Source organism: Lactuca virosa, chromosome 4, assembly GCF_052849685.1.
Source record: "Lactuca virosa cultivar CGN04683 chromosome 4, Lactuca_virosa_CGN04683_v6, whole genome shotgun sequence".
Lineage (NCBI taxonomy): Eukaryota > Viridiplantae > Streptophyta > Magnoliopsida > Asterales > Asteraceae > Lactuca > Lactuca virosa.
The window spans coordinates 37,982,764-38,054,852 of NC_136429.1; the positions used below are offsets into that span (position 1 = coordinate 37,982,764).

The 72,089-nt window shown below is 38.1% G+C and overlaps 1 protein-coding gene and 1 long non-coding RNA gene across 2 annotated transcripts; both read left to right on the forward strand.

The window, feature by feature from the left end:
- The first annotated feature begins 10,450 nt into the window (after positions 1–10,450).
- LOC145103893 (uncharacterized) lies at positions 10,451–11,439 on the forward strand. The gene is made up of 3 exons (XR_013706922.1): positions 10,451–10,550; positions 10,636–10,904; positions 11,313–11,439. It is a non-coding gene; the product is annotated as an uncharacterized LOC145103893 (long non-coding RNA).
- Positions 11,440–47,303: 35,864 nt separating this feature from the next.
- On the forward strand, positions 47,304–49,425 carry LOC145103903 (uncharacterized). The gene is made up of 2 exons (XM_079041177.1): positions 47,304–47,963; positions 48,280–49,425. Exons 1-2 carry the CDS (start codon positions 47,751–47,753, stop codon positions 49,327–49,329), a joined length of 1,263 nt encoding a protein of 420 aa, XP_078897303.1. The 5' UTR covers positions 47,304–47,750; the 3' UTR covers positions 49,330–49,425.
- The last annotated feature ends 22,664 nt before the right edge of the window (positions 49,426–72,089 follow it).

Below are 72,089 nucleotides of genomic sequence, written 5' to 3' on the forward strand. Positions count from 1 at the left end.
ATGGTAGCTATTATTATAGGAAAACTCTGCCAAGGGAAGGTAGGTATCCCATCTACCATCGAAGTCTAAGACACACGCCCGCAACATATCCTCCAAATTCTGGATGGTCCGCTCACTCTGACCATCCGTCTGCGGGTGAAAAGTCGTGCTAAATTGCAGACGAGTAGCCAACTCGTCATGAAATTTCTTCCAGAATCTGGAAGTAAACTATACATCTCGGCCAGAAATCACAGAAACTGGCACTCCATGTCGAGCTACTACCTCTCTGATGTAGATGTCGGCCAGCTTTGTCGGCCGAAATGCTCTCCTGAATTAGTATGAAATGGGCACTCTTGGTCAACCGATCCACGATGACCCAAATCGAATCCACTCCCTGTGCGGTCCTGGAAGGATTTGTGATGAAATCCATAGTAATATCATCCCATTTCCACACAGGGATATCCAACGGCTGCGTCTTGTCGTGAGGCCTTTGGTGCTCGGCCTTGACCTTCATGCAGGTCAAGCACCTCTCAACGTACCAGGCTACATCCCGCTTTATGCAGGGCCACCCGTAATCAATACAAAGATCTCTATACATCTTCGTCGCCCTGGGATGGATGGAAAATCTAGACTTGTGCGCCTCCTCCATCAAGATCTGGCGCACACCGCCTGCGTACAGAACCCACACTATGCGGTGAAGTGTCAACAGCCTGCGACTATCATAGTCGAAGGAGGAAATATGGCCCACTATACGCTCACTCTTCCGATGTTCCTCCTTCAAAGCCTCCTGCTGGGCCTCCCGGATCTTTTCCAGAAGTGGAGTCACTATTGTCATCCTCAAACAGATGTCTCTGATTGGGGCTGCGAATGCCTTGTGGCTAAGTGCATCAGCCACAACATTGGCCTTCCCCGGGTGGTAGAGGATCTCACAGTCGTAATCCTTCACTACATCTAACCAAAGGCGCTGCCTTATGTTCAGATTCGGCTGATCCATGAGGTACCTTAAGCTCTTATGGTCCGTGTAAATGGTACAACAGACTCCATAGAGGTAGTGTCGCTAAATCTTGAGGGCAAAAACAACCGCCCCCAACTCCAGGTCGTGCGTCGGGTAGTTTGCCTTGTGAGGCTTTAGCTGCCTCGAGGCGTAGGCAATGACGTGCCCTCTCTGCATCAACGCTGCACCCAATCCCGAGATGGACGCATCGCAATATACTACAAAATCCTCAACGTCCCCTGGCAGGGCTAAGATCGGCGCCTCGCATAACCTCTACCTCAAAGTCTCGAACGCCGCCTGCTGCTCAGCCCCCAGCGAAATACAACGACCTTCTTCGTCAGCCGGGTCAAGGGTACTGCTATCTTGGAGAAGTCCTGTATGAATCTCCGGTAATAGCCTGCTAACCCGAGGAAACTCTGAATCTCAGATGGAGACTTCGGGACCTCCCATCTCATTACGGCCTCTACTTTGGCTGGGTCGACCAAAATACAATTCTGGTTGACAAGGTGCCCCAGAAACTGCACTTCACACAACCAGAACTCGCACTTGGAGAACTTGGCATACAATCTATCCCTCCTCAGGGTATCCAACACCTCTCGCAAGTGCTCCTCATGTTGCTCCTGTGTCTTGGAGTAAACCAAGATGTCATCAATAAAGACTATCATAGACCGATCCAGCATCGGTCTGCATACGCGGTTCATGAGGTCCATGAACGCGGCAGGGGCATTGGTGAGTCCAAAGGGCATCACCACGAACTCATAGTGGCCATAGCGAGTCCGGAAAGTAGTCTTCTATGCATCCTCATCGCTTACTCGCATCTGATGATAGCCTGAACGCAAATCTATCTTGGAAAACCAAGATGCCCCCTGTAGTTGGTCGAATAGATCATCAATCCTAAGGAGTGGGTAAAGGTTCTTCACCGTTACCTTGTTCAACTCCCGGTAGTCTATACACATCCGATGCGACCCGTCCTTCTTCTTCACAAACAGGATCGGGGCTCCCCAAGGCGATCAGCTCGGCCTGATAAATACATTGTCTAACAGCTCCTGCAGCTGTGTAGACAACTCCTACATCTCGGGAGGAGCCAACCGATATGGTGCCTTGGCTATCGGAGCCGCACCAGGGACTAGCTCGATCCGAAACTCAACCTGTCTCTCTGGAGGTATCCAAGGCAGCTCCTCTATAAATACATCCGAGTACTCTTGCACAACTGGCACATCACTGACGGTCGCCTTACCCGCCTCCCGGGTATCCATAACGTAGGTGACATACCCTGCACAACCATGTTGAAGGTAGCGCCTAGCCCTCGCTGCTGAACATAAGGCTGGTCCACGCTGCGGTCTCTCACCCTGAATCATCAGCTCTCCCTCACTTGGGGTCCTGACACGAACCAACTGCTGCTCACAGTCGATCACCGCCCAATTAGGGATTAGACAATCCATGCCTATGATAACCTTGTTCCCCCTCAAAGGAATGGGAACCAAATCCACAAGGTAACACTTGTCACACATCCTCAAAACGTAATCTCTGTAAACCTCAGATGCCTAGACAGATCGGTCGTCAGCAATCTCAACCTCTAAAGGACAATCCAACATGCCTGAAGACTCAGCAAACCTCTTGCTGAGTGCAAGAGAGACAAATGATCGGGTAGCCCCCGAATCAAATAACACCTGTACTGGGATACCGTTCACATGGTGCGATCCTAAACGAAACACATAAAACATAGAACATAAATATGATAACCGACATGTAATAAGAGTTAGGGAGAAGAAAACATACCCGTCACCACATCCGGTGTGGCACGCGCGTCCTTGGAGGTCAGGTGGAAGACTCGGACCCTCACCACTGGAGCATCTGTCTTGCCCTGTCGGCTATCCGTGATCCGCAGGGTCGCTGGGGCTGGCACCGCTACTGGTGCTCCTGATGTCAGTCTCGGGCAGTTGGGCTTTTTATGGCCTTTCTGATTGCAATGAAAGTAAATCATGACTCATGTCTGAAGGGTGGGGGTAGGAGCAGTACAATCCATGCCAAAGCGCCCAAGCTTGCCGCACTTATAGCAGCCCGATGACCCTAATCTGCAAACTCCCTCATGCGTCTTGCCTTATTTCCCACAGCGGCTCCGACCCTGTTGGCCCTTCGAGCTCGAGTAGACTCCTTTGGGTTTCTTCCCAGAAAACCCAGTCACTTGCCCGACCTCTGCCTTCCTCTTCCAGATGTGCTCTATATCAATCTCCCTCTCTCTTGCCCTGGCTATCATATCCTCCAAAGTCGGGCATGCTGAGTAGCTGACATGGTTTTGGATGTAAGCTCTCAACATATCATAGTACCGGATCTTCCTCATCTCCTCATCGCCCGCGTACCGAGGAACCAGTAAGGCCCACTCCCTGAACTTGGTGGTAATCTCCGCCACCGACTCAGTAGTCTGCCTCATATGCAGAAACTCCCTGGCCAGCTGCTGAAGCTCCACAGTCGGCGCAAACTCAGTCCTAAACTTGGTCACAAAGTCCGACCAGGTCATAGCCTTAATGGCTGGGGCTCCCATCGAATCATTAACCGCCTCCCACCAGTCCTTAGCCCTATCTCTCAAACAGCCCGCAGCAAACCGGACCTTCGACCTCTCAGGGCAGAAGCTCGTCAACTTTGCAAAATCGCTGTCTTCAATCCATCTCCTGGCCACAATGGGGTCCTTCACCCCGTGAAAGTCTGGCGCACCACATCCCCTGAAGTCCTTGAAGGAGAGTATGCACGTCTCTGAATGGCTAGATGCCATGTCACTCCGGAATGCACTGAGGCGATCCTCTATCAGCTCAATGATCCTTTCCTTGATCGACCCGAAAATCACCAGGGTCGCCTCAAGGATGCCTCTCGTAATCTCAAACGCGATGAACTCGCGTAATCCATCATCCACCAGCTCGGAACCCGAACCCGAACCTGAACCTAAACCTGATCTAGACCCTGAACCTCCTGCTCTATGATGTGTCACCACCATTCTGAAACAAAACACATAATCGTCAGGGTCATACATAATCTCGAGAGGTCTCACACACTCTACAAGTTCCCTGGTTCTATCTCAGCCCTCCATGACTCGAGTACGGATCCTCTGCTTTCAGTAGTACGGGCCCATACTACCTTCCACATTTATCCGTACTTTTCTCAAGGATTGCTTGACTTCACCAAGTCCCTTTCACTATTGCTGCTCGCTGCACTAATCTCATCATAGGCTTACCCTAGGGTAACCTTCAACCCACTCTTCGCCATCAGCTGCTTAAGAAGTCCCCGCTATCTCTCCTTAACTAGCTCGCGAATACCATTACATATTACTAAGACTAGATAATTCTTCGAATGAGGGGTCCTACCCTACAACAGTTGGACTCAAATAAGAGCTGTAAGATAGGGCTAGACCTAACCTTCTGAAATAATTTAGTCCTCGCAATATGTAACTTAACGTATTCGTTCACTAGTTAATTAAAGACAACTAGGACTCCTAAAATCACAAAGCATGCAACATTCGGGCATTGAGTAACCCAAACCAAGCATATCCTAATCAGGCCATCATGTCACTGACTATCAGTACTAGCATGGAATTCAATAAGCGCATATAGCAGGCACATAAGGCATCTTCCTAGATCCTTATCTCTAATCTAGCATGTAGTTCTCACACACATACAATAGGCATATAAGGCATCCTTCCTAGATCCTTAGACCTAATCTAGCATGTTGTTCTCATATTCTTAATTCATATCATATATCATAGAAAACATGTATGCGTATGTTGGCGAAAACTTACTTGAGCTCGACCGATTGCACACATCACACACCTTGTTGTTTCTCAAAATTCTTAATTATAATTTTTGAAAAATTGTTTTCTTTGTAAAAAATTTCCAAAGCCTCGATTTGAGTCCAGACACCCCCAAAGGTGTGTCCGAATCCCTCAAACCAAGGTTATGATACCAACTTGTAACATCCCACAATTTAAGACCAAAAATTTCATTTTTGATTTAACAATTCATAAAACAGATTATAGAAAACATCATCGTGTTATCTCATTTCATAAAAACCATAGATCATGTCCCAAAAGCATGTCTTAAGATAATAATAATGTCAGAGTACGAATCCCAAGAACATCATATTGCGGAAAATCATGGTGTGATGCACTGCTATCATGCCGACTGCTTTCCCTTCGAAGAAGAAGGACCAGAAACAAAAACTGAAAACCATAAGCACAAAGCTTAGTGAGTTCCCCCATATATACTTCGAACTAAGGCATACAAACTCAAACCCTAATTCTTCAAGATCTAGTTCTTGATCCAAAAGCCATATATACTTCGAACTAAGGCATACAAACTGAGATCTAGACCCTAGACGTCATTTGAACACATAAAGTTTCTGCCTTTAACTCCATGCATGGCCTTTGGGGATTAAAAGGCCAAAATAACATCCTAGAGATTGCATGGGGCTCCAATGGCCATAAAGTTTGCACCTTTATGCCATAACAGCCCTTCAAGGCCCTAGATCTGGGAGAATATCCACTTGGGTCGTCCATTTCCCAAAAGCTAATATTCTTGGACCAAAAACCCCATAAAAGCGAAATGAAGAGATCTAAGAAATCATTGAGCAAGTTTGAGACTTGCTTACCTGAAAATGCTGCAAATGAAGTGAAGTTTCTGGATCTTCGCACTTCTTCTTGAGTCCTCTACCTTCCTCTTCTTCCAAAAGCTTCAAAAGCACAAGCTTTCTCTCAAAAAGGTCTCACAAGCTCACACAAGGCTCTAGGGTTTCGTGGCTAGGGTTTTGGGACTTGGAGGCTGTAAATGAGGCCAACCTTTAGGGATTAATGTGTTTAAATAGGGTGAAAAACCCTGAAATTAGGGTTTCACTCTGCCAGCCCTACTCGTCGAGTAGGTTTCTTAACCCACGTCCCAAAATAATTCCTACTCGACGAGTTTGGGGCCTCCAACTCGTCGAGTTCTCGAACAAAAATGAATAAATCTTATTTAAAGTACATACCAGGAACCGGGCGTTACAGTGATAGTTCGGGCCTTTTATGAATTTTGGATTTAAGCTCGGGAGGTTTTAAGGCAAAGGGCAATTGATAGAATTGTAGAGCTTCTCATTACCCTTCCGTGGATATAAAGAATGTCAAAATTAAACTTAGAACTAAGAAGTTATGGCCTTTGGAAGATTGGTGGTTTTAGTTCCTAGCCGAGTATGCTGGGTGTACTGGCTCGATAATCGGATCGTGGAGATACCCAGGTATGCGGGGGGTATGGCCAGCCGGAGCAAACCCTAATTTTTAGGGTTTGTGCCCTATTTAAATACCTTAAGTTTCTTGTAGAAGCTCTTATGACCATCCTCCACCTCTCCAAACCCTAAGAACGAAAACCTAAGTTCCCTCTGAGTGTTTTGAGCTTAGAAGTGAACTTTGCGTGTGTTTTTGGTGATTTTGAAGGAAGATGAACTCTTGGAAGTTGCATTGGTGTGATTAGAGCTTGTGGATCCAGAATCATCATCAACTTGGAAAGCTTTTTGAGGTATTAAACTCTTAACTTGATGGTTCATTTTGTTAGATCTAGTTAGGGCTTGGTTTTGTGCTTGTTATGGTCCTTTATGTCATGTATGAGAGTATGAGATACTACAAAAGATAAAGATGATAGATCTTCACATTTTTGAGGTCTCTTGTTCATAAAAATGCAGTGTTGATGAGTTATGGTGGACCATGCATGAGTTAGGGTTCTTATTATGGATTTTATTGAATATTGGGTCCCATTAAGCCATGCAAAGGAGTAAAGTTGCCAACTTTATGTATTAAGACATCATTTAGGATCAGATCTGAGAATTTGACATAGGGGCTTAACCAATTAAGCTCTTAATGGCGAAGTTGTGCATGTTGTGAGTGTGTTGGGGGTACCCAGCTCGTATGCAATGTGTACTAGCCTAAAGAGGCGTACACAGGGTGTAAGTCTGAGTACGCTAGACGTACTCAGAAGCCTTGACTTTTATTGAATATTATGATTTGGGCCGTACTTGGACTATTAGGGTTTTAGGCCTTGTTGGGCCACTAGTCTTTCTAACTTTGGGCCCTTGTTAGGCTTTAGGCCTTCTTGGATTTGGGAACATATTGGGCTTTGGACCACATTTAGGAATTTAGGTCATATTAGGCTTTTGGATCCATTAGGTTGGGCCTCGGTTATTAGGCCAAGTGAGGAAAGGGTAAAATGGTCTTTTACCCTGGGAGTTGGACAAATGAATCAGATTCCTAGTTATGGTTTATGGCCCAATTATTAATCGTGGTTTTATTTGACTGATTAGCATGGGGATTATCCAGATCAGCAGTCCGAGCGTTTATCTGATTTTCAGAGGTTAGAGGTGAGTTTCCTTTACTGTATCCATGGGTTGAAGGCACCAATGACGGCCACTAGATTATGTTTGTAGGATGATGATTGTCTTCGTGACAATTACCTGTTATGCCTATATCAGGTTGATGTCTCTATGACTCTTATTGTTATGATTATAAGTGTTAGCTGTAGGGGTGAAATAGACCCGATACCGGTTGAAAGATACCGAAGGGGTGAAGTAGACCCAATACCGGTTGAAAGATACCGAAGGGGGTGAAATAGACCCAGTATGTTTTTTTTACTGTTATGTATGTATGGTATGGGGTATTTTTTTTGGGGGTGGGGGGAGCTCACTAAGCTTTGTGCTTTCAGTTTTCAGTTTATGTTTCAGGTAATTCCAGCTTGGAAGGGAAGGGCCCGACTTGATCGCAACGCATCCACCCATGTTTTCCGCACTTATGATTTTGGGATTTTACTCTAATAACTATTTCCACTACGACATGCTTTTAAAAGGTTGTTAAGGACAAATGGTGTTTATAGGTGGAATTAAAACTGAAAATTTTACCTTATGATTTTTGGGATGTTACACCTAAGTACCGAAATATAGCAACCTAGTTTGAAACTTTTCAGTTTCAAACCTCGAACAAGAAACCCAATTAGGAACACGATCATGTTTCTCCCTTGGGTGATCATGTTTTGCCCTCCCTTAGCTCAAAATACCATTCTACTTATTTTCCATGCTTTTGGGATCCTCGAATCACTTACACGATCGTGTAAATGCATTACATGATTGTGTAAATGCAATACACAATCGTGTAATGATCTCTGGTACATTTTTAAGCAACCTACTTTACGCTACAAACTTCTATGACCTGTAACTTTTTCGTACAAACTCGTATTTTCAAAAACTTTATATCCACATGACCGTCTCGGAGTGTACTGCAATTTTATTATATTAATCCTTTACTAAATGTTATATATTTTTTAGTTATTATGCAATAAGTACAAGGTATATAAACTACAATACCAAAAAGTTTAATACTTTACTATGAAAGTTCACCTTTTAACGCGTTGCTACTAAATACACCTAAAAACATGAGGTTTGATATTTTAGGGATGTTACCTACTTTGTTTCGATGTATTGTGTGATGTACAGTGCGGTGCCTTACTATACATTTTTTTACAAAAATTGCCAAATAGTGCATTGCAAAACTCTAAACCATTATTCTTTATGAGTGTTTTGACTTGTTTCTGTCTGTTTTCAACCATAGTCTTCCACTCCTTGAAATTTCCAAACACTTTATTTGTTGTCTTCAAAAAACACAACTACACTTTACTTGAATATTCGTCAACTAAATTCAGAAAAATACAATCATCGACCATGAAATTTCATCAGAGAAGGACTCTGGAAATGTAAGTGGATACATTCAAGGATTTCCTTACTTGTGTGTTGACTAGAACTGAACTTCACCCTACGTTGCTTTTCCTTTGACACAACCTTCAAAGAATTTGACATTTTGCCATTATTTCTCCACCAAACAGTCCTTATTTACTCAAGATAGTCATACCCGTCTCACTCATGTTCCCCAATCTTTTATGTCATAACTATGTCTTGCCATCACATTGTTTCAAGGATTAGGATGCAACCACCTTTTCTCTAATTGTTCTGCCTTCAAGAAAATAAATTTCATGATGCAACTTTCCTTTAATAACTACAAAAGCACCTTTACATACTTTTACCCAATCGTCTTCACCATAATACTTCAACCCATATTTGGCCAAAGTGCCAAGAGAAATGAGGTTCTTCCAATGATCAGGACATACCTGCAATCATGTTTTATGACCATACCATCGTGCAGTTTGATATGCATTATACCACTGTCCTTGATACAACGCATCCCGTCAACACCTATTTTCACCGTGTCATTCCATTATTTAAAAGATTTGAACCAATCATGATTATAAATCATATTGTGAGATGCACCCAAGTCTAAGATCCAAGCATGTGTAGGACTAGCCCACTTCATCAGAACTGTCATGAACAATAGCAACACTTCCATTCTTGCTTAATCCAACTTTATAACTTCCGTCTTTCGTCGTGGACAATCTTGTTTTGCAGTTATAACATTTAATCTTAGCCAAACCTTTAAATTTGGAACCTGAATTTTCCTGGTTTCCACCATCACTCTCTATTATTGTTCTTACCCTGCCTGCAAACAGACCTGAACCAACAACATCTTCATCTTCATAAACCCTTCATTTTAATTCTTCATCATCGATCTTAACTTTAACACCTTATAAATCCAGGATAATGCGATTGATGGTATTATCCTAACATTGTTTATGATACAACCGATCGGTGAAAGAATTATACTAACATTGTTTATGATACAACCAATTCATGAGAAAATTATTTTTATACTTTTCGTTGAGTTTCTCTCAAAGTCCATCAACAATCATTTGATCCACAACCTCCCATAACACTTCATCTATTAGACATAAAAAAATCGCGTTATGCACTTCCGCCTGAATATTCTCATTTGCATCCTCTGCCATCTCCTTCGGTAATTTCACATCTCCTTATAATGTCGTCACACAACCTTGTTGAACTATAAAAGTCTTCATCTTCACCTCACACAACGCAAAATCATTCGAACCATCGAACTTCTCCAAATAAAACTTGTAAGACGAAACAATGATTTACACAATAAAGTAAAATAATGTGATAAAACAAAAATAATGATTTAACGTGGTTCGGTCGACGTGACATATGTCCACGAGCATGAACCGAAAAACTCTTTCTATTACTCGTCTATTACAAAAGTGATTATAATGAAATCCTAATTATGAATACTTATAACCGTAAACCCTAGCAACTATATGTCGAACCCATATACAAGTAAGACATTAACAAACGCTTTTGATAATATTTATTATAATAATATGTTTAGTGTAAACTAATTTTAATTCTCACGTTAAATGTTTGATTAGTTATACATAAATCAACATCTTTGTTTGGTGTAAGGTGAAATAGTATATGTCATGACAATGCCAAATCTTTTTTTTTTTTTTCTTTTTCTTTCTGTTTAAGGCTGGAGGAGATGTGGGCACTATTTTTGTATATTAGAGTGTGTTTGGGGATAGATAAAATACCTATTGAAAATCTTTATTGGGAAATTATAAAGAAGGTTCTTGTAAAGATTTGAAGTAGTTTGAATTCCCATTTCCATTAAGATGATTGGGTATGTACTTTTGGTTACACTAGGGTTCCTCACAAGTGTCAGTCCCCTTTGTACCCTTTTTCTGATTCCTTTTCTGTGATTGCAGGTCCAATTGCTTGTGTTCATAAGTATTGGCTCTGTATGGTACAACTGTTTAAGTACACGGTACAAGCAGTCAATGGGCTCCAACTTATGATATGTACTACACTTTCATTTGCCGAGTGGAATCAAATTTTGTAAATAACAGAAACCAAATTGCTACACCTTAACGAGGAAGATGTCTACCGTTTGAACTACCCATTTGTACTACATTTTCACAATATTTAATGCTTTGGGTAATTCGTTGGATTCCTCATAGACATTGATTCGGTTAAGGTAAAAAAATATCCATAAATGCTGTTTAGTCAATAAGTCCTAAACGTAACCTTAGTTCGATTAGCAACAATTTGTGGTTAACGTTCTTTTCTAATCACAAACAGGAGATGTGCTATGATCACCATTTAAATAGTTTAAAAAATATATATATTTATATAAAAGTAATCATGCATGTGCAAACACGGCTTTCATGATTCGCAATACATGAAAGAAATGACCCCACTATATAATATATTTTTGTTTTTCTACATCGTATCACAAATCTTTGTCAATGGTCTCAAACTTCTCTTGCACTGCACCTTTGGCGAAATTTTATGGCACTATTTTTAATACTAAATGATATAGAATCATGTAATATAATACTTAACCTACTGCCGAATGTAATGAATTTCTATGTGTATTATTCAGTATCATGAAACCCTTGAATGCCGTGGAACATTAAACCCAAGTCGCGATAAGTATTATTCCAAATTCCTTCAAGATATGTTTTTGATTATTTAACATGTTTGATCAAAATAGTTGTATATCTATGTAACATGAGGTGACTCTTAGCCTAATAAATCTATTAGGTGTGGGTTCTATGTTGTGGTCCCTTTAGACCTATGTTTTTAACTTTTCTACCTATATCGTATTTTTATTTTATTGTAATTGTACACTTTTATTTTTAATAATGAAATCATAATAATGTTTTGCATCAAAGATATATTTGATCCGTTGTTTATGATTGTTGGGGCGACTTGTATGTGAGGCTGTGGCATTCCGCGGATCGATTTTGGCAATTTTGGGCATGATTTTTTGATCTGTTCCTATATTTGGTTTGGATTGATTTGTTTGGATTGTTTGATTTTTTTTCTTTTTTTGAGAGTTTCGATTATTGCTGGTATTTGTTTGATTTTGCATTTTTCGTTGTTTTTCGTGCCACGATTTTTAGGTTCTTCGCGCCGCAATTTGGGTGTTGCTGCCTCGAAAATAACCTTTTTCCGTCGATATCTCGCCGCAATTTTATACTCCCGCAATGATTTTTGTTTAGGGTACAAATTTTGATAAAAATTTATGCTTCTTGTTGTCAATATGGCTTAAAAAACGCTTATCTTCTGTCCATTAGTACCCAACTTGATGACAAACACTATGCCTACTGGAGTTATGTTATGAAGAATTTTTTAGGAGGGAATAACATGTGAGGAATTGTGGCAGGTACACGAAGCAAACCCACAGGTGATAAGGCTGGAAATTATACAACCTTATTGGAATCATGAGAGACTGATAACTCCAAGATTATCCTTTGGATTAACAATTCTGTAATTCAGTCTATTAACACACAATTGGCAAAGTATGACATTGCAAAGGAAGTTTGGGATCACTTGGCTAGACTGTACACACAATCTAATTTTGCAAAACAATATCAATTAGAGTTTAATATTCGAGCCCTCCAATTGAATAATATGAGTATTTAAGAGTTTTATGCTTATATGTCTGTTTTGTGGGATGAGTTGGCTCTTACTGAATCGGATGACCCGAAGGCCTTCCACCCTTACATTTCCAGAAGGGATAAGCATCATTTGGTTCAATTTTTTGACGGCTTTAGGTTATGATTTTGAAGGCCTACGTGGATCCATCTTGCATCGCACACCTTTACCCATTGTTGATTCGGTTGTTCATGAGCTGATTGTTGAGGAAACTCGTATCAAGTCACATGTTGAAAAAGGGTCTAAGTCTGCTACTACTCTAACTGTCTTTGCTGTTCCTCAACAGCATCAGAACTCTAATCCAAATCCCAGTGCCCTTTGTTATTGAGCAAGGGAAATCAACAACAACAAAATCGGCCTTCTGGACAGTTTTCGCCACGCCCCTCTTTTCCATCTTTTTGTCTACCACAATTCACTATTGTCATTACACCTTCAGTAGAGGCTAAAACAACAGTTACACCACCATCAGCTTTGGATCCTCAAGTTGTTTAAAAGTTCAGACAGTTCATTGCCTCCAATCCTACTACCATGACATCATCCACATCTCACTCAAGTCTATCATCATCTAGTACTTTAGGGATTCCTTCATACTTGTGGATATTGGATTCATGTGCATCTCATCATATGTCACCATATTTACCATCCTTTATTTTCTTATTTTCTAGTTTGCCTATTTTTGTTATGCGTGCTAGTGCTACACCTATTCCATTAAAAGGTGTTGGTTTTGTTGTTACTCCTCATATTTTCTTGACCGATGTCTATTATATTCCCACATTTTCTTTGAATCTTGCATCAGTCAATCAACTATGTAAGTCTGGTTGTTGGGTCTTCTTCTCTGATTCTCTATGTTGTGTCCACGATCGGCAATCTTAGAGGGTGATTGGGTTCAGTCCTACACTTGGGGACTTTTATGTTTTAGATCATCTATAAGTGTCTGATGTTGCTACCTCCAGTGTCGATTTGTCATATTTTTGTTTAATTAAATCGACTTAAGATTTTATTTTTGGCATTCTCGTTTAGGTCATGTGTTTGCATATCGTTTATAGTTTTTAACTTCTACTGGTGTTAGGTCTTTTGTACAGTCATGATATTTATAATTGTTGTGGTTGTAAAATGGCAAAAATAAAATTGCACTTTCGTTTAATAAAAGTGACACTACTTTTGTTGCTCCTTTTGATCTTGTGTATTCTGATGTGTCGGGTCCCTCACAGGTTTCCTATAAAGGAGGATCATCTTACTATGTTTCTTTTATAGATGATTACACTCGTTATATGTGATTTTATCTTATAAAGCACAAGTCTGGTTTTTTAACCATATATAGCAAATTTGGAGCCCTTGTTAAGACTCAACACTCTTATGTCATAAAATGCATTCCGTGTGATTTGGGTGGGGAGTATACTTCAAATGATTTTACTTAATTACTTGCATCTTATGGCACTATACACTAATCGTCATGTACATATACTTCTCATCAAAACGGTATTGCAGAAAGAAAACGCTATCACCTTGTTGAAACTGCATGATCCTTGCTTTTATCCTCTCATGTCCCTAGTATCTTTTGGGGAGAAGCCATTTTTACCACTACATATGTCATTAATCGCATTCCCCCTGCACACAATTATGGGATGTATCCCTATGAAAAACTATATGGAAAACTTATTGATTATTCTTTATTGTGTGTATTTGGGTGTACATGCTTTGTTTTACGACCTCAAGCTGAGCAAACTAAGTTGTCTCCAAAACCTGCTCTATGTGTATTCTTGGGGTACGAAATTGGTCAAAAAGGATATCGTTGTTACGATCTGAAAAGTCAAAAATTGTATGTTTCTCGACATGTCACCTTTCCGGAACACATTCTTTTCTATAGCATTCATGTGCAATCACACACTGTGACTCAGTCGGAACTTCAGGCTATTAATCCATTTTGTGTTGATAGTGAAGACATTCCTTTAATACTTCAACTAATTCAGATAGCCCTCACCCTTCTGATCCTACACATGATGTTGCTCAGGAACTCCCACTTGCTCAAGACCCCCCCCCCCCCCCCCACCATCAAGGCCTACTTGTACTCGAAATTCCACCAAGCTTCCAGAATTTGTATACTACTCTTAATTGCAAGCTTTTTTCCTTTTTATTGGGAATATACATCGTCTGTTTAAACCAACATCCTACATAGAGGCCGTTTCTGATCCCCTTAGGCAAAATGTTATGGTTGAGGAACTTACAACTCTTTATCAGACTCATACATGGGATTTGGTTTTACACCCACCTTGAAAACACATAATTGGTTTTCGTTGGGTACATAAGATCAAAACCAAGTCTGGTGGATCTATTACATGTTATAAAGCTATACTTGTTGTAAAAGGTAACTCACAAGAATATGGTACGGATTATGAAGAGAGTTTTGTTCCAATTGCAAAAATAACAATTGTTTGCACTCTGATTGTTCTTTCTTCTATTTGAAAATGGAAGATTTATAAGATGGATGTCAAAAATGCATTCTTGAATGGTGATCTTCATGAGGAGGCATACATGTATCCTCCAGCAGGTATTACTTGAAGGTTTGTATCGATCAGATACACTTCGAGTATTAAGAACAAACATAAACTAATCTAAGAAAAACAAAAAACAGAAAGTAAATAACACAAGGATTTCTCCAAATTGTCTTTCACCAAGAAAGGGCTTTGTCTTCACAAAGATGTTTACAACACCAATCTGTGTTAACAACAATAGGGTTTACCTTAATGTTGTATATATACTAATCTATACAAGTATATCCCTTGATTGAAGGGATTACGTCTAATCTATACTAAGAACCGATCTTATCACAAAGATACTGGATCTATGATCTGTTCTATACTTATCTATATCATTATCTAATATATAAAAGATTATATAGAATAACTACGCTATGTGCTAACGCTGATAAGCTTGATACACTGGCGTTGTCGATGTTGTAGACGTTGACGTTGACAAACAGCGTGTGGAATGTTTGACTCATCAGATCATAAGGTGTGACCTTACAATCTCCCCCTATCTGCTGATGTCAAAACTAATCTTCAATGAATTCTTTAGTCCGTGCTCCCCCTAAGAGTAAGAATGAAGTTTTCACGTTTCAACTTTAACTAATGCCCCCTTGAGAAGATGAATGACTTATCAAGCAGTTGAGGCAGCATTTATGAATCGCAGCGGACGGCGGATGAATAGGTGAAGGTGACGAGATGGGATGAAAATGTGGATCAAATTGCCTCAACTAGGTGAGAATGTTGATATAAGCTTGACTCGACCCCCCTAGATTGTGCTTTTCTATATAGATTCTCTCCCTCTTTTTGACATCAGCAGTAAACACAGGAATAGAATTGTTGTCGCTTGTATTTTAGTTAGATTGTGATGTCTCTTGATAGTATTGGCTTAAACTATCATTCATTGACATAGTATTGCGAGATTTCATCAACATGTGGTTTCATACGATGACTCATTAATCACTTTGTTTAGAAGAAAAGGGCAAGAGTGGTATGTTGCGTGTAATACATTCTTGTATAAAATGTACCCATCGGCAAAGTATGTCGACGTTTTATCAATGTATGGCTAATACAATGAATCATTAACTTCTTAAAAGAAGAATTGTTGGGAAAGAGTGGGTAAGTGCGTGTATTATATCACGGACAATAATATACCCATCGACACAGATTTTTTGAATTCTCATCAGCGTCTGATATCATAAGCTGAATCATAAAATTCTAAAGAATAATTTATGGAAAGAATGGTTTGATGCGTCTGATAAGATGTGGTGTTTTAGCTTAACCATCGTGATATATTTTTTCAAGCTCTCATCAGCATATGGTACATTACGTTGAATCATAAAGCTTTGAAGAAGAATATCAGGGCAAGAATGGATTGGTGCGTGTGATAGCCTATGGTATATAAACTAACCATCGACACATCGTTTCTAACTTTTATCAGTGTGTGGTATATCACAGTGAATCGTCAAGTTTTATTAAGACTAAATTAAGGAATAATGGATTGTTTCAGTCATACTAAGGTGGAATTAGCGTGAATTATAAACTGTGTTAACTCATTAACAAGAAGTGGTTCAAACTTCTGTATCATAGAGTTAAGTTGCAGTCTGGAACTATAAAGTTCACCATCAATTCTTTAGAATGGAACATAAATAATAATAAATAATATAAGAATACAACAGAACAATTAATCAAACAAGGAAAGGAATATACAACCTTTTTCAGAGGCTCTCTATATAGCCTTTTCAGAAGATCTTTTGTGCGGTATCTTCAAAAAGAAATCTTTTGAAGTAATTACACATTTATTAAATTTCTTTGTTCAAGATATCTACCCTTCGAGACCGAATATAAAAGAGAACACAAGTGGAGATAAATATACAATACATCTCACTATAAATCAAGAATAATGAAGCCACTAATCACTGAAACATTCCAGATGGAATCCAAGCTTTATATTTTATCAAGAGAAAAAGAGAATTAGAGATCATTCTTTGTAACCAACAAGTTAATTGACTCGAATCCATGAAGCCATAGTGTCCTTAAGATCAACACGAGGTCATTCAAGCTTTTATCAGATCATGAGTCAGTAGATGAAAACAAGACTTACTGAATTGATGGTTGCTCTTTGCATCCATCACAGTAAGTGGAGGAGAAAAAGGGTACCCTCAAGAAGAAGAAAACATGATTCCCCTCTTTTTATCAGCACCAAGAGCATTGAGATCTTTCAGCTCTTACAAACTTTGAAGAAGGAGATGTAAATAACTCTTAGATAGGCCTATAAGATGAATCGGAGAGAAAAGATCATACCTGTAAATACTATAATCGAAGCTTAAACAAATTATGTAAAAATCCGTAAACATAATATGCGCAACATTTGTTTTTGCATTTTTGTGTTTTTTAGAAAGTAATCAGAAGCAATAAAAAAAGTTAGAAAGCAGTTAAATTATTGAAACCATGCCAAGATCTGCAATCAATTTATTTAAAGTCTTCTCTTCCAACGCCTTAGTGAAAATGTCAACCAGCTAATCAGTGGATGGAACGTAAAACAACTCCACTTTTCCCTTTTGAACTATGTCCCTGATGAAATGATGAAGGATGTCGATGTGATTGGTCTTGGAATGTTGCACTAGATATTTTATCATCTAAATGGCGCTGGTGTTGTCACAACAAATGGGTGTCTTCGAGAAGTTTTAACCATAATCCAAGAGCTGGTTCTAAATCCTTAGAATCTGAGCACAACACCTTCCAGTGGCAACATATTCAGCTTTTGCGGTAGAACAAGCCATTGATGACTGATTTTTGCTTGCCCAACTTACCAATCTATTTCCAAGCATTTGAGTTCCTCCTGAAGTGCTTTTGCGATCATTGCCACATCCACCACGATCAGAGTCAGTGTAACCCACCAGCATGAACTCAAAATCACGAGGGTACCATAACCCAAGATTGGGTGTATGCTTTAAGTAACGAAATATCCTTTTCACAATGAGAAGATGAGATTCCTTAGGATTGGCTTGATAACGAGCACATAATATAGTAGTAAACATAATGTTAGGGCGACTGGTTGTAAGATAGAGTAGAGAGTTTATCATTCCTTGAAACAAAGTTGCATTCACATCAGCGTCATTTGGATGAGCGCCAATAGACGCTAATCAGGACATCAGAGTCTTTGTTGGCTTGCAATCAGAGAACCCATACTTCTTCAGCATATGTGTAATATATTTAGCTTGGCAAACAAAAATACCATCACTTAGTTGTTTGACCTGCAAACCCATAAAGAAGGTTAGTTCTCCCATCATGCTCATCTCGAAATTCTTGGCCATGATCTCCGCGAATTCTGAACTAAGCTTTTCATCAAAGGATTCGAAGATGATATCGTCCACACACACTTGGAAAAGAATGATATGGGATCCTGAATGCTTTATGAACAAATTTTTTTCGATCTTCCCTCATTTGTATCTACTTGAAAGAAGATAGCTTTCCAGTGTGTCATACCATGCCCTAGGTGCCTACTTTAAGCCATAAACAACATTATCAAGATGATACACATGATTTGGAAACTCCTCAGTTTCAAATCCTACAAGTTGTTTTAGAAAAACTTCTTCTTGAAAATCTCCATGAAAGAAGGCAGTCTTGACCTCCATTTGACAGACTTTGAAGTTTTTGAAAGAGGCAAAGGCAAGAAACAAAACGTATTGCTTCAAGTCTAGCCACATGAGCAAATGTTTCATCATAGTATAGCCCTTCAAGCTAACAAAAACCTTAAGCCACAAGCCTACCTTTGTTTATTATGACAATCCCATCTTCATCCATTTTGCAACTGAAAATCCAACAAGTGCCAACGATAGTCTTTCCTCGAGGTTTGGAACAAGAGTCCACACACGATGACGTTCAAATTCATTCAGATCATCCTGTATGGCCTTGATCTAGTCAGCTTCTTTCAACATATCAACAATATTCTTTGGTTCAATCATTGAGACAAAGTTTACAAACATGCAGAAGTTGTTGTTGACTCTGTTGCGAGTAAGAACCCTAGAATTTACATCTCCAATTATTTGAGATTCAGGATGATCTCGAAGGATTCTTGGATTAGAACTTTCATTTGTATTGCTTTAGGAAATGTCTTTCTAATTGGATGGATCAGCTTCTTCAGGTATGACAAGCTGATCTTCAGATATAGGTTGTGGATTGATTAATTGATCAACATTAGGAACAACAAGATCAGCGTTATTTGACAAGAATTTAGGAACAGGGTCTGAGGGACTGTGAGTAAGTTCATTCAGAATTGATGAAGAGTGATCAACTCGATCATAAATGAATAAGTCTTCCTCGAAGGTGACATAAACTATTTCTTCAACAATTCGCCTTGAAAGAATAAATAGCCTAAAAGCCTTGGATACGCTGGAGTAACCTATAAACACTTCTTCATCAGCTTTAGCTTCAAACTTCGAATGTTGATCTCTTTGATTCAAGATGTAACAAACACATCCAAACACATGAAAATAATAGATGTCCGGTTTCCTTCTTTTCAGTTGCTCATAAGCAGTTTTCACATGACGCTTAACAATGATAATCTGGTTTTGGTTATAATATGTTGTATTGACAGCTTCAGCCCAAAATCACAATGAAAGACCAGCTTCAACGACCATGTTCTTCTAGCTTCAATGAGATTTCTATTTCTTATCTCTGCAATACCATTTTGATGGAGAGTTCTAACTGCCGAAATTCTGATAAATTTCTGACATTGAGCAAAAGTCTTCCAAAAAGGAGTTTTTGAATTCATTTCCATGATCACTACGTAATTGCCTTACTTTGTGATCATAGATGAGTTCCCACTGCTTATTGAGGGAAATGATTTCATCCACGGAATGACTTTTTTTTCTTAAAAAGACTACCCAGGTAAACCTTGAAATCTCATCCATAATGACGAGAGTGTATTTCTTTCCAGCCCTTGACTTAACCGGAACTGGTCCAAACAGATCTATGTGAAGAAGATGAAGAGGTTTGACAATAGAAGAGCATGCCTTTGGCTTAAAGGAAGACCTGGTGTTCTTCCCTTTTTCACTCGCTGAGCACAACTTATCCCTAACAAACTGCATTTTAGGAATTCCTCTTACAAGCTTATTACCTGCAATGTTTGAAATGTTCTTCAAGTTCATATGCGATAGCCTCTTGTGCCACAACCAATTTAGATAAGAATGATCAAGGGAGAAGAAGCAACGACGAAGAGTGTTATCAACAGAAAACATATCCAGAACATAAATGTCGTTTTGTTGATTTGTAGTAAGAACAGTGACACTCTTTTGATCAATAACCTTTCCTTCTCTCTTGTTAAAGAGAACTTCAAAGCCAGTGTCACACAGTTGGCTGATAGAAATGGGGTTATGCTAAAGATTTTTCACATAAGATACATTCTTGAAAACAATAGAGTTGCACTTGATGGATCTATATCCCTTTGTAGCTTCCTTGCCATATCTCCATATATAACAATCGCACCATCCTTCTTTATGAAATCTTCCAGGAGAGAGTTGAATCATGTCATATGTCTTGAGCAGCCACTATCTAAATACAAAATATGCTCTTTACCCTGAAACTAAGATATATAGTAAGCCCTGAAACAAAAAAATGTACACAATATACACTAATCCATTTGCAAAGGGTCACCCAAGAAAAGATATTATAACAGTCGTTAGGGAGACAGTTCAACGAGTTTCCCTTTTTGATCCACTTATCATTGCGATTCATGATGTTGTCAGCGCGAACAGAGTTCTTTTCAAAAGTGCGCACGCTGACTTTGTGAGAGACGTCACCACATCGATAACAAACTTTGATTCCAGAATTGTACGTCCCTAATCTGCTTGTGTATCAGTCAGATCCGTTGATGGTGCGGAATCCCAATCAAACGGATGATGTCAGATCAAATAGAAGAGAAAGAGAAGAAGAATAATATGAATCTCAATGTATTAATGAATAGAATGATGATCCTTTACATGAGATTCACACACACTAACACACACTTGTTCTTCTCTCTAGTTTCTCTCTCTAGAACACCTTCAAATGCACACACTTAAGCTCCTCTAGTGTTCATTAATCTATTCCTCACACCCCTCACCCCTACATATATACACGAGAAACATGGGTCGTAAATGGGTTTACGGTCGTAAATGGGTTTACGGCCGTAAACACCCATTGGGTCGTAAACAGGGTTTACGGTCGTAAACCTGTTTACGGCCGTAAACACTGAGCTGATTACGGTCCAAGACATAAAATTACATTTTCCTAGAAAAGCAAAGTATAAACTATATTTTTGACCCAACAATCTCCCCCTTGGTTTATAGCTTTCTTTTCTTTTCTTAAATGACCTAACAAACTCCCCCTAAAAAGTAGCTGGCTTTCTTGTTCATCTTCATTGTAAGCTTGGCTTCAGCATTTATCTTCAAATTCTTCACAACCTCAAGATGAACTTGATGAATCTTCAATGAATGACTTCATCTTGAGCACTTGAGTTTTTCTTCAGAATTTGGCGTTGAACGCTCGTTGGGTGAGGAGGCTTTTGGTACTGATTCTTGAAAGATAATGCTTTCAGTTTGAGAATCTTCAGAGAGAACATCAGAGAGAACTAATCTTCTGGATCACTTCAGCAGGTACAAGATAGCAGCAGAGTGATTGAGGAGGCTTCAATGCAATCCGTCACATAATCTTCAAGTGTAGCTTCACCTTGCTTCTGGGGTTGAAAGATTGAATGTCGAAAGAATAATCTTCATTTCTAGCTCCTTCAAATGAGAATTCTTCGATGATCACGGATGAAGTCTTGGCTCAGAAATCTTCGACACAAACTTCCATGAGTTTTATCTTCACCTGAATTCACTATTCAAGACAAAACAAAACTAAAAGAAAAATATAGCACACAGTATTTTTGGATTTTTTTTTTTCATATTTTCTGAAAAAAGAAATAAAACAGAAATAACACTATTTTTGGATTTTTTTTTTAATTTTCTGATTTTTGTTTGGTTTTTTTTTTTTTTTAATTTTAATTCTCCCCTGATATTTAAATTAGAAGAAACTATGAACAAATTTAACAAAAATAAAAATGATATCTAACTTTAAGAGTGATTTGGGATCAAAGTTTTTAGACAGCCTTTATCCGTTTATCAGTACCTATCCCTTCATGAATAGATCTGGTCAATCGCCGATATTGTGGTTCACTTAAACACGAGAGATTGTGACAAAATTAGGACATACTATAAGTGACAAGACAATGTGATCCTATGTTCCTAAATAATATTCCTAAAGGACCATTTAGCTGACGACGACCAAAGATATTGTTGTCCACCTAAATTGAGCAGCGAGATCTACAGACAACCTAGTGATTGTTCAATTTTAAATGTACTAGAACATGTTTCCCGCTTCCTGACATACCCCAATAATCAGGAACTTCCAAAGTACTCCTTACTTTAGGTGAGCAGACAATTATTATGAGAGAAGTCAGATTTAGAATGCATATGCTATACACCCAGGTCGGATCTCTTCCAATCACGCAGAGGGTGAAACATATGACTAACTGAAGTTTTAGAGGGATTGAGAAAAAGAATGATGCATATACTGTGTACCAGGTCGGATTGTGAGTCACGCAAAGGAGACAGTATATGGCTAACGGATAGAAAGAATTGCATAGATAGAGGATGCAGAGAAATAGAGTTGCATATGTTACAGTCCAGGTCAGATCTATTTCAATCACGCAGAGGAGGCAACATATGACTAACAGAAGGAAAGCAAGAAAATAATTTTCTACAGACCTACTTTATCGGAATTCCCCAGTCGCCCCATCAATACCGGAATTAAGGACAAAGTCTGTACATCGAGGAAGAGTTAAACTACAGTTCTAGATACGGATAACTTTAATGTGACCGGTGGATTATCATGTATATCTCCCTGCTCAACCTATCTGAGCGACGTATTGTCAGGCTAAACGGATTTAACTAGGTCAAGATTTGTCAAGTCTTTGAATTCCTAAAGTTCAACTCTGCCTAGTCAAGTCCATTTAGAATCTTTCGTGCCTACCAGCGCATCGAACACAGAGCCTAGACAATTCAGATTCAGTCCCTTACACAGATTCAGATTTTCTGTTATCACATGATTATATCACTTCCCAAAACATCTCCCTCAAGCACATTCCATAACCAACATATTTTCTGATTTTCTGATTTTTTTAATGTTTTTGGATTTTTTAGAACTTTCTAATTTTTGTTTTGTTTTTATTTCTCCCCCTAAATTTGTGCATATGAGAGAAACGAAAGTAAATGCGCAAATTTAAACTATCCTAAAACAAAAATTTGTCTTTGAAGCGAATCAGAGTAAGATAAACTCAGGAGTATAGAGAAGAAAACGCAAACCGTAATTCACCGATTGAATTTGCATCCAGAAGGTCTGAGAATAGCACGCGTAATCTCATAACAGATCCAAAAATTCTTCATGTCATTAAGCACTAACCCCGTTTGTGATCTCTTCCTTTCTTCCTTTCCCGCAAAGGACACATACTCCCAAACAATGTTCTGAGTGTTGTACAGTTGAGAGATGTCTCCTATCATGTGCCAGGAACAACCACTACCAACAAACCGAAGTCTGATGATATGCCTCCATAGCTGCTCCGACACAGAGCGGGATCAGTTGGTCTTTGGAACCCAGTCCATTTTGAAACTGGGTCGACCTTTGTCATCCTTGCACGGTACTCTCTCCCATGACATATCCTGTTTATCACAAACAGAAGGTGAAGAAATATTAGAGTCATTAGTTGATTTGGGAGAGTGAGCCTTTGGAACCCATTTGTAGTTGGGTTTAACCCATTTCTTTTTCGATCTGATGGGTGGCTCAGTACTTGCTTTTGATCTTGATGTCGGCCGTTGAGATGACTTTGACCTAACCGAACTTTGTTTCATTGGAGCATCTCTTGGATTGGGCTTCTTGGCCGACATTCCCTTCTTGCCCTTGGGAGTTGGATTCTTGGCCTTGTAGGTTTGATTCTTGGCCTTCTGTGCGTTCCAGTCACCATGGTCTGAATGTGACCTTGAGGGATTTCTTTTGAAGTATCTCCCTCTTGCCGCGTTCTACCACCCTTGTGCATAGTAGGGAACGTATGCGCGATTTGGACAATGTCTGGCAATGTGTCCAGGTGTTCCACAGTGAAAACAAGTCCTTTTCTTCACTGGGAAATTGTTTCTTCCTGCCCCTGGTGGTGTAACCTTGCCTTGTCTCTTATTGTTCCCACAAACACAATCACAACAAGCACTCTGTTTCACTGGAATTGGTGGCCTGTATTTCTGAACAGCAGATTGATCAGAAGCAGCTGAGTTCGAAGCAACAGATTCAGAGCTCAAGGAGATGTTGGTTTGTTCAGTGATGTTCTCTTTGTTCTCATCCTCTGCTACTTTTCCTGCACATGAAGTAGATGTGCTAGAAACAGGAACATCAGTATTTTCAAACAAATAATCAAATATGTCAAAAAAATTTAACTCAACATGATCCGATGCAAAAGCATCAAAAGCATCACAAGATGTATCATCAACTTTAATATCAGAAACAGAAGGTTTTTCATTGGAAACAGAAACATCAGGTTCAGGCTCAGTTTTGTTATCAGATACAGATCCTTCAACTTTGTGCTTTGACTGATCTAAGGATTGATCTGCAGGGGAAGTAGAAATGTTAGTACTTTCAACATTAATAAATCCGCCTGAAACGAAACCAGATGGCTTGCCATAAACCATAAACGGTTCATTGGCAATCTCATCCTTGGATAAGGGTTGATACTGATATGTATGATTATAAGGAGGAGGTACACTATCAAATCCTAAACCCTTTGACTGATTTCGTTTGAACTGCATGCAGTGATCAATCATGTTGGCAACTACCTCGCTTGATCCATCAAATTTTCTAAAATTAAAATTTGCAGTTTCAAATTCTCTTTTCAATGTATCAAGCTCGGTAATTAACTCATCATTTTGTCTCTTAACATAATCATAAAGCTCACATTTTTCACTATATTCTGTCTGAATTCTTTTAAAATCTTTTATTTTTGTCTCTAACTGGGCCTTAAGAGGTTTCTGTCCTTTCCTGAGTTGATATCCTTCATATCTCAGGTCCTCAACTTCTCTTTTTAATAAATCAATTTGTTCCCGAAGAAATTTAATCGTAGTTTCACAAGATTGAGAACATGAAACTTTATTGACTGGAACGTTTGAAGAACTCATTGTTTTAAAAAATATGCCCTTTGACTAAAAACTCAAAAGTCAACCTCAAAAGTCAAATTTAAAAAGTCAAACTCAAAAGTCAAACTTGAAAAGTCAAACTTACAAGTCAAACCGAAAAGCTAAATTTGAAAATTTAAAAGTCAAACGAGAAAGTCAAAGGTCAAACTTTAAAGTAAAAAGTCAAAAATAAAATTCAAAATTTAAAAACTAAAATTTTTGGTTGAAAAAGGAATTTAAAATTAAAAGAAAATCATTTTTTGGGCTAAAAGTGTCAATTTGCGAAATTTGGAAGCGGCAGGGAGTGGTTTTGAATAAAATTTCGAAGTGTTATTCCATCTAGCAGGCTAGATCAGCTGGTAAGGTGCCTTGCTGATGAACCAGAGGTCGCAGGTTCGATCCCCGGCACCCCCCAAATCCGTTTCCTTATTTTTAATGCGAAGCGAGGCTGCTGCTTGCGAAGATAGCTGCGAAGCGAGGACGAGATGCGATGACGCGATGCGAGGCTTGCTGCTACTGAGCCGGCTACCCTAGCCGTTCACCGAGCCGAATTCCGAGACGAGGCCGCAAACTCCGGCGACCGTAAACCGCCGACCGTAAACTCCGGCGACCGTAAACACGTTTACGGCCGTAAACTCCGGCGACCGTAAACACGTTTATGGCCGTAAACTTCGGGAAACCCTAGCCGCCGCCGCCGACCGTAAACCCTTCAAATACCGTAAACTCTTTGCAGATTACGTGAAAAACAGCGTTTTCACCTCTTTTTGCTCCAAAACTCGATCAAAAACTCGTTTTTATCAAAAACGCGAAGAACAAACCCCCCTAATTTTCAGAGATCTATCCAAAAACGCAACAATCTTTCCAAAATAAGATCAAATCGGCTCTAGATCTGACAAAGATGAGTGATACAATCCAAGCTCTGATACCAATTGTACGTCCCTAATCCGCTTGTGTATCAATCAGATCTGTTTGATGGTGCGGAATCCCAATCAAACGGATGATGTCAGATCAAATAGAAGAGAAGGAGAAGAAGAATAATATGAATCTCAATGTATTAATGAATAGAATGATGATCCTTTACATGAGATTCACACACACTAACACACACTTGTTCTTCTCTCTAGTTTCTCTCTCTAGAACACCTTCAAATGCACACACTTAAGCTCCTCTAGTGTTTATTAATCTATTCCTCACACCCCTCACCCCTATATATATACACGAGAAACATGGGCCGTAAATGGGTTTACGGTCGTAAATGGGTTTACGGCCGTAAACACCTATTGGTCCGTAAACAGGGTTTACGGCCGTAAACAGGGTTTACGGTCGTAAACCTGTTTACGGCCATAACACTGAGCCGATTACGGTCCAAGACATAAAATTACATTTTCCTAGAAAAGCAAAGTATAAACCATATTTTTGACCCAACAAGAATTCTTTCCTTTAACATTAGATTTTGATTTCTTTTCAACTGTTGAATATGAAGAACTTGGATTTTGTGATTTAAGAGTTCTTGATTTAGTTCTGGAACAAGGAATGTCATCAATGGTATGCTCATATATTACTTTGTTATGAAGCTCATGATGCTTTGAAGAGTCATCGGAAGTATAAGACTTTGATTGATCCTCAGGTTCAGAATTGCTAACTGAGCATTGAGGAAACATGCTAATAATTTTGTTCACAGAATGAACTTCACCATTACATATAGGAAACTTTAGCAAAATCATAGTGAAGGGTAGAACATACTCATGATGATAAGGTTGGTGAGAAGGATCAAGAGCAGATAAATTTGAAACACATTTAGTAATGCCATTAGAATCAGTAGAGCAGTGAGTATTAGTTAAAGTTTGTTTTACAAAATAAGAACTCACAGATCTACTCTTAAAATCTTCTTTTAATAAGTCAGCTTTATAGAAGGTTTGTTTAGTCTCAACAACTTTGGTTAAGGAAACAACACCTTCTATATCACCTCCAAGAATTTTCTCACTCTGATCTGGAATCCGAACATTAATAATTCTTGTGACATTAAAGTAAGAAGATGCCCAGTTTTTCAAAATAAGTTGAATTAATTTAGCATGATCAACAAATTTTTATTTTTTAGTGTGAATAAAATTATTAGTCAGTGAGATACATGTGTTTTCCTTTTTTAACGTAGAAAGAGTTTTTTTCGAGAAAAGAGAGTTTTTCTTTGATTTTCTTTAACTCAAGACTAAGAGTAGATTTTTCTTTATTTGAGACTAATAAATCGAAACGTAAGTGATCGATCGCGTCATTTTTTTGATATTTTCAACAGAGGAGAAATTAACAAGATTCTTTACCTAAAACGTTGAGGTATCGTCCCATTCTGACTTGAGGTCCTTAGCATCGTGAGGAGGATCAACATTAAGGATCCCAACACTATTATGTAAAGTGTCCGCATGAGATTGAACAATCTGATCCATGAGATACTTAAGGCCTGTTTGGTTGGCCGGAATGGAATGGAATTCGAGGGAAAAGGATTCCAATTCCCTCGAATTCCTGCGTTTGGTTCAACTCTAAAGAGAAAAAGGAATCCTAAATGGGAAACATTTCTTCAAAGGAGGGAAAATACTTTTCTTCAACTAAAGGATGAAATGAATTTCTTACTATCAAGGAAAGTTTACAATTACCATTATACACACGTATACAACCCTATTTTACGTATACAACCTGTTCGTCAAAATCAGTCGACAAACCTCGTTTCGTCAAAATCAGCCTCTTCCTCGATTCTTCCTTCAGGTAAGTGAATTGTTGTTGCCTCGATCTTAATCTCACTATCTCTCACACTCTTAATTTACTGTCAAAATCGATGGTTTCTTAAAATCGATTTATCTTCCTATTTATCGATTCTTTTCCTGTTTATCTCAACCTCCTCTCCTGAAAATCGATTTCTCTTCATGTTTGTCAATTTCTATAAGTTGAATGCTTGTTAAAATTGTTGTTGCTGTCTACATTCTGTCAAAATCGATGGTTTCTTAAAACCTTTGTTACTGTTTATTGAATGCTTGTTAAAATCGTTGTTACTAGAATGGATTTCTTTCAATTTTTTTGTTAATTGAATGATTGTTAATTGATTTCTTAAAAATGTTGTTACTAGAATGGATTTCTAAATTCAGTAGTAAACTTATAACAAAAAGGAAGTTGAGATTTCACACACCCTTTATGTTTCCGCAAAAGACAATTCACCAGCAGTAAAACTCATATCTGTATAACTAAAACAACACAATCAATTTTCACAATGCTGCTGTGAAATAAAAAAAAAGAGATTGACAAACAGGAAGAGAAATCGATTTTAAGTTAAAATCAATTTCTCTTCTTGTTTGTCAATCTCTTTTTTATTTCACAGCAACATTGTGAAAATTGATTGTGCTGTTTTAGTTATACATATATGAGTTTAACTGCTGGTGAATTGTCTTTTGCGAAAACATAAAAGGTGTGTGAAATCTCAACTTCCTTTTTGTTATAAGTTTACTATTGAATTTAGAAAGACTGGAAACAAAATTATGCTCTTGTTTATTGGCATGAAAAGATGAAAAAAATAGCATGTAGAACAATTTTGAACATAAAATGGAAGTTGCTAAAGATTTCATTTCATATTTGGGTTTCAATTGTTGAAGAAATATGAAAAATAAGTTTAATGGTATGGTAAATTAGAAATTTTTTAACTATTGTAATAATTTATATAATATATATTTACACATAACTTAGAAAACAAAGCAAATTAAAGCAAAATAGACAAAAGGCCAATTCTGTCATTTTACATGAATTCCAATTCCATTTCCTACGAACCAAATAGAATCTAGAATTAATTCCAATTTCATTTCGTGCTAATCAAACAGCACGTGGAATTGGATTCAAATTCCTGACAGATTCCTTTTCCAATTCCAATTCAAATTCCTTCAGCAACATTCTGCGAACCAAACAACACCTTACCTTCATCATCCGAGGAGTTTTCTTTATCAAAAGCAAATGATAGTGTAGTCATCATATCTTGAGCGGTTGAACAATTTTGAACCGAACGATAGACAACGAAAGGGAGTGAGTTTCCAATAGCAATTCTCTCTTTACATCGAGATTCAACACCCTTTTCTCTTCCTTGTTATATTTAGGCACATATTTTTCTTTCAACTTACTACCAGATGCATGATTATTGGATGATTGATGCATAACAACGGCATGAACTTTGTTGATGATGTCGAGCATATCAAAGTCCATGAACTCGAGAGCTTCCATGACCTTTAATTTCCTTTCAAAGAAGTTGTGCTTAACAAACGAAGGGATCTTATTGCAGACAATTAATTTTTGAGTTAAAGAGGTTGACATGATTACTTGAGTGTATCAATAACCTGCTCTGATACCAATTTAAGGTTTGTATCGATCGGATACATTTCAAATATTAAGAACAAACATAAACTAATGTAAGAAAAACAATGAACATAAAGTAAATAACACAGAGAGTTCTCCAAATTATCTTTCACCAAGTAAGACTTTTGTCTTCACCAAGAAGAAGGGTTGTCACAAAGACAATTACGATACTAAGCCGTGTTAACAAAATTAAGGTTTACCCTAATGTTGTATATATACTAATTTATACAAGTATATCCCTTGATTAAAGGGATTGCGTCTAATCTATACTAAGAACCGATCTTATCACAAAGATACCACATCTATGATCTATGCTATAGTTATCAATATCATTACCTAATAGACAAATATTACATAGAATAAATACGCTATGCGTTGACGCTAATAAGCTTGATACGTTGGCGTTTGCGATGTTGTAGACGCTGACACTGACAGACAGTGTGTGGAGTGTTCGACACATCAGATTATAAGGGGTGACCTTACATTACTCACCGTCTAGGTGAAGTTTGTTTGCTTCAGAAAGCATTGTATGGTCTCAAACAAGCCCTTGTGCTTGGTTTGAGAAAATTTCTATAGTAATTACTTCCCTTACTTTTCAGTCTAGTTGTCATGATTCAGCTTTATTTTCTAGATGTTCAAGTGCTGTTCGGATCCTTTTTTCCTTATATGTTGATGATATGATTATTAACAAAGATGATCATGATGGCATAGAGTCCTTGAATCGTGATTTGGTTATCCGTTTTCCTATGAAATACTTGGGCTTACTACGTTATTTCTTAGGGATTGAAGTTGCACAATCACCAAAATTTAATCTTTTATCTTAGATGATATATATATTATATTTGTTTGAAAGTGCATGACTTTTGGATAACAGAATAGTTGATACCCCTCTATAGATTAATGCCATGTATTATCCAACTGATGGTGTTCCCTTGTTAGATACGAGTCTTTATCGTATCATTGTGGGGAGCTTGGTCTATCTTATCATCAGTAGGCCAGATATTACTCATGCGGTTCATGTGGTTAGCCAACTTGTCATTGATCCTTCCATAATTCATTGGGGATTTGTTCTTCGTATTTTGATATATATATATATATATATATATATATATATATATATATATATATTCTTGGTACTCAGTTTTGCAGTCTGGTGTTTCTTTCCACTTCATCTCTTGAGTTTCGTTCCTATAGTCATGCTGACTTGAATAACACTGATTATGATCACAAGTCTACTAATGGGTATTGTGTAACGAACCATATTTCAAAAGAAAATTATCATTTTTAAATAGTCAAAAACACTTTCCACAAACCATAAAATCTAAATACAATTGTTTTCAAATTCTTAACAATAACAATATTATTTCAAATCATCAGAGTGTCCCATAAAAATGTCGGACAGAGAGTACATGCCGCGCCATCAAGCCTTGCCCTTGCCTTTGGGCTCAGATGTTCAAGGCTCTCTCTCTCTCTATCTATCTATCTATCTATCTATCTCTCTCTCTCAAGAAGGTTCAAGGCTCAAACTAGGGTTTCTTTAGGCTGAAAGAACGATGGAATAGGCTGCAAACGAGCCATAAATTCTTTAGATAGGGTACAAACCCCTGAAATTTAGGGTTTCCCTTTACAGTGCCTAATCGTCGAATAGGGGCCTTCTGGCTCGTCGAGTAGATCCGAAGTCCCGCGTCCTCATAATAACCTCTACTCGACGAGTTGGATCTCCCCAACTCGTCGAGTCCCAACAAAAAATCCTAAAACTTATAAAATTAAATAATACCTCGAACATGTGTTACAAATCTCCCTCACTTGAACTAGACTTCGTCCTCGAAGTCTGCTGACCCAAATAAGTCCGGGTAGTGATCCCGCATCTCTTCCTCCGGTTCCCATGTCCATTCGGAGCCCCTTCAGTGTTGCCATTGCACCTTTACTAACTTCACCTCCTTGTTTCGAAGAACCCTGGTCTTGCGGTCTAGAATCGCATCAGGCCTCTCAATGTAGTTCAGGCTCTCGTCCACCTGAATATCGTCTAGAGAAACGACCGCGGCCTCGTTGGTGACACACTTCTGAAGCTGAGACACATGGAAGGTGTTGTGAATCTGGCTAAGCTCATCCGACAGATCCAATCGATAGGTCACCTTGCCCACTCGGGCCGTAATCTTGAACGATCCAATATATCGGGGCCCCAACTTGCCTCTCTTCCGAAATCTGATGACTCCCTTTCATGGCGACACTTTTACTAACACAAATTCCCCCACCTGGAACTCAAGATCCCATCACCGTCGGTCAGCATAGCTTTTCTGACGGCTCTGTGCGACTTGTAGCCTATCACGCACCTGCTGAATTAACTCAGTAGTCTTGAGCACCAATTCGGTGCTACCCATGACCCGGTGCCCTACCTCACCCCAACAAACATGGGTCCTACACCTCCGTCCATACAACATCTCGAACGGAGGTCGGTCGATACTAGCATGGTAACTATTGTTGTATGAAAACTCTGCCAATGGGAGGTATGTATCCCAACTACCTCCAAAATCCAAAACGCATGCCCGAAGCATATGCTCGAGTGTCTGGATCGTCCTCTCGCTTTGGCCATCTGTCTGGGGGTGGTATGCCGTACTAAAATGCAAGTGAGTGCCCAGTTCCTCGTGAAACTTCTTCCAAAATCTGGATGTGAATCAAACATCCCGGTCAGAGACTACTGACACTGGCACTCCGTTCCTGACCACCACCTCTCGCACATAAATATCCGCCAACTTCTCAGCGGATATACTCTTAGAGATCGGAATAAAGTGGGCACTCTTCGTCAACCTGTCCAAAATCACCCATATGGCATCCACACCCCTCGCTGTCCTCGGTAACTTCATGATGAAGTCCATAGTGATCTCTTCCCACTTCCATATGGGAATGGGTAGCGGCTGAACCTTGCCATGCGGCCGCTAATGTTCGGCCTTAACCTTCCTACAGGTCAAGCACCGCTCCACGAACCAAGTGATCTACCACTTCATGCAGGGCTACCAATAGCTCAGTCTTAGATCTCTATACATTTTTGTAGCCCCCGGATGTATAGAGAACTTAGACTTGTGTGCCTCCTCCAATATCTTCTGTCTCACTCCTCCAGTCACCGGTACCCACACCCGACCACACTATGTCAGAAGACCTCGGCTATCCCGAACAAACAAGGGATACTGTCCCCGAATCCGATCTATCTTCCAATTCTATTTCTTCACACCCTCGACCTGAGCCTCCTTGATCATATCCAACAATGGAGAGATCACTGTCATCCTCAAGAAAACATTCCCAATCGGGGAGCCTGCCACCTTGCGGCTCAAAGCATCGGCCACCATGTTGGCCTTCCCTGGGTGGTTTAAGATCTCACAATCATAATCTTTTAGCACGTCCAACCACCTCCTCTGATGCATGTTGAGGTTCTGCTGATCCATCAAATACTTTAAACTCTTATGATCAGTATAAATTGTGCATCGTACTCTATACAAGTAGTGCCTCAAAATCTTGAGGGCAAACACTACTGCCCCTAACTCCAGGTCGTGAGTGGGGTAGTTCGCCTCATGAGGCTTCAACTGCCTTGAAGCGTACGCAATCACATGCCCTCTCTGCATCAGTACCACGCCTAACCCTGAGATCGATGCATCACAGTACACTACCAAATCATCCAACCCCTCAGGTAGTACTAGAATCGGAGCCTCGCATAACCTCTGTCTTAGGGTCTCAAAATCCAGCTGCTAATCCGTGCCCCATCAGAATGTCACATTCTTCTTGGTCAAGCAGGTCAAAGGCACGACGATCTTGGAGAAATCCTGGATGAATCTCCGATAGTACCCCGCTAAACCCAAGACGCTACGAATCTAAGATGCGTTCTTTGGTACTTCCCACCGCATCACAGCCTCAACCTTGGCCGGATCAACCGAAATGCCCTCATGGTTGATGATCTGCCCCAAAAACTGCACCTCATGCAGCCAAACATCACACTTTGAGAACTTGGCATAAAGCCTTTCCGTTGTCAGTGTCTCCAATACTTCGCTCAGATGCTGATCATGCTGCTCCTTGGTCTTAGAATAGACCAATATATCATCAATAAAAACGATCACCGACCGATCCAGCATCGGTCTACACACTCTGTTCATGAGATCCATGAACGCTGCTGGGGCACTGGTGAGCCCAAATGGCATCACCACAAACTCGTAGTGCCGATACCGAGTCCTGAAAGCCGTCTTCGGTATATCCTCATCTCGAATCCTCATCTGATGGTACCCCGACAAAAGATCAATCTTGGAAAATCAAGACGCACCCTACAACTGATCGAACAAATCATCGATCCTCGGTAGCGGAGAACGGTTTTTCAGCGTTAGTTTGTTCAGATCTCGGTAATCGATACACATCCTGTGTGACCCGTCCTTCTTTTTCACAAACAGGATCGGAGCTCCCCACAGGGAACTGCTCAGACGGATAAACCTCCGGTCTAGCAGCTCCTGAAGCTGCATAGATAGCTCCTGCATCTCAAGCGGAGCTAGCCGGTACGGTGACTTTGCTATCGGGGAGGCACCTGGCACTAAATCGATTCAAAACTCCACTTGCCTATCCAGAGGCAATCCAGGTAACTCCTCAGGAAAGACATCCCGAAACTCCTGTACCACCGGTATACTGCCCAAATCCGTCGTGTTCTCAACCCTCATATCCGAGATATATGCCAGAAATCTCGTACAACCCTGCTGCAGAAATCTCCTAGCCCTTACAGCTGAACAGAGGGTTGGCCCATGCGAGGCCCTCTCTCCATGAATAAACAGTTCTCCCCCACTTGGGGTTCGAACTTTCACCAACTGGAGCTCGCAATCGATCATGGCCCTATTGGCCCCCAGCCAGTCCATCCCGACAATCACCTTCAACCATCGTAACGGTATCGCGACTATATCAACACGAAACCTCTCCCCAAGAACATTCAGGACACAGTCCCGATACATCCTCGCAGCACTCACAGTGCGGTCGTCTGCAATCTTAACCTCAAGTGGAGAATCTAGAGTCCCCTTCGCATCCCGAAACTTCTTGCTACGAGCAAGAGATACAAATGATCGGGTGGCTCCCGAATCGAACAAAACGTGAGCAGCCATACATTAACCAAAAAGGTCCCTACACATAAGCACAATATCCACATAAGCAATGCAATAAATCTAGAGCAGGGAGATAAAATACATACCAACTACAACGTTTGGCGCTGCTCGAGCATCATCAGTGGTCAACTGAAATGCACGGATCTTCACCGCTGGAGCATCCGCCTTAGCAGGGCGGCCATCAGTAATCCTCATCGTGGCGGGCACAGGCGCCGCCACTACTCCTCCCCCTCCCTGCAACCTCGGACAATCAGCCTTTTTATGGCTAGTCTGGTTGCAGTGGAAACAAATCAAGCCCTTTGTGTGGCAATCTCTGATCACGTGGCCCGGTTGGCCACATGCGTAGCATCCCGAGCCCGCTGTCTGACAAGCTCCACTGTGCGGCTTACTGCACTTGGCACACCGGCCATGGCCCCGCTGACCCCTACTGGAAGAATCCGAGGTCTTAGGCTTTTTAGCCTGACCTACTGTTGTCTGTGCCTGCTCAGGCTTCCGCTTGGTGCGGAAGTCCAACTCCATCTCCCGCTCACAGGCCTTCTCCACCATCTCATTCAGGGTTATGCACCCTGTAAAGTTCACAAACTATCGGATATCATCCCTCAGCATGGAATGATATCTCGTCCTCCTCATATCCTCATTTGTAGCATACTGTGGGATCAACAGTGCTCGTTCCCGAATCTTGGCGGTGATCTCCGCCACATTCTCTGTGGTCTGCTGGAGCTCATGAAACTCCCTCACTAGCCGTTTCACCCCAATGGGTGGTGCAAACTCCAAATAGAAACGCCTGACGAACTCTGCCCATGTCATCTCAGCCACACCGGCTGCTCCCACCTGGCTAGTCACCTCTCCCCACTAATCTCGGGCTCGATCCCTCAGCATACATGAATCAAACCCACCTTTGCCGCATCATGGCAAAAACTCGTGCGCTAGGCGTTCGCTATGTCCGCCACCCAGCGTCGGCTAACAATGGGGTCCCTGACCCCGAAAAACTCCGGCGCCCCGTACGCCTTGAACTCCCGGAACGAGGGAGTTCGGGCCCCGGTCTGGCCTGCAGCAATCTCGGCTCTGAATGCCCTGAGCCTCTCCTCCATGAACTCCATAATACCTTCCTTGACCGTACCAAAAATCACTGGAGTAGCGTCAAGGATGCCCCTCGTAACCTCGACTGCAATAAGCTCACGCAACCTCTCATCAATGGGCTCGGTAGTGTCACCCGACTCAGATCCTAATCCTGATCTCGATCCTGATCGCCCTGCTCCAAACCGTATCACCACCATACTGTACTGCAATACCACAAAACATAATGATTAGGATGTCCGTAGAGGGGATCTTCCCACACCGGTCCTCCTTAGAGCTTCCAGATCTAACATTGGTTCGGGTACAGGTCATGTGCTTTCAGTAGTATGGGCCCAATACTACCTTCCACACCTACCCGTACTTTCCCCAAGGCTCTACATGATAACTCTAATTCGTCCCAAAACAAATCATATCTCACAGGCTACCGCATAGCTCACATCCTAGGCTAACCTAAGATTTCCTCCATCCATATCAAACCAGAACTCAATCATAACAGGTTGCCTTATGCATGCAAATTATACACATAAAAGGATCAAATAGACTTTCGAATAATAGATTCTACCCTAGGACCACAACCAAACAAGGAACAAGAAATAAGGCCAAATCAATCATTCTAAGGCTATACGACCCTAACTGTATACAATTTTGAAAGCATACACGTAGCAAGATTCATACGATTATCATAACTCACATATCAGTATAACATGACTAACATACTAGGGGAACTACTTACTTGCCTCGGCCGATCACGCACATTGCACTCTTCTCTTTCTCATTCTAAGAAGTTTTTAACTTTTATTTTTGAAAACAATTTTACCATTTCCTTAGTTTGAGTCTTGACACACCCGAGAGTGTGCCCGGATCCCTCAAACCAAGGCTCTGATACCAACTTGTAACGACCTGATTTTTCAAAAGAAATTTTTCATTTTTAAATAGTCAAAAACACTTTCCATAAACCATAAAATCTCAATATAATTGTTTTCAAATTCTTAACAATAACAATATTATTTCAAATCATCAGAGTGTCCCATAAAAATGTCGGAGAGAGAGTGCATGACGCGCCATCAAGCCTTGAACTTGCCCTTGGGCTCAGATGTACCTGAAACAAATCCACAAACTGTAAGCTAATGCTTAGTGAGTTCCCCAGAGCATACACCACATACAATCCACATAAACACATATCATATTAGCTATAAAAGCTACATATACCACATAAGCCATGCATACAACATATAGGGGTTCCGTGGGCTCGTCCCCAGGGTCTTACTCTAGGATGCCATGGGCTCCCCACATGGTCTTACACCTAAGTGCCGTGGGATCTCCCATGGTCTTTAATAGGAAATCCATGGGCTCTCCACATGGTCTTACATCCGGTTGCCATGGGATCTCCCATGGTCTTTAGTAGGAAAGTCATGGGCTCTCCATATGGTCTTACATCCAGGTGCCATGGGCTCTCCCATGGTCTTCCATACAAACATACCACATATACAACTAGCATACTTTCTAGCACATAACCAACTATCATGCATCTTAATATAACTTCAGCTAGTGTACCACATATCATAAAATGGGTCGGCCTTGGTGCCTTCGACTCATTGGTATGGTGAGAAGACTCACCACTCGTGAATGCTGAACTGACAAGCTAAGATCAGATAAATCTCACGTTCTGCTCCAACTCAACTGCCTATAATCATCATGTGATTAACTTTTCACAATCCCAAATTACCATAAATATCCTCAAAGTCAACCCTGGTCAAAGTCAAGGTCAACAGTCCATGTTGACCTCAACTCGTCGAGTGCATCCAACAACTCGTCGAGTTACCCGAGTAACTCATCAACTCGCCGAGTTACCTGTGTAACTCGTCGAGTTCCTTAATGTACAGAAGACCGAAAACCCATGCTGACCGAAAACCTCAATCCTTCACAGAAATCACACAGAATCTCGAAAATGGGTAAACCCTACTCGACTCGTCGAGTTGGCTAAGGGAATCGACGAGTTCCTTCAGTCCTTTCTAGTGGGATCCAAGGTCCCAAACTTCAGATCCAACTTCTCCTAGTGTAGTTACCACGTAAAGTTGCAAACTTTACATGCATGCAAGACCTCACAAGGCTAAAACACCAAAACTGAGGTTCCTACAAGGTTTTAGTGCATGGAAAATTTATTAAGCTGGATAAAGTGAGCAACTTTATGTCATTGAAGACCTAACGATCTCCAGATCTAGAACCATATCCTTGTGACAAGTCCAAATCCGAGTATGACACCCTTTTGGCACGAAAAGTGACCATTTACTTCCAAGAAAAGAGATCTAAACAACTAAAGGTCAAGTTAGTGACTTTATACCTCAATATGGTCGCCAATACAGAGTAGATGTCGGATCTACTGCTTCTCTCTTTGCTCCTTCTTCTTCAAGCTCCAAAATCTTCACAATCACACCAAAAATCACTCTCAAAAGCTCCCTCTCTCTCTCTCTCAATAAGGTTCAAGGCTCAAACTAGGGTTTCTCTGGGCTGAAAGAACGATGGAAGAGGCTGCAAATGAGCCATAAGTTCTTTAGATAAGGTACAAACCCCTGAAATTTAGGGTTTCCCTTTACAATGCCTACTCGTCGAGTCGGGGCCTTCCGGCTGGTCGAGTAGATCCGAAGTCTCGCGTCCTCATAATAACCTCTACTCGACGAGTTGGAGCTCCCCAACTCGTCGAGTCCCAGCACAAAATCCTAAAACTGATAAAATTAAATAATACCTGGAACAAGTGTTACATATTGTATCTTTCTTGGATATTTGTTGACTTCATGCAAGAGTAAGAAACAAGATGTTTTCACTCGATCATGGCTTAATGATAGTGACCAATATCTCATTTTTATGACTCCATAAGCTCAGTACTACTAAAAACTACACCTCAAGGGTCTGGAGTAGCTCATACTCTACTAGACCAAGACTATGGGACCAAAATTGTACACAAACCCTACAACTAGAAAGATATTTGCAAATAAATCATCAAGTTCCAAGATTTATACCTTCTAGGGATGCTTGAGGGCGAGATACTTCTGGATCCAAGCTGCCTTGAACTTCCAAGCTGATCAACCACCTCGTTCCTCCTTCACAAGCACAAGAACACACACTTTCAAGCTCAAAAACACACACACGAAAGAAATAGGGTTTGCAAGGAACATTTCTGGGAGATGGAGGTTGATAGGAGGAAGGTATCAAAGGAGTTAAGTCCTTTATATAGGGCTCAAACCCTAAAAATTTAGGGTTGTGCAATACGGCAGTACACCCTGCGTACTATTATAAGTCCGCACATCCATTTTAACGAGTCACGCCATGCGTAACTCCAACTTACGCCCTGCGTAAGGACCAAAATGTCATCATTTTAAACTTTGGGCACAAAATGAAAATAACTGAAAAATGAGTGTTACGGTAAAGGTGATGTTAATCCTAAGTATCTATGTGGCGGTGTTGCATCTAATTCATATGGGTATATATATAATATGGTCCAAACACTAGTATGATATATATTGATATTAAGGCTAAAAGGTGTATTATGATAACATTATAAAACATTTTTTTGATATGCATTTAGGTCTTGTAATCCCTTGTATGATACATGTGGTGGTGGTTCACATCTTACCTAGTACGAAGTAGTAAATTATGGCATATTGGCATCAAGCCTCTATTTAAATTGTTATCTTTTTTTGTTGATGGAAGACTCCTTGTTTTACAGGAATTTCACTTTATGAGTTGAACCTAGTATTTAAGTAATTCTATGGTTTATGTGTGTAACACCTAGTTTTAGGATGTTTCTAATATCGGGATAGCGGGTGGTAAATGGATCGCGTAAGGGTTTTAGGATTCAATGGAATAGAGTTTAGACCCTATCGAATGTTGAGAATGTTGGATTAAGTGATTAAAAGCCATCGAATTGTGCTTGAAGCAAAAGGTTAAAAAGGGAAAAGTAATATTTTGGGCTTCTTGCATGGATTGTGGTTTTACTTTGACATATATTAAGTCAATAGTAATTAGATAGGGTTGTGGGGCTCGTCAATAGCTTTCCATGTATATAAAGAACATCGAAAATGGATTTGAAATGAAGAATTTATGGCTGTTTAAAGTTGAGTGGATTTGGGTGAAAACTTGTCGCCACGAGGTGAGAAAGTGTTCTTGGTGCCTTGAAGAAGAATAAAAAGGTGTTCTTGGTGCATAGATCCAACAATCAAGTTCCTTCACCACCTTGGAGCACATATTCTAGACTCTTGTAAGTCCCCAAGTTCCAACCTTTATGGGTTATGCTTCTAGATTTAGGCTTTTGTGCATTTTCTCCATGCTTGGGAGAGTTTTAGTGGATAGATTCCATAAAGTTGGCAACTTTATGGATCCTTGAGGTCCCTTTGAGGTTTAGTGCTTTGGATCTAAGATTTGGTTGGGTTTTGGCTCATACATAAAGATTTTTTATCTTATTTCCGCCATTGTTTTGACCTAGCATGGGAAAGACATGCAATGGACATGCATGACTATAAAGAAACAATTTGTATGACTCTTTTGGTGTAAGAAAGCCTTCTGGATGAGGTGAGTGTGTGGCTAAATGGATTAGGGGCTTAGTCCATTAAGCTGTCCAGGATCAATTCCCACGATGTGACTATATGCTCACCACATCGTGACATATAAGGTTCTCACGACTGTTTTTACGGGAGATTGTCACGTCGTGGCAAATGATAGGCCATGACGTGGTGGCCAACAAAGTTGTATTTTGGGCTATTGACTTTGACTTTGACCATTGACTTTTTGACCAGTTTGACTTTTGGTTAAACCTTGATAGAATTGAGTGTTTAGCTAAGATCTAGTCTCGGTTTGACACTAGGTAGCTTGTGCTAGTTGTTCTGATTGCTAAGGTTTGTTGTTGAGTTTCTGTTAGGTAGCTCAGGTGAGTTTTCTCACTATACTTTGTACTGCAGTATGTATCCTTGTGTGTAGAATGTTGGTATGTTGTAGTGATCAGTTTGATTGGTCGATCTGTTATGATTACCTGTATTGTTGGTTATTGTTTGTTTGTTTGTTTATTTGTTTGTTTATGTGCTTATGTCGAGATAGTGTGGTTGGGTTGAGGCGATACTTCTTTGTGTTGTAGGCCAACATACCCGCGAACAGTCTAACTACATGTTGTAGGCTCAAGAGTGGTGTAACTATATGTTGTAGGCTCCTGAGGCGATCCAGCCCTGTGATGTATGTCTGGCGTGCATGTATTGTATGTGTATCGTTGTGTGGGGTATTTTGGGGGAACTTACTAAGCTTTGGGTTACGGTTGTGGCTTTAAATGTTTTCAGGTATTTTAGATGACCGGGGCAAGACAAAGGTGTAATCGTACACATCCTCCTACTGATATATGTTTTGAGAGATGATATTGATACTCTGATTTTATGCTTTTCTCTTAAATACAACGTTTGATTATTCTATGGATTTTATAAAAATATATTTTTAAAATGAAAAATATTACCGTGGTTTTTGGGATGTTACAATGTGATTATAAGTCTTCCATTGAGCGAATCTATAAAACCCTCTCTGTGAGAACTCCTTAGAGTGTGTTGAATGAGAATAGTTTAGACAATGATATTGATTTGTACAAGATATGGTTTAGACTATATCCTAATTGGTTAGAAATATAGTTTTTTTGAACAATTGAATATTATTAACTATCAAAAGGTAGAAAGTAAAGTTAAAGTGTGATTTCATGATGTGATCTTTACTTGAGAGTTAGCTTAATCCTTTAAAATTGTTCATGTCACCGGTTAGGATATTGAGGTTTCATTTTCCTCCATTTTCCTCCTTAAAGATACTTATGCCTGTAACACTCAATAGACCCTTAATGACAAAAATTCTAGTGCCCAAAGTTCGGGATAAAAAAGATTCATGATTCAGAATATTTCAACATTTGTTTCTCATTACAATATCAAACTCCAACACCTATTAGTGTTTGTTTAAATGTTTTGAGCGTTTTCATGATATTAATGTCCTTCATCATTTCCATGCATATAAGGGGAGATTTTTAGAATAAGAAAATGCTCTACAATGATGAGATGATAATAGGCTTGAAATATTCATTTGTATATTCTATCCACTAGTATATATAGTGGGTTAGGGTTATGTCTTATGTGCATGCACTAATAATGCAGGCATAGAGAGAAAGTGTGACTGTAATTTCTATATTTATCGTATTTATGATATTATCATTGTTCACCAAATATCATCTTGATTGTTCATTATGGTTCTTATTTCCACATTGTTGATCGTTATTGACGGAAATAAGTTTTCAACGTAATGTTAATTCTATTGATCGAGAATATTAAATAGAAACATGGGTACAAGTATAAAAGGAATATACAATCTAGAAATATTTACAGGGAATAAAACAAATAATATATTTATGGATAATATATTCAGTTATCCCCCCTCAAGCGAGACTGGTGGTGGACCAACAGGAAGCTTGTCACAAAAGTGTGCAAATAAGGGACCGGCGAGAGGCTTGGTGAAGATATCGGCAACTTGAAGTTTGGTGGGGGACAAAACTCGTTTGAAGTTTGCCATTGGATATAAGTTCCCGGATGAAATGATAGTCAATTTCAATATGCTTGGCTCGTCGATGAGCAACCGGATTTTGGCTAAGGAGGATGGCACTTAAGTTGTCACATAAGATGGTAGGGCGAACCAAGGGCATGGCATTAAGATCCCGTAAAAGATGGGTGATCCAAATAAGTTCAGCAGCGGTATTTGCCATGGCACGGTACTCAGATTCACAACTTGATCGAGAGACCATCGGTTGTTTTTTTGCACTCCAAGAAACAAGATTACCTCCAAAGAAAATTGAATAACCATAGGTAGAACGTCGTGTTTCAATGCAACGTGCCCAATCCGCGTCGGAGTATCCAATTAAAGATGCAGATTTAGGGCAAGAAAAAAAAGACCGTGAGAGATGGTGCCCTTTACATATCGTAGAATGCGCTTGACCATCTGGAAATGATCAATTGTTGGAGCATGAAGGAACTGGCTAGCTTGGTTTACAGCATAGGATAAATCTGGTCGAGTGATGGTAAGGTACTGTAGTGCTCCAACTAAGGATCGATAATGTGTAGGATCTGAGTAAGGTGTGTCGGTGCTCAAAAAAACATCATGTGTAGCAAGAGGAGTAGCTACAGGCTTAGCATCAAGGAGAGTGGCACGGGTAAGAACGTCATGAGCACATTTAGATTGATTTAGGAACAATCCATCAGAAGTATAGGTGACCTCAAGACCCAAAAAATAGTTTAGCTTGCCAAGGTCTTTGATTGCAAACTCCCGATGTAGCCTTTCAATGAAACGGGAAATAGAAGTCTCGTCACTCCCGGTAAGAATGATGTCGTCAACATAGACGAGAAGATATAAGAGACAAGAGCCTTGTTGAAAAACAAACAAAGAGGTGTCGGCTTGACTGCAGTGAAAACCTTGTGTGAGCAAAAACAAGCTTAGGTTGAAACCAAGCTCTTGGAGCCTGTTTTAGGCCATATAAAGCCTTATTGAGACGACATACATAATCTGGATGTTGTGGATCAACAAAACCGGGTGGTTGTTCCATGAAGACGGTTTCAGATAAATGGCCATTTAAAAAGGCATTCTTCACATCAAGTTGATGAAGAACCCAATGATTTGTAACTGCAATAGATATGACGACCCGAACCGTAGTAGCCTTGACCACGGGACTAAAGGTATGAGAAAAGTCAAAACCCGGTACTTGAGTAAAACCCTTTGCCACAAGTCTGGCCTTATGACGATCAAGAGACCCATCATAATGAAATTTGGTTCGAAACACCCATTTGGATCCAACCACATTCAAGCCTTTAGGCCTTGGAACAAGTTTCCATGTTTTATTTTGATGAAGAGCCAATATTTCATCTGACATAGCATCATTCCAGTGATGGTGTTTTAAAGCAGATTTAAAACCTCTAGGAATTATTTCTGCAAATAAGGCTGAATGCAATCCGTTTGTGGTTACCGCGAGAAGATTAAATATATGCTTGGGTTTGACTATTCCTGCCTTACCACGAGTTCTCATTGGATGTTGTGAAGAGGTGTTAGAAGGATCACGAGCCTGAACAACTGGCGGTGTTGGCGATGAAGTGGATGGACCTACAGGGGATGCGTTTGGGCCTACAGAAGAAGCATCAGACTCAACATAAGGAGTAGAAGTATCAGACTCACCAGATGTAGTCGCTAAGGGCTGGGTGTTGTAGATGCCAATGCGGATGTATCACATGGGACCAAGCATGTAAGACACGGGTTGTTGGGGGTAGTTAGGAGGAAATTTAGATGGTGTTGGGATGGAAGGTTGTGTGGGTTGTGGTGTTCCATCACTGTATTCGACCAGAAACAATTTTGCCAGATCAATATTTGGAGCCTTTCCAGAAAATGGAAAATTTGCTTCATCAAAACGTGCATGACGAGTGATGTACACACGACTTGTTGTCGGATCTTAACACTTGTAGCCTTTATAGTGAGCACTGTAGCCAATAAAAATACATTCAATACTTCTTGGTTCAAGCTTATGAGATGAGTAAGGCCTTAAGTATGGAAAAAGTCGACATCCAAATACACAGAAATTGGTGTAGTTTGGAGTGGAGTGATATAAAACCTCGAACAGGGATTTATTAGCTAAGATTGGACTTGGCAAACGATTAATGATGTGGACGGCAGAGGAAAAAGCATCCACCCAAAATTTAGCAGGAACATTGGCACCAAACAAAAGTGCTTAGCCAGTTTCAATTATATGACGATGCGTTCTCTCGGCGCGACCATTCTGTTGTGGGGTACAGGGACAAGATAGCTGGTGGTGAGTACCATTTTCCAAGAAGAGTTTATTGACGTGATGATTAACAAACTCGGTGCCACCATCGCTTTGAAAAACCTTCATTTTGCAAGAGAATTGCGTTTGAACAAACGCAAGGAAAATTTTTAGTATCCCAAAAAATCCAGATTTGGCCCTCAAAGGATAAAACCATGTGAAACGAGAGAAATCGTCTATAAAAATAGCATATAATCTAAATCCTTCCGTAGAAGTTATCGGGGCTGGTCCCCATAAATCACAATGAACTAAATCCAGAACTTTCAAAGCACGCTTTTCATTTGAATTGAAAGGCAAACGATGTTGTTTAGAAAGTTGACACGAAGAACAAATCACAGGTTTAGGTAAGAGTGAAGTAACAACTAAACAACCGTTTTTATTTAAATAAGAAATAATGTCAAATGCTACGTGACCCAAACGTTGATGCCATGTCTCGAACGATGCTTTGGAAGAAGGAATTGTAGAAGCCGAAAAAGCTTGATGCACCGAACTTAACACGTAAAGCCCATCCTTATGCTTGCCTTTTGCCAAAATTTGCTTGGTTTGGGTGTCCTGAATAGCAAAGTAATAACGGGAAAAATGACATCAACCGGTAAGTCTTTCGTCAGTTTACTCACAGAAAGTAGATTCTTTTTGAGATGTGGTACGATAAGAACATCACGTAAAGGCAATCTAGAAGAAAGTGATTTAGTACCAACTCGAGAGACAGGAAGAATAGTACCATTCTCGAAGGCAACATGTTCTGGATCATGATAGGGTATGGAGGAGTCCACATGGGCAGGCGAAGGAGCCATATGGGCTGTAGCACCCGAGTCTACATACCAATCGGGTGTGGAATTTAAGCGACAATCTGATTGAAAAGCTTCGGCGAGATTTGCTGCAGAGTAAGAGGATTGGCGACCATAATTTGGTAATTCGGGACACATATTAGCATATTGACCATTATGCCTACATAATTGACAATGGGGAGGACGCCGACCTCGACCACGACCTCTAGATGAATTGTTACGACCACCAGAAGAACGTCCAGACTTACCACGTCCACGAGAAGCATGCGAGTGATTAGAAGGATGATGAGTGGTATTGAAAGCAGCAGGAGATGGTGATGGTTCGTGTAAGGACGCGATGAACAGCTCATGACCTTCCGCAAGGGCTAGCAAATCACGATAATGAGGACGAGGTTGAACGGCTATGTGGGCTGTTGAGAAAGTCTCAAAATCCGGTCCTAATCCACGCAGAAACCAGTGGGTCTTGTCATCATCGGACACAGAATGACCAATAGCAGTGAGTTGGTCACAGATGGATTTGAATTTCCTGCCATACTCGGAGACAGAGAGAGAGAGTCTTTTCTTAATTGACGGAGAGAATCCTTGAGGTTTTGAGCCCTTTCAGAAGATGAGTGGCTGTAAGCGGCTTCTAGTGCACACCATAAGGATCGAGAAGTGGTAAGACCAATGACCTCAGGCATAGATTCTTCAGTGAGAGACGACTGTAGGAGAAGCATTATCTTTTGATCTGTGGCGAGCCAGGAGGTGTATTCTGGATTAGGATTTGTTTTGTCTGCAACAGTGATGGTTGGCAGTGGAGCCGGATACGACCCATCAACAAAACGGAACCAATCTTGATGGGTCAGAAGGGGAAGAGCTTGATTACGCATTTACACCATGATAAATAATTTGATGGGGTTAATTTTATGGTGAGCATGTGGAGGAGGGTAGCCATAGGTAAAGAGGTTTCAGGGGAGGAAGAAGGGGTCGACATTGTTGAAGATGGAACAAGGAACAGAAGCGACAGAGATGAATAGGGTTAGGACCAGGAATTAGGCTGATACCATATTGACGGAAATAAGTTTTCAACGTAATGTTAATTCTATTGATCGAGAATATTAAATAGAAACATGGGTACAAGTATAAAATGAATATACAATCTAGAAATATTTACAGGGAATAAAACAAATAATATATTTATGGACAATATATTCAGTTAATCGTTCATGGGATTTAACAAGAAGAATACCATCAATGCCCCAGCATATCTTTTGTTGTTCTTGAATAACTCTTAGATTAACGTGGGACAAGATGTTCCTGGAAAAGGGTCGAGTAGAAGACGGTGGGTTTTTAGTGGAAAAAGGATGGTGGTGTCGATATTTGATATTTTTATAATCTAAAATCAATAAAAGGTTTCTTTTAATATAAAAGTTAGATAAGTGTACTCTAGGCTTTCAAATGGGCCACTCAACAACTTACTAAAACCACAAATCATAACAAAAAAATGGATTGAAAGTTGAAACTGCATTCATTTTACCAAGGACCAATTCTGTAATCATATGTAAAATAGAGAAATATTTGGATACAACTTGTAAGAGTTTAACAATCATTTATCTGTTTTGTTTTTTCTTTGCATGCATACATATACTTCCAACACATAACAACATAACATGCATTGATCATTTGATTGGTCCCCTCCTGTCTCAGAAACCATTTTCAACAACCTTTAATATCTTTCAAGCCCCCAAACACTCACATCACCATCTTTCTTTCTTCATAAATCATAATCCAAATCAATGGAACCTCATAATTACGCTCTTTTTCCCTGGGTTATAATAGAGCATCACAAGTCACAACGCATCCAAAAAGGTCCCAATCCTCCTCTCTTTAAAGCCAAACACACCCACCCTATATAGACACCTACATTTCTCTCACAATCCATACATTTATGGATCATCGATAACTGTGCGTTATTAGCTTTTTAGCTGTTCGATTTGTGTACAATTGCTTCTGCAACTCTACGATTAACCCGTCTCTTACTTTCTACCTTAGCATTGCTATAAAACATCATGGAAATGAGCGCTCTCTGTTACATGCTTCTTTATGTGTTCTTCACTACTTTTTCCCAATTTGCTCTATATTAATTCCTATTTTGGAGTTTTACTCGTTGAAAACTAACTGGGTTTCTTTAAATATATACGAATTAGAGGTAAATCCAATCTGGGTTTTCCTGATTTTCGTTCTCAATTCACCTTTCATTATATCATCATCATCATCCTCACATGCCTCTGTCCCTTGTAACTTTCAAGTCGACATCAATTTGAGGTTTAAAAATGGGTTCCTGAAAAAACACCCCCAAGTTCTTCACATTCAACATCTTTTCTGTGAGAGTAAAACAGAAAAAAGCGTGATGGATTTGAGATTTAGAAACGATGGGTTTCTTTTTGTTCTAATGTTAACGATGCTTGGTTTGAATGGAATGTGCATTGATGAAGATGTTGTAGGAGCTCCAATGGCGAAAACAGAGCAAGAAGCTCTGTACATTGCTGTTCAAGGATTTGTGGGAAAATGGTGGAATGGCTCAGATCTTTATCCTGATCCTTGTGGTTGGACTCCAATTCAGGTACACTTTTTCTTCCTTTTGCAGTTCCATTATCATGTTAATTTGTCATATAGAATCCACAGTTAAGCGTACAAAATGTTGTAATAATTTTCTCACTAGTCAAAATCATAAATAAGAACACAAGGAAGTTGACAAAAGTTGGAAAAAAAAAACAGTCAAAATCCAAAGTTTTCCTTCATAAATTAGGGTTACAATCATACTAAATTTGAATATGATAATCTCAGTATGAGTCAGTAACGTTCGAAATTGCATGAACTCATCTCAAAAGTTTTGCTATGATTTTGATGATATAATGATGGTGTCTTAATTTCTACAGGGTGTTTCATGTGATGTTATCGATGGATTATGGTATGTAACAGACCTAAGCATTGGTCAAGTTCATGATAACTCCCTTCCATGTGCTCAAAATCCTGAATTTAAACCCCATTTGTTTCAACTTCAACACTTGAAATCAATCTCGTTCTTCAACTGTATCATCTCACCTCCTCAAGGCCCGATTACGTTTCAGAAAGCTAAATGGGATGCGCTTTCAAACACCTTAGAATTCATGGAGTTCCGGGGGAATCCTGGTTTGAGAGGCGAAATCCCAACCACCTTCGGCAACCTCAAGAAACTCCAATCACTTGTATTGATCGGAAACGGATTATCCGGCGATTTACCGGAGAGCATTGGTGAGTTGACTCAGTTGAAGAGGTTGGTTTTGTCTGGTAATTCTCTTTCAGGGAAAATCCCAGATGGGTATGGAAATTTGAGTGAATTATTGATCATGGATTTGAGCAGAAACTCATTGTCTGGGAGTTTACCTTTGACTTTTGGTGGGTTGACTTCGATCTTGAAGTTTGACTTTAGTAAGAACAAATTAGAAGGCGAAATCCCATATCAAATCAGTAATCTCAAGAACTTAACTCTTTTCGATCTTAGCAACAACAACATCTCCGGCGAACTGAATTTCGCAAATCAAGAAATGAGTTCATTACAGGAGTTGATTTTAGCAAGCAACTCCATAACCGGTGATCTTAAGAACGTCAACTGGAAAAACCTTCAAGAGCTCATGGTTTTGGATCTGTCGGACATGAAGCTAACCGGCGGGATCCCGGAGTCGTTTTCAAACATGAAAAACCTGAGATTTCTCGGTTTAAACGACAATAATCTCTCGGGAAATCTCTCACCGAAACTAGCGGAGTTAAAGAATCTAACTGCACTTTACGTCAACGGAAACAACCTCGCCGGAGACCTGAAATTCCCCGTAGAGTTCTACCGGAAAATGGGTCGGCGATTTGGGGCGTGGAATAACTCAAAACTGTGTTTTCCGGTGGGTAGGATGGCTGCCGGAGTTCGTCCGTTTGGTGTAAAGGTATGCCAGTGACAGTGATAATTATTAACTGATTAACAAAACAAATACTCGATGACTCCATGTAACACGTGTGTAATGAAAAAACTAAAAGGATTCGTGTTTTTGATTCGATTACATTTTATTTTGAGTCGTTGGGATTGTTTGTGTGAATGGTAATAAATGCGATAAAAAAGGGGTTTAAGGGACTGAAAGCTGCACGTTCATGCATGTGGCTATGGAATATGGCTGACGCTGGTCTGGTCCTGGTCCTTAGTCCTTGCCATGGACCATTCATTCGGTTAGGTTTGCAGACAACGACTGTACATACGGTGTGGACCTTGTGGGTGGGTGGGGGACTTAGGGCTATTGGCTATATGAGTATATGGCCATTTGACATTTTTTTTGATGAGAAAATATGAAATGGCTTGGGCTTTTTTAAACTCCTTTATATTTAAGAAAGTTATACTAGTATCATGCTAATAAATCGGGTTATAAAACAAAATGACAATGAAGTGGTTAATAAGTTGGGTTTTTCATAAAAATGATGATTAGCAATTGCTAATTTTGGATTAATTTTATATCACATTAAAAATAATTTTATGACAAAAAAATGAATTTCAAAGTGAAGTGGTGTTTGTTTTTGAAAAGGTAAATGTTTTCGTCTTTTTTCATGTTTGTGGAATAAAGTATTGACCAAAAAGTTTTTATATCTTTTTAGTCTTCATAAAAACAGTTGTTTTTTCAAGTCTTCATAAAAAAACCGTTGGAGTTGGTGGTGGAGGCGACGATGGTAATGGTGGTGGTGGATGTAATTGTGAAAATGGTGGTGGTGGTGGTGGAAGTAGGGGAGGTGGGAGTAGTGGGGGTGAAGGTGGGGTGGCTGAGGTGGAGGTAGCGGTGGTGGCGACAACGACGGTGGTGGCGATGACGGTAACAGTGTTGGTGACATTGGTTGTGGAAACAATAAATACCACATACGGTTAAAACTTAGAAAACGTTTTTCAATATAAAAAACTATTTTTTTCTTTTGGAAAAAGATGTGAAAAATACGTTTTTCTTTATGTGTTTTGTCTTTTGAAAAAAAAAATTATTCCAGAATTTTAGATAACATGTCCGAAATCTAATAAACTATTATAGAATTTCGATAGAATGTTTCAATTTTAATAAAAAGGTAACAAAAGTTTAAAGAAATACATCCAATGAGTAGTAGATAGTAGGGATGTCAAATATGTATATATAAAATCAACCAACATGCTATCAACCGAACCAAGATAGTTAGTTACCAATATGTTTGATAGCCAAGATGTTTGGTTGATAATAAAATTTAAATCTTGGTATGGTAATGATATTAAAATTTAAATATCACGATATTACCATACCAAGCACACACACACCCACACACACACACACACATATATATATATATATATATATATATATATATATATATATATATATATATATATATATATATATATATATATAAACAAAATCGTATTTTCAGTTGCCAAGTATGTTTATTGTTTATAATTTTATAAGCTTTCTGTTGGTCATTACACGTAGTCAATCGTTATAATCACGTTAAATTAAAAAACTAAAAAGTTACTTAATAAAATTCTTTAGTAACTAATATAGTTTACTAATCTATATTACTAGACAAGAGAGTTGTCTTATGTCGTCGTTGTTGATCTTTAATCTTGTTGATCTTTAAATATTACAACATAAAATTAGAAAAAAAAAGTTGGTAATATGTCGGTACAAAGTTTACTTCATACGGTTCCGATAACAAAAAAAAATTAAACCAAATAGACTTGATACGGTACACAGCAATAAACTGGTACTATACATTGTTCAGCCCTAGTGGATACAGAGCCTTAAAATGTGACATTTGATTTAATCGGTGACATTGAATATTATAAAATGGTCTACCATGTAAAGAAAGTTTTTTGCAAAATGTTTAACACGAATTGGAAAAAAAATACATGTTATATATTTTGATTGTTCCAAAAGCATACATTTTGAAAAAAAAAAAAAAAAAAAAAATTTTGGAACCATAAAAATTTAGTCATTTCTTAACTGGTCGATTTTTTAAAATTATTTTTTATGAATATCTCTAAGGTTAGAAGGAATGGCGTCACATTTATCATACTAAATGTCCTGCTATTCAAGCGTCATGTCACACCTTTTTAACATTTTGTCGTTTAGGTGGGGTTGGTTGCCACACTCTTTATAAGTTAAATTTTAACATTTTTTAATTGCTAAAAATTAAAATAATAATAACAATAAATAAAAAAACTTAGAGTCTTACAACCTTAAAAACTTCAAAACGTTAAAAAAAAAGCAAACTTAAATACTTAAAACACTTAAAAAAATAGAAACATAAAAAAACCTACGATCTAAAGGAAGTGTTTATCTGAAAATTAGTCTTCTAAATCATCGACCAGTTCGAGTTAAGATCAATTTAATCAACCATCCAAATACGTTACGTCAAGTCTCTACGAAAATTATGATGGATCTCAACATTACGAATTATTCCCCTTCTTGCTAAGTACTATTCGCTTCCAACCTCAAATGCTTGTTACTGTGGAACGATCTCCTTTTCTTTTTACTCATATATTGCATTTCCTTCATCTTCGAGAATCATATTATCTAATATGATACAAGTAAATATCATCACTCATTTTCTTCTCCTCAACAAAAATTATCGGGTACTTTAGTATAAGTGCATCAAACGCTCATTCAACACACACACACACACACACACATATATATATATATATATATATATATATATATATATATATATATATATATATATATATCCTCCCTAATAAATAAAGATCTTATTGCCACATGTCATCTTTTCCTTTAATTTGCCACATGTAATTTTCTCATAATTTTTGATTTATTTGTTTTCCGCATGTAATTTGCTTATTGGTTCATTTTTATTTTTAGTGAAAATCATTGATTTAATTAATTCAATTCATTCTTAAAATAAATTATAATAAATTCCATCAAATTTACATCTCAACATATTTGTTTTCAGTTTTTATTATCATTATTTACATAAAAGTAACTTTTTTCAATTTAAACTTATTTTTACATAAATTTGTATTACTTTGTATTCATCTATATACTTATTCATCAAAGCTCTTTATATATATAAAGTTATTACTTTTTAAATTGCTTAAGGTTTACAAGTTTATATTTTTTTTAATAAACCCGTGTAATACACAGGTCTCACACCTAGTGTGTGTGTGTATATATATATATATATATATATATATATATATATATATATATATATATATATATATATATCAGTATTGTAAATAACGGTATAGGCGGCCCCCTAGGCGCTAGGCGGTCTGCAAGTGATTATGATTAGAGGTGTCTGGCGGAAATTGATCAATATCGGTCAAACTTAGGTTAGGTGGTCCTCGGCGGTCCTTGGCGCTCGTAGGTAGGAAAATTTTAAAAAAAAAAATTCAAAATTTCAAATATTACACCAAAATTTACAAAATTTCAAAATTTTAAATTGTAACATCCCATAAATTAAGACTAAAAATGTCGACTTTTAAATTAATAAATCCATTATCCACACAACATCATAGAAGCCATGGTGAAACAAGGAGTATCAATATCATCCAAATACATCAGAGTAATATAAAAATACGGAACGATGTGGTGTGTGCAGTGCAATCATCCCAGACTCTTCCCCTTCGAACCAGAAGTACCTGAAACACAAACTGAAAACTGTGACAACCGTCAATTTCCGGTCAAGTCAAAGTCAAATAAAGTCAACAAGTCAAACAGGTCAACTCAATTAATCTTTGTATAATAGGGTTTACATCGCGCTTACTATTGTACAACACACTATCTTTATGCAAAGTATCACTTTAAGTCTTCCTGTGTTCAGAAAAATCAAAACCCTAATGAGTGTAACTGATGGATCAACTCAATAAAACATTAATACATACCCTTCGGGGGCGTATAACATTCATAACAAGGCTTAACGGGGTTTACACACCTTGCGTAGCGAAGCTAAACATCCAAAAAGGTCTCAAACGAAGTCTCTCTCAAATCTCTCTCGCTCTATCTCTCTCTACCTCAAATCTCTCCAAGTATGTGAAATCTCTCCCAAATCTCTCCAAGTATGTGAAATCTCTCCCAAATCTCTCTAAGTATGTGAAATCTCTCCCAAATCTCTCCAAGTATGTGAAATCTCTCTCAAATCTCTCTAAGTATGAGAAATCTCTCCAAGTATGTGAAATCTCTCCCAAATCTCTCCAGGTATGTGAAATCTCTCCCAAATCTCTCTAAGTATGAGAAATCTCTCCAAGTATGTGAAATCTCTCCCAAATCTCTCCAAGTATGTGAAATCTCTCCCAAATCTCTCTAAGTATGTGAAATCTCTCCCAAATCTCTCTCAAAATCTCTCTAAACTTTTTATAATCACCCGGGGCATCCCGACCCTTAATTTAGTCAAAAACAACTCGAAAACGGAAGTTTATGCGAAAAACAACTTTAAGGAGTCGAACCCTCTTAAGGAGTCGAACCCTCTTAAGAAGCCAAACCCTCTTAAGGAGCCGAACCTCTCATTAGAACCGAAACTAGCTTAAGAACCGAGACCTCCTCAAGAGCCGAACTACCCTTTGCCTTCGGTTCCTTCTGATGGCTTCGCCTGCGAGGCTCGGACCGAACCTCTCTCTCTCGGTTCTTATGCATCAACCGAACCAGCCTTCGGTTCTAAGCCCCAAGGACCGAACCTTCGGCCCAAATCCGAGAAGTTTCGCAGAATTCCCCTTTTTCACCCGGTTTTCGACCCCGACTTCATTTTAAGCCCGTTTTTCATAATTTTAACGCGGGATTTTCATCCAAACTCATAGTTTGGCATATAAGACCCTATGAATTCATATTTTAATCAGTTTTGAGGGAAAATCTTAGTCTAAGAATAAAATCTATTGGATAAGATTTTTAGGAGGAGTGTTGACTTTTCCATAAAGTTATGACAACAAGCAATCTCCCATGCCCACTTTATGACCATGCCCAGTCACTATTCCTTCCCACCTAGTCAACTATTTGTCCTTCCACCCTCTCTCTCTCCAGCAAAGATCTTGATTCGAGGGCTGAAGATCTTCATCACTACTCCCACATTATTCACTCCTTCCACAAAGAACAAACCCATTTCTCTCTCACTCACTCTCCCTAAACTCGAAATTCAAGGCTGTTCTTGAGCATCCTCCTTCACTTTTGGGTAAGTAATTTCATCTTTCACTTGATTATCTTACACTCTTTCACCCAAATCATGGAATCCTTACACAAATATCATCATATTTGTTCATAGAATCTTCGAATCTTCAAGTATCTCCCAAGTGTTCTTGACTTGGAAACCTTTCTTCTTCCACTTTCATCTCAGGGAATAACTCAAGGTGAGTTCATACCCCCACATTTTCATGTTTTCTTCAAGTTTTAGGGGGGGGGGGGGGAGGGATACAAGTTAAAATTACAAAAACTTAACTAAACTCAAACATCAGCTTTCAACAGGAAAGTTTAGTTCCATTCACAGACTGTTTTGACTATCTTAAACTTAATATCTTTCAAAACTGTTTAATATGCAAATAGTTCAGGTTCATACCTTTAAAATGACTACTTGCACATCTCCATAAGATTTTTCTACAATTTATGGTGATTTTTACAAAACTGTCTATCATTTCATAAACGAATTCGGACCAGTCTGTGAATATGAACATTTTCACACAAGTTAGAGACTTCTAAAAATCATAATAAAAATTATGAATAAACTAGACACATTTTCTAAACTTTCAGAGTTTACGGAATTAGTCTTCGACTTCGTATGATTTTTCTATGATGTTTTTAAAACAATGCAGAAAGGTTAAAAACTAGTTACATAACTTACAATATTAACAACACTTTGTAGTATGTTGAGCAAAGTGCATAACAATAAGTTTCTAAATGTTGAATGTACTTCTTGTTAGTTTATCATCATAAACAGAAATTAGTCATTCATGATAAGGTTTTCCATTCATTTCGAACACATATAATAAACTACAATAAGTATAGTTTATGGATTTTACGATAAAAGCACACCACAGAAAAGGTTTTACTCTCAAAACAAATGGGTTTCTCAAATACTACATGATAAACTATAATAGTAATAGTTTATGTATTTCATATCACTAATTTATTTCATAAAAGGTGATTTCACTTCCACCACGGAAGAGGTTTTATACTCAAACTATATGTAAACTAGTTAACGTAAGTTGTGAGACAATTCTTCCATCGTACTCTTAGAGTACGGGTTAAAATTCATGTATGTTATAACCAGAGTCTCTTGTAGGGAGAGCGTGATAATTGTGTATAGATCTATATTGGGATTGACACCCCACACCTCGCTGCTAGCTACAGCCGGACCTGCAGGTCTGCGGGTGACAAGAGTCATAGGATCTTGACGTCTGAAAAACGTTGTTGCAGGTTAATTCTCGTTGTAGTATGGTTATAACGACTCACATAGGGAGTTAACAATCTTTCAAGTTTACAGGGAAAATTCTACTTTGAAAAGGGGTTTTATCTATTTAAAACTACAAACACGTTATAGGTACAAAACACACACATATTATCGGTATTGGGATTTAAGACTACATGACTTTTATAAGGAAAATATTGGATTTTCTTTGGAAACACATCACTATTATAAACATTATAAGTACAAAACACACACATATTCTCGGCCTTGGGATTTAAGGCTACATACTTTTTATAAGGAAAATAAGGGATTTTTCTTGAAATATACATTATAAAGTATCAGGTTTACACTAAATGGTTTTCATGATATTGAAACTACGTTTCATCTAGAATTGTTAGACTTCAGCTATAATTGCTAAGTGTACATGTTAGAGTTATATATGAATTCAGTCGCAATTGACTTAGAATTAGTGGGCCCGCCTTACTTCTTGTTCCTTGTTTGGTTGTGGACTTAGGGCAGACCCATTATATTCGACGGTTTATTTAACTTAAATTTTATATAACTTATATACACTGGGTAATTATAGAAGGAACCTACGAGTCTTTCTAGGGTACATTATTACATAACATAGGAGCTTTCATTTCACACTTAATAAAGAAAATATTGAATTTTTTGGAATCATACTCTATCGCTTTTACAAGGAAAACGGCTTCTTTCTCAAATAAAACTCTTATGAACTCACCAACTTAATTGTTGACACTCTTTCAAAACTACTTGTATTCTCAGGAAATCAGTGAAACAGGAAATCAACAGCTTTTGAGGATGGGACATTAAATCGTCAAACATTTCATTTTGTCATCATAGTGTAATTGATTTGAAACATGTAAACACATACTATGGTATAACTTTTTCAATTATATTTATGATGGTTGTATTTACTTTGAGCACTATTATACTCGTTGTTGTGATACTATACATGAATTCCTCCACCCCCGGACGTTTCCGCCATCCTTGGTTTGGGGGTGTGACAAAAACCGTAAGAACAAAGCTTAGTGAGTTCCCCGCACTAACATCATCAAATAAATATCCAATTAATAATTGGATCTCGACCCATAATCAAGAATCTATGTTACATGTCCAATATCTTGGGTAAAAGACCATTGTACCCATTTTCTTACTTGGCCCAAAACCAAGGCCCAACTCATTTGCTCAAAAGGCCCAAATTGCCAAATGACATCATAAGTCCCCATAAGGTCCAACTTCCAAATTGGGCCCAAGTATCATCACGGACCTAATCCCAAAAACTTCCATAGTCTATCCATGTCCCAAGGTGAGAATTCCAATGGCCCAACAAGGTCCAAACCCTAAAAGCCCAAAAAAGGGCCCAAACCCGAGGAAGTCAAACCGAAAGTCAACTTGTTAAGTACGCGAGGCGTACTCAGCTCGTACGCTTACCGTACTCCTTCCGGGGCCAGTACGTGCAACGTACCAGCTGGGTACGCCGAGCGTACTCCCTGGATTACCAACCCAACCCATTAAGCACTTAATTGGTTAAGCTAACATGCTAAACTCTCAAATCTGGTTCTAAATGGCGATGTAATATGTAAAGTTGACAACTTTACACCCATGCATGGCTTAATGGGGCTCAACACTAAAAAAATAAGCTTAATAAGAACCTTAACACTTGCGTGGACCAATATCTTACATAAAGTTTGCATTTTTATGAACAAGGGACCTCAATGGAGCTAAGATCTAACATCCATGGCTTCTGGAGTAGATCAAAAGTTCAACTTTAGCGCAAAAGACCCAAAAATGCATAAATAACTCCCTAATTTGGATCTAACACATAAAATCATCAAGATGAGAGCATTTTACCTCAAATGGCTTGCTAAGGTGAAGATAACTCTGGATTTACAAGCTCAAGCTACTCCCAAGTAGCCTCCAAGTGTTCCTCTTATTCTTCTTCACCACAAAACACCAACAAACTCACTTTCAAGCTCAAATCTCACCAAATACACTTAGGATTTCGATATTAGGGCATAGAGTGATGGAGGCTGATCAATAGAATGTCTGAAGGTGGTTTATGATGTTTAAATAGGGTACAAACCCTAAAATTAGGGTTTACCCCTGCACCACGTACACTATGCGCACTCCATGTACGCTCCACGTACGTGGGTGAATCTCACGTCCATAAAAGAGCTAGTATGTTAAGCGTACTCAAAGAGTACGCCCTGCGTACCAACTAGGGACCAAAATGATAAGGATTTTGCATTAAGGGGCAAAAAAGAAACTTACCAAATTATGAATGTTACATAAATATTTAAATTTTTAAATATTATACCAAATCTTTCAAAATTTTAGATTTTCAAATACTAATTTTCTTAGGATATATTGAGTTTAAAATAGTTTTATTAGTAATTTGGGGTCACCAATTAATCCCCCGATTAAATCTCGCTAAATTGATTAAACGCTTGACTCCAGTCGACCGCCGAACTACCATCCAACGATTTTTACAACCTTGATATATATATATATATATATATATATATATATATATATATATATATATATATATATATGTGTGTGTGTGTGTGTGTGTGTGTGTGTGTGCGTGTGTGTGTGTGTGTTATCAAGTTCAATGGAGAACAACATTTACAGGAAGGAACTAGAGAACTTTTTTATCCAAATTGAAATTTGACACAAAATTTGTGTCATCCCCAAATTCACGGTCATTTTAAAATTTTTATTTATGCTTAATTAAAAATCTGAGTATCCATTTTGAAGAATAATATTGTGGAATTTGTTCTCAGAAAACATGATATATATAGTATCAAAGCATTTCCAAAGAAATGTATTTTGTTTATATTAAAAATTTGGAATGTCATTTTCAATACAGAAACATAAACATAAACATAAACAGACCTTACATTCATTTACACTAATGATTTACAACTCCTTTAATCTCTCATTGTAATGTGTCTTCGTATCGAAGCCTGTGATACAAATAAACCGATTGGGTCAGGTTGGGAAACCTAGTGGGTACATAGGATTTTCAACCCACAATAATATAGTTATTATGTTTCATCATCAAACAATTAACCCAATTACCCATCCCCTTTATCTTCGTTATTCCTTAGTATCTTCCCTAAGAATCATCTAAATATTTATTCCTAAGGATTGTCCTAAGGAATAGGCACGAAGTCCATCGCAGCCAGGGTTTATATAACAGGCACTAAGTCCATAGTTGCCCATGTTATCTATTAGGCACTAAGTCCATAGATGATGATGTTCATCTATAGGGCTTTTCCTAAGGATCATCGCCTACATCGCATAGACAATACTGTTTCGAGGATTACTCCCCCAATACGTGTCTAGTAAGGGTTACAGTATCATCGTATGTATACGTAGTTACAACATCGCCTAAACTCATAATTCATCTCCTACAGGTTATGAGCCTACCGGTGTTTCCACTTGACTTAGTTAGTGGTCGCCATCTATACTCTGGCAGATGACTACATCGCAACATCTCAAGTTAAGGTCATGACATCTCCTAATCATATCTCATCTTGCATCACCTATTTATCATCACATATCTGTCATCACCTAGTTATATTCACCTTTCTATCATCACGTATCTCTCATCACTCTTCTACTCATCTTTACCAAATATATTTACAGGTATAAAAATACATATAAAGTTTAAATCATGTAAAACATGTATAAGTCGTTCATCCAACATATATATCAAGAACACAAATAATATGCACACATAGCACATAGTTTATATTAAGCACTTCATATCTATGTGTAAGATGAAAGTAACTATGCACTCGCTTGTTAAAGTGATGAGTCCAAGCTCGGACAGCGCTTCGTTTCTAACAATTTTATTTTCCTTCGACGAAACCTAATATCATTACCACTAGATTTTAGTCTAATATTTATTGTGACCAATTATTAGTCTAGATTCATGGACGATATTATTTTATAAGTGTTAAACAATATTTTTCAACTACTATGTACAGACCATGGCCATACATGAAACACCGGAGGGCAGGACCATTTTGGCATTTAAGCTGTTCTGAAATCCAACAACCCAATTTGGCCCTTCAAACCAGATTCTCCGTACCTCGAGCTGTTAAAAGGTATTATAATAACATTTTGATTATTTTTTAATACTTACATATATTGTTTATAAGTTCATAATAACGATAATGAACTTAAACATAAGCTATACTTATATCAGGGTAAGCATAACGCACCTACAATGGAGTTTAGCCAAGAACCGGACTCTGGGCGGGCAAAACTTTTGAGCCGAAAGCTATTCTTCTTGGATCCTTCTAGCGCTCCGAGACTCGCCTCTAACACTTGGGAAGTGCTAGGGAATGGGAGAGGGGGGTTGGGGTATTGGGAGAGAGTGGGATAAGAATGGTGTGAAGAAATGAGAGTTTTGCGCCTCTATTTATAGGCTGAGAAATGGCCCAACATGTCGTGTTACTGAGACCAACACATCGTGTTGAGGTTCCAAGTATCACCATCTGGTGGCAAGGCGTGGGGAAGAAGCAACAGTCAGGATTGTGCCAGGTGTCACTCGCTGATTACTCCAAAAACTAATTATCTTCTAAAATCCGTAACATTTGCATACGAGCTCCGAGATTGACGTTCTTTATATCCATGCGTAGGTATCGACGAGATCTACAACTTTTGTTTAGACTCCGTCGGCTAGTTTTGACTTTATTTTTAAAGTTATATTTTAACAGGATTTGACATGTAAAGTCCGTTAAAAATTCATAACTTTGTGATCCATCGTCTGTTTTCAGTTGTCTTTATATCGTTGAGCTCCTATTAATGATATCTTCAATTCTCATTTAGGTTGTGTAGGCTAAAAATCGATCGATCTAAAATTCGATTTCCGGGTTGTGCACTGGTATGCTAAATCTTAGAAAAATCATAACTTGCTCATATGAAGTCAGATTTGGACGTTCTTTTTTTGTACGTTCTCGGTTTAACATATACTATGACTTTCGTTTAGATCCCTAAGGTCAAAAAGTAATTTATGAAAAATTCACTTTTTACGTTACGCGATGTCATGCCGATTTGGCCGTAAAACTTCGACGGGTCATAACTTCTTTGTTGCAAGTCGGATTTCAGCATTCTTTATATGTACGGAACCCTTGTGAAATATACTATAACTTAGTTAATATTAATTATTCTGAATAATCTTCTATCAAAAAGTCATTTTTGACATTTATTGTCTCTAAATTGACTAGCCCGAATCTGCGGGCGTTACAATTATCTCCCCCTTAGGATGATTACGTATCAGAATCATCAACAATACAGGGCATGTATAATGACTCCATAAGTTGTCTTTTCATCCTAGGTAATAACCGCAACTCTTATGTCTTTTCTAACGAGTTTCTAACTCTTGGACTTCTTGACTGCTGGCGGTGCACAATCTTGCACCCGCTCTCTATATCACGTTGGACTTTCAATCGTGATCCCCAAGTCACAATATCGATCCTTCTTGGAGACTCCTGCTCCTTCGTAAACAGACTTTACTTCGATTATTGTAACAGACTGATGGATTATGTTCTAATGACCTCTCACCATATGATGCGATACTTAGACTCAGGTTTTTTAGAGTCAGATTACAGATTCGGAATATACCTTCCTTCATGTTCTAATGTGATATAATCATATTATAGCATGTAGCACTACTAGCTACAAGCTTCTTACTTTAAAAACGATTTCGATACTTCTATTGATCGCTTCGATTATCTTTTACTTCAATCTTTTGGCTTAAGTCAGATGCTACATTGATCTTGGTTCTCTGAACCACGTAACATACGCATCTTAGTCGGACTTGATTTGATATGACCACTAGGGTCGTAATAACAATCATCTTCTTAGTCATTACCGAAACGATGGTAACGACATACATCAATGAAACGGAATCAATTACTAGCGCATTGGTAACCTTGTGACTTTCCCTGATCCAAGTGCAAGTCCTATGCTTCCGATAGTATAGGCCTCTACTACCTTTCACACCTACTCATACTCGTCCCAAGTATTGTCGTGTAGTCCCCAAGTTCTTATTTCTTAAAATCACAAAATGATTTAACACATACGAATGTCCAAATAATCACAAAAATTTCTATAGACTCTACAAGGACTTTTTCGATGCGTATCTTCAACAAAAATTCTGCTTCAAGTCGGTTGGTGGTGGAAATGGCAGACGATGGGATAACTTCATGGATTATGCCAAAATCTTTACTTCTGCAAATCGAAAGTGTACTTCTCCCGTACTAGACGTATTATTTATTAGACGCATTCTAATGGCAAGATACCTCTCTTACGATATCTTTTGATAAGTATCATTCACTATCGTAAGCCTTCTCATTTCCTCCATTTGCTCAGTCTGCTACGAGTCTTTATCATGACATTTTGTACACCAAAGCAGGCGTTCGGTGTATCGAGACGAGAATATAGATAGAGGAAGGTTTAGACGTGTATTCCTCCTTATTACTCTGAAAAGTTATATGCCAGTTCTAACACAGTAATTAAACGTTTAGAAATCTGAAAACATAAAATTTCCAGATCCGGCCGACAATAGACCATGGATCGGATCAAATAATGACATCATAATGCATATAAGGCATTTTATAACATAAATCATTTAGCATATAATAGAAATTTAGGCATCTTCCCTAAATAAGCTAGTGCTTTTGTCTATTTAGGCATACATCCTAAATATAGCAGACACTCATCTCACAATCATCACTTAGCATTCTAAGTTTAAGTCTAGAAATTTCCTAAAATTCCTAGTTCGCTTAAACTAATGCTCTGATACCAACTGTGACATTCCCAAATTCACAGTCATATTAAAAATTTTATTTATGCTTATTTAAAAATCAGAGTATCCATTTTGAAGAATAATATTGCGGAATTTGTTCCCAAAAAACATGATAAATATATTATCAAAGCATTTACGAAGAAATATATTTTGTTTATATTAAAACTTTGGGATGTCATTGTCAATACAAAAACGTAAGCATAAACAGGCCTTACATACATTTACACTAATATTTTACATCTCCTTTAATCTCTCAGTGTAATGTGTTTTCGTATCGATACCTGCGATACAAATAAATCGATTGGGTCAGGTTGGGAAACCTAGTGGGTACATAGGGTTTTCAACCCACAATAATATAGTTATTATGTTTCATCATCAAACAATTAACCCAATTACCCATCCCCTTTATCTTCGTTATTCTTAAATATCTTCCCTAAGAATCATCTAAATATTTATTCCTAAGGAATAGGCACGAAGTCCATCGCTTCCAGGGTTTATATAACAGGCACTAAGTCCATAGTTGTCCATGTTATCTATTAGGCACTAAGTCCATAGCTGCCGATGTTCATCTATAAGGATTTTCCTAAGGATCATCGCCTACATCGCATAGACAATACTGTTTCGAGGATTACTCCCCTAATACGTGTCCAGTAAGGGTTATAGCATCATCGCATAAATATGTAGTTACAACATTGCTTGAACTCATAATTCATCACCTACAGGTTATGAGCCTTCCGGTGTTTCCACATGACTTAGTCAATGGTCTCCATCTATAATCTGCTAGATGACTACATCACAACATCGCAGGTTAAGGTCATGGCATCTCCTAATCATCTCTCATCTCACATCAACTATTTATCATCGCATATTTGTCATCACCTAGTTATATTCACCTTTCTATCATCACCTATATCTCATCACTCTTATACCTATATTTACCCAATATATTTAAAGGTATAAAAATACATATACAGTTTAAATCATGTAAAACATGTATAAATCATTCATCCAACATAAATATCAAGAACACAGATAATATGCACACATAGCACGTAGTTTGTATTAAATACTTCATATATATGTGTAAATGAAAGTAACTATGCACTCACTTGTTAAAGTGATGACTCCAAACGCAGACAGCGTTGCGCTTCTAACAATTTTATTTACGTTCGACGTAACCAAGTATCATTACCACTAGATTTTAGTCTAATATTTAATGCGACTAATTATTAGTCTAGATTCATGGGCGATATCATTTTATAAGTGTTAAACAATACTTTTCAACTACTATGTACAGACAGAGGCCAGACATGAAACACCAGAAGGTAGGACCATTTTGGCATTTAAGTTGTTCTGTAATCCAACAACCCAATTCGGCCCTTCAAACAAGATTCCCCGTACCGCGAGCAGTTAAAAGGTATTATAATAATACTTTGTATATTTATAATACTTACATATATTATTTATAGGTTCATAATAAGGATAATGAACTTAAACATAAGATATACTTATAGCAGGGTAAGCATAACTCACTTACAATGAAGTCTAGCGAAGAATCGGACTCTGTGCGGGCAGAACTTCTGAGCCGAAAGCTCTTCTTCTTGGAGCCTTCTAGCGCTCTGGGACTCGCCTCTAACACTTGCGAAGTGCTAGGAAATTTGAGAGGGGGTTTGGGGGTATTGGGAGAGTGTGGGATAAGAATGGTGTGAATAAATGAGAGATTTGCGCCTCTATTTATAGGCTGAGAAATTGCCCAACATGTCGTGTTACTGATCCCAACACATCGTGTTGAGGTGCCAAGTGTCATCATATGGTGGCTAGGCGTGGGGAAGAGGCAACAGTTAGGATTGTGCCACATGTCACTCGTAGATTACTCCAGAAACTAATTATCTTCTAAAATCCGTAACATTTGCATACGAGTTCCGTTTTTGACGTTCTTTATATCCACGCGTATGTATCGACGAGATCTACAACTTTCGTTTAGACTCCCTCGGCTAATTTTTTCTTTATTTTTAAAGTTATATTTTAACAGGCTTAGACAGTAAAGTCCGTTAAAAATTCATAACTTTGTCATCCGATGTCCGTTTTCGTCTGTCTTTATATATTTGAGCTCCTGTTAATGAGATCTTCAACTCTCATTTAGATTGTGTCGGCTAAAAATCGATCGATCTAAAAGTCGATTTTCGGGTTGTGCACTCCTATGCTAAATCTTAGAAAAATCATAACTTGCTTATATGAAGTCAGATTTGGACGTTCTTTTTATGTACGTTCTAGGTTTAACATATACTATGAATTTCGTTTAGATCCCTAAGGCTAAAAAGTAATTTATCAAAAATTCACTTTTACGTTACGTGGTGCCGTGCCGGTTTAGCCGTAAAATTTCGACGGGTCATAACTTCTTTGTTATAACTCGGATTTCAACGTACTTTATATGTATGGAACCCTTGTGACAAATACTATAACTTAGTTAAGATTATTTATTCTGAATAATCTTCTATGGAAAAGTCATTTTTGACGTTTATTGTCTCTAAATTGACTAGCCCGAATCTACGGGCGTTACAAAATTTCACATGTGCATTGAATATGACTCGTCTAAGAGAAACACACAAAAAAAGTGTACCACATATATGCATGGCTTCATCTACATATAAACGTTTTCATCTGTACAAATTTTTTTTTTCAATATCGCGCTTATATAACGACCGAAATTGTCGACGATTAACAAGGTTAGCGCTCTGTTATGCTTTATTATTAAACTAACATTTTATTTAGTTTAAAGTTGAGTTATAAGGGCCAAAGTGTAATAAAATGAACATGAACATGTATATGGGTTTAGGGGTCACTTTGTCATACTTTGAGGCCCTAAATTTAAAGTTATGGACTATTTGACGATGGATAACCCTAAGATATGGTTTGTAATCGTATTTGCAACCAACAACTTCTAGATTGAGAGTGTGTGTAAGGTTTCCTTCTTGAAGATTGTGGGTGATCCAAGTGAAGTGTGTAGCATTGTTGGAGACTTTTAGTGAAGATTTCTTGTGTGGTGATCAAATTCTCTTCCCTCTTTCTTGTTCTTTAAAGTCTTCCATTTATTCCAAAGGTTAGTGGCCAGTCTCACATCTCTTTTCCTGTTTTAGTTTGATAGAATGGGTGATTGCTTGGTTTATACATATATTTGTTGGAAGATAGTTCCCACATTCACAACAAGTTGTTAATGTTACTTTTAATGGTAGAGTCCTTTTGGGTTACACACAAGAAAGAATAAAACAATGTTTAACAAAAGAGAGAAAGTATAGGGATCTAGTTTGTTAGTTAATTAAAAGAAACTTGTAATACTTAATGGGTTTAAGTGTAAATATTTGAAAGTCAAATTTTATAAATAATCACTAATATTATGGGTAATTACTTGGTGACCAAGTAATTAACCAATAGCCCAATAGGTATTCCTAACCCTCCCCTATAAATAGAGGGATTTATGGTCGGATTTGACATTGATTCTAAGTCCAGGAAACCCTAAAAATATCACCCCTTTATCTCTCTTCTCTCCCTCTACATAGTGTGGCGGCACAATGTACCTACTTATGCATGCAGCATGTCTGGTAGATATGATCCTCGAGTTCATTGAGTTTGCGAGTAAGGAGAGGTGCCATACGTTGCTGGATCTATTATTGGATGCGACTACAAAATGAATCTTAGCAATCCTATCTCCATCGAGCATAAGAAGGTTTCAAAGGCTTAAAGAGTATGTTTGCTTTATTCCTTCTATCATTTATTTTTGTCTCTTAAGATTGCTTGAACATGGATCTGTTATTAGTTTCATGGGATTATTTTATTATATGCTTCCATTGCGCCTTTATGGGCTTTTATATGTGTTGTTTATATCCACATAACCCAACAGTGGTATCAAAACCAATTATTCATGTCTTTTGCACATGATTTCCATTTGGTTTGTGTCAATCATATTTGTATGATAGTGGGCAGATTAGATCGGACCACTATAAATATTTTAAAAGTTTAAAAACCTTTTACAAAGTCGAAAAACATATTAGGGTTTAATATTAAGCGTTTCCGCCCTGGAAGGCGCAACGCATAACCTCTGTGCACGATGTGTCTGTGATCGGGATTTTAAAAACACTACATGTGAAGCATGGAGTGAGTTTTCTTAATGACAACGTGCGTTCGTGGGCGTGACACCATTTTCTCTAGACGCATCGTGCTTCCACTATTCACGTAATCGTTTTGTTTATTTTAATTAATTTGAATATGCTTGGTCACTTTATGTATCTGATTCATATTCATAAAATCATGCAAATAAGATGGTTTTACAAAGTTCGTTATCACCTTTATTTGTTGTTTTATTTTGTTTTAATTCTAATTATTAATTAAAACACAAATTCACACATTTTTGTTTAGATTATCTCTTGCATGTGAGGTCATAAAGACAATAGTTTGTCAACTTGCTTTCAACTTTATGATTATTCATTTGTAATCCAAGTTCAAACTAATTGTTTGTTTTGAGTTGTATGGATCCGATACACCAAACCTCGACATAACCTATGTGTTGTATGTTTCGATGTGCTTTTGGTCTCTGTTACCTTCATGTGATTTATTATATGTTTATAATATGTAATTTTCTTTTATATTATTTTAAATTTTAGTTAGGAAATTTGTATCAGAATGAAAAATTATAATTTATAAAAGACCGAAGACCAACAGAAGGATCGAGGAGTTTGAAGTTCCATGAAATTTAAGTTGACACCAAAAGTTGGTGGTTGATTGAGGAGGGGCTTTGAATTGTCTATTTTTCCTTAGTACGATGTTGGTGGTATCGTTATTTGCACTTTACTTATGTTTGTATGTTTTATGGTTATTTTATTTTGCATCTTTGTTTTATAAAATTAGAATCACAAATTGTTAAAGGTAACAAAAAAATATTTTTTTATAAAGGTTAATAAAATGAGCTTTAAATTGAATGGTTTTAAAAGAACTTGTTAAACTGTTTTAACTAAATAAATAAAACAAACCCTGTTTTATAAATATAAATCACATGTTACCTATGTATAAACACTTATTTCGTTATTGTTGGATTATGTATCTAAGCCAATAACTAAATTAGTATAATCTTGAATTATTAGCAAAGTCCTTTTGGGTTTCCCTCAAACCTGGTAATTGACTGGAATGCTTTTTGGAGAGATAGACTAAGTTATTAATTTATTATATGATTGATAAATTAATTAGAAATCAAAATAAATTATTTATTAATATATTATAAGAATAATATATTAATTAGAAATGGTATCGTTTAATTAAGAATTAATCAGAAATGAATTGAAATTAATTTTGGGATTAATTGGATTAATTAAAAGTAGAATGACTAAATGTGAAAATGTTTAAAAGTTGAACACTGACCAATTCTAGAACCTCCCAAGAGGGGGACGGTTCTAAATGGGGATTCTAGAGTTTTTCTTGGGCTTTAAGGAAGCTTAGAATGTTTTAGGGAGCAAGAAAAGGGATAAGGGTTATCCAAGGAAACTTGCCTTATCCTATCTTCCTTACTCACCTATATAAACCCCTTATGGGATTCATATTTTCGATCATCCCTTATCTAAGAGCTTAAAGCCGAAAATTCCTTCCCTTTCCTCTTTAGCTTCCAATTACTAGGGTTTAGGTGTGAGCCATTAGAGGCACGAGACTTCTGATGCTTTCTTTCTAAAGACCAATCAAGAAGGAATACTAGTTTATTTGCTATAATAAACTAAAGGTATGTAATTTATAATATCCCTTTTTTAATTTTCGAAAATAACAATGTACGTTTAGGGTTATTGATATTAAATTGTTTGTTGCAAATCATAGTGAGAACAAAGACCCTTTAGGTAACATGTAAACTTAGGGTTTAAGTTTTTCCGCCAAAATAAAATTTTTGTAACCTATAAAACCAATCAGTGGTATCAGAGCCATTGTTCTCATTGATCCTGCACAAAGTTGAATAGATCAAAATTAGGGTTTGTAGAAAGTAAACCCTAAGGAGGCAATTTTCGAAATTTACTAGGGTTCTTGAAACCCTAGCCTCCACCCTAATATTTTTGATTTATGCAAGGGTTTTAGAAACCCTAGCCTCCTTAGCCATTTTCTAAAATTGAGGAGTCCCTTTTAGGGTTTACCTTGTTTTCTTATTTGTTATTTTAAAAGCCTTAAAATGTGAACAATTAAAACCTGATAAACTCTAGCCTATTTTCGAAAATTAGGAGGGTTAGGATTAGGATTAACTTTGAATTATTTTATTAATTTGTTAATTGTAAATAATTATTTAATCCATAATGATTTAATTAATTTAATTAATTGATTAATTAAAAGATAAATATTAAATCAAAATTGGTTGATTTTTAAATTAAATTATTTTTTATATTAATTTCGAAAATTTAAATTTAAACCTAGTATTTTAGAAAAGTTTTAAAATACACCTTATACTATATATAATTAAAAGATTAATATATTCTATATAAGACAAGTAAGTGAAATCGCTAGTACGCCTCATTCACGAAGCCATACTATAAGGTGAGTTTAAGGAAGCAGCCTACAAAATGATCGTCATGGGGTATCCACTCTTACCCACCGCTTTCTTGTATGGTGGAGGGTCGTTAGCTAAACGGATTTGATAGGACATAATCTCATTAATAAGTATAATGATATAAAGTAAATAAACCATTTCTTTTGAAAAATAATCTCACTCTTAGTAACTTTAAGAAAAATGTGAAAAGTAATTTAATCCATAAAATTGCACATTATGCTTTATATGTAGTTAGTGGAGTGTGTGTGGTTAACGGACACACTAATAAAGATTATAAAGAGTAATAATGGGCATCTCGAAAATAATGGTTGTTAATAGAGCGTGTGTGGTTAACCGGAACATTAATTTGAGATGATAAATGACATCGAGAGTGTCAAGAATATTTGTATGGTTATTCACATCTTGTTTGTGATCATCGACATCCCAGTAAAAAATATAAGAGCATAATCTGAGATTAAACATGTCATTGATAAGATTCAATGAATCTCAAAATATCTAGGAATTTCATATTTCGAAATTGGTGAATTGCTTTTATCTACCTTTCATAACTTTGCAATAAGATTACAACATCCTCCTTCTTAGTCATGAATTGCTCTATTGGATCCTAGCTTTAAATATTAATTATGGGTTAAAAATATTAAAGATGTATATCATCTAACTAAAACTTCTTATTCTCTATACATGTCTACTTCTGGTGATGCTTCTTCTTCTCAAAACTCCACCCACAACTTTTCACTCCTCTCAATCGTATGCAAGGTGACATTGGATGGAACCAACTATAATGATTGGATGCGCAACATCAAGATCAATATTCGATACGAGGGCAAAGAGTATGTACTTGAGAAACAACTCGTTGAGATCGATGAGGCCACTGCTACTCAAGAAGAAATAGCCTCCTACAATAAACACTATGACGATGCAACTAAGGTTGCTTGCATCATGGTTGCCATCATGATTCTTGAGTTGCAAAAGTTATATGAGGACTACTGGCGATACGAGATGAACTAGGATCTTATGGAAAAGTTTCACAAGAGAGCTCATCAAGAAAAGTATGAGGTCGTCAAAGCTATAATGGCTTGCAAATTGAAGGAACGAGAGCATGTCTGCAACCACGTGCAAAGAATGCAAAGATACGTGGAGTGCCTTGAAAGGATAAATGTGAATTTCGATGAGGTCTTAGCCACATGCATGGTCGTTAACACTTTTCCACCTTTTTATGAAGAGTTCATTTTGGCTTATCATTTGAACAACACAAAAACCACTTTGCCCAACTCCATAACCTGTTGCGAATGGATGAGTCAGAAATGAAGAAGAATCAAAATCATACCTCTACTAATGCTCCTGCCCTTGCCATTGGAAAAAAATAAAGGAAAGAAAAGGAATGGTGCTCCTAATCAGAACTGGAAGGGGAAGGCCCATGTTGGGTCGTCTAGCAATGAACCAAAAACAAATTCTAGTTCTGATATTCCTTTTGTTAGTGATCCCAAAGAGGCCATTTGATTTTATTGCAATGATAAAGGCGATTGGAAACGAAGCTACCCCAAGTACTTGCAGGACATCAAGGATGGCAAAGTGAAGCCATCATCGACAGGTATTTAGACTATTCAATCTAATAACTCACAACCTACTCGTTCTTGGGTCATTGATACAGGATGTGGTTTTCACATTTTTTCTGATTTGTAGGGACTAACAGAAAGTGAAGAGGTGGAGCATGAAAGGATGAATCTAATCACGGGAAATAGGAGATCTTCTCCTATTACCAAGATTGGAACTTATAACCTTATGCTTAGTAGTGATGTTAGATTAGATTTCGTTAACTATTACTATTCGTCAGGAATGACGCGAAACATTATTTCTTTTCATGCACTTTTTAGAAAAGGTTTTCGATATTCGTTTAATGACATGAATGGATCGATTTTGGTTTATAAAAATGGCATTTTTATGTTTGAAGCTTTACCTTGTAATGGTTTGTATGAAACTGTGATTTGTGTTGATAGCTTAGGTAATAGTGTATTTCATATTGATTCGTCTAATGGTTTATACAAGGAATGCTTGTGGTAATAGTGTATCACATATCAATGTCTAGGATTGTGAAGCTTTTTGTTAGACGAGAAACTCATGAAAAACTAGAACCTAGAAGTGAGAGATGTATTTTCATTGGCTACCCACAAAAGTCTTTTGTATATTTGTTTTCTAGACCTAGTGAGAACGTGGTCTTTGTAGAACGAAGGGGAGTCTTTTGAGAGAGATAAGGAGAGAGAGAAAGAACTCATATGTAAAGAGGACAGTGGGAGCACCATTGACCTTGAAGGGATTAAAGAGTCAACCAGTGAAGGAACCTTAGAAGATACTAGTGCTCAACCAGAGGATGAGATTCGTTTTGAACCCATTGACAAATCATTACCTCTTTGCCGATCTAGTAGAGTTAGCATGCCACTTACATTCTATGGTTTCCATATAATGTTAGATGGTGACACGTTTATCAGTGATGGTACACTGGTAAATTTGGATGAGCCAACTCATTGCAAGGAAGCAATGGCAGGACCTAAAGCTGCCAAATGGAAAGAGGCAATGGATAGCAAGATTAAGTCCACGTATGATAGCCATGTTTGGAACTTGTTGTTTGGAACTTGTTTGATCAAGAACCTGGTTGAAAGATAGTTGGTTGCAAATGGATCTTCAAGAAGAAGACCGACATGGAGAAAAAGGTACACACTTTCAAGGCACGAATAGTTGCGAAGGGATTTACTCAAACCCCATGGATTGACTATGATGATTGATGTGACCATGGCTCCAACCATTGGCTCTCAGAGTGTTTGCTATCGTCGGAGGGATTTGCAAAGTCACAATAAATAAGGTCATCAGCCGTTTCCCGGGAAGACGCTCTA

What these genes read in the sequence shown, in the direction of transcription:
- LOC145103903 (XM_079041177.1), top strand. Translation starts at nt 47,751, where the DNA reads ATGGATTTGAGATTTAGAAACGATGGGTTTCTTTTTGTTCTAATGTTA. An exon ending in GTGGTTGGACTCCAATTCAG is followed by an intron (nt 47,964 to 48,279) that starts GTACACTTTTTC and finishes TAATTTCTACAG; the next exon opens with GGTGTTTCATGTGATGTTAT.